Raw genomic sequence first — 72,089 nt, forward strand, 5'->3', positions numbered from 1 at the left:
GGCCACATTCTCCTTAATCGGATGATAGAGGATAGTAATATCAGAATCTTTCAATAACTCAAGCCACTTGTGCTGCCTCAGATTAAGGTCCCTCTGCTTAAACAAATGCTTCAAACTACAGTGTTCGATAAAGATAATGCCTCCAAATCTTGAGAGCATGAACTATCACGGACAACTCCAAATCATGTACAGGGTAATTCTTCTCATAGGGCTTCAGCTGACATGAAGCATATGCAATAACTTGCACCTCCTGCATCAATATAAAACCCAAGCCAACGCATGAAGCGTCGCAATACATAATATACATCCCTGAACTAGAGGAAAATACTAACACCGGTGCTGTAATTAATGTGGTGTTGAGCTTCTGGAAGCTCGCCTCGCAATTATCGGACCATCTGAACGGAGCACCCTTTCGGGTCAATTTAGTCAAAGGAGCTATAATAGACGAGAAGCCCAACACAAACTGACACTAATAACCTGCTAACCTTAAGAAGCTCATGATCTTGATCGTTGTGGTAGGACGAAGCCAACTCTAAACTGCCTTTATATTCCTAGGATCTACCTTAATACCCTCACCTAATACAACATGCCCCAAGAAATCCACAGAATCTAACTAGAACTCGTACTTGGAGAACTTAGCATATAGCTTTTGTTCCCGCAAGGTCTGAAGCACAACCCTCAAATGTTTCTCGTGCTCCTCCATACTATGCGAGTGGATCAATATGTCATCAGCAAAGACATTGACGAATGAGTCAAGATATGGCCTGAACACCCGATTCATCAAATCCATAAATGCCATCGGGGTGTTAGTCTGAAGGCTTTTGTCTTGTTCGAGTGAGGGTGTGAATAAGTATAAAAGGAAATAATTCTAAAGAACATCACTAGAAACTCATAGTGCCCACATCTAGTCTGGAAAGCCGTCTTCGGAACATCCGAAGACAGAATCCTATGCTGATGATACCCAGACCTCAGGTCAATCTTAGAGAACACTCTAGTACCCTGTAACTGAACAAACAAATTATCAATGTGCGACAATAAGTACTTATTCTTGATAGTGGCTTTGTTCAACTTGCGGTAGTCAATGCACATCAGCATACTCCCATCATTCTTCTTCACAAATAATATCGGTGCACCCCAAGGTGACACACTGGGTCTGATGAACCCCTTCTCGAGCAACTCCTCAAGTTGTTCCTTCAACTCCCTCAACTCCTTCGGACCTATGTGGTATAGTAAAATAGAGATAGGCTGGGTGCCTGGTGCCTGGTGCCAAATCAATAATGAAATCGATATCACGATTGGGTGGCATGCCTGCTAGATCAGAAGGAAATACATTGGAGAACTGCTGCACCATGGGCACTGAATCAATAGTTGGAGCTACCACAACAGTATCCCGAACATAAGCCAGATAGGCGAAACAACCCTTCTCAGCCATATGTCGAGCCTTCAAGAAAGAGATAACCTGACCAAATGTACTGGTAAATTAGCCCCTCCACTCCAATCTAGGCAACTCTGGTATCGCCAAGGTCATGGTCTTGGCATGGAAATCAAGAATAGCATAGTATGGAGACAACGATTCCATGCTCAGGATGACCTCAAATTCAGCCATATCAAGCAATAGAACATCTGCTCTGGTCTCATAACCGTAGAAAGTAACAACATAGGATCGGTAAACCCAATCCGCAACAACAGAATCACCCACTGGTGTGGACACATATACAGGAGCAACCAAGGACTCACGAGACATATCCAGATAAGGAGAAAATAGAGAAGATATATATGAATATGTAGACCCTAGATCGAATAGTACTGAACCATTCGTACTACACAAAAAAATAATACTTGCGATCGCGGCGTCTGAGGCTACTACATCTAGTCTGGCTGGAAAGTCATAGTACTTAGTCGGAGCGCCACCTGGATGGCCTCCACCTCTAGGGTAACCCCCACCCACCTGCCCTCCGTCTCTGGCCGGTCGGACATACGGTGCGGTAGCTGGTGCGCAGATCATGGGCTGATGGCCCTGCTATACTGCCTTGCCCATAAACTTGGGGCAAAACCACCTCATATGACCGAGCTCCCGCACTCGTAGAAACCTCTCGGTGTGGAAGACTACTGACCCTGAGTGTGACCCTAGTGACCTGAATACCCACTAGAGGAACCCTGCATGGCCGGTAGATGGTAGGTACTCTCTAGAATGGCGCTAAAGTAGGGCCGCATCGGGGCACTTTGAGCAGGTGGTGGTGCTAAATACTTATGCCTGCTAGACTAGCCACTCATGAACTGACCTCCGCCCCTAGACGGGGAGCCACTGAATTTTCTAGAATGCTGAGGCCTCTTCTCCCCAGTCGTATACAATTGGCTCTGGATGCGGATACCCTCGATCCTCCGAGCTATCTATATAACCTGCTCGTAAGAAGTCCCCATCTCAACCTCTCGGACCACAGTAACCTGGATACTGTAAAGCAAGCCTGCAATAAACCTCTGCACGCTCTCTGAATCTATGGGGAGTATCATAAGTGCATGGCCAGACAACTCATAATCGGTCACATACATTTGATCCTATTGAAGTCGCTCGAATGGAACCCGTAACTCTTCCCTCTAAGAGGGTGGAATATACCTCTCTAAAAAGAGACTTGTAAATTGGCCCCAAGTCAAGGGAAGTGATCCTGCTAGCCTGCTATAGACATAAGACTGCCACCATCTATGGGCCCAGTCCTCCAATTGAAATCCACCCCGATGAACTCCAATATTCCCATGCTATGCACCATGTCCTTGCAACAATCAATGAAGTCCTGTACGTCCTTATGTTACTCACAGCCAAAGACAAGAGGATGCAGCCTAGTCCAAATGTCAAGCTGCTTCTACTGCTCAACGATTGCGGCTAGTCTGGGCTCTAGTTTAACCATTGCAACAGGCTGGGGCCCGCCCGCAGGTAATTTACCTGGGGTCTGATAAACGACAGCAGCGTGCCATGGAGCCTGAGCAGTAGGAGTCTGTGCTCCCCTTCCCTCCTGAGATGTGGCCGGATCTACCGGAAATAGCATAGCCGGAGTCATAGTATCCATGAACCCCAACATACAGTCCTTGACCTCCTGAAATCCTAGTGCAATCATAAAATCTATCAGGGTCGGCTCAGCTGCAGGCTCCTCATCCTGTTCCTCAATAGCAGGATCCTCCGCTGGATCCACTAGTTGTACAATGGGAGCAACTGTAGGACGTCCTCATCTTCTAACAGGAGATGCAGCCCTCCCTTGGCCTCTTCCTCTTCCTCTAACAGCAGGGGCAGTATCCCCTCTACCGCTGGGTACTGCCATACCGCGTGTTCTCACCATCTGTGAGATAATAAGAGAAAGATACTTAGCACAACATCAACTACACGATAGAAGATGAAGATATAGAAGTTTCCTAACACCTTATATCCTCTCGAAGATAAGTACGGACGTCTCCGCGCCGATCCACAAGACTCTATTAGGCATGCTCATGACTTATGAGACTTATGTGAACCTAGTGCTCTGATACAAAGCTGTCACGGCCCAATTCTCACTAAAGGCCGTGATAGCATCCAATATCACTGTTAAGCAAGCCAACAATGATGTTTCCAATTAATTTCTCATTTTATTACTTTTGAAATCATTAATTACATTCAATAAAGAAACTAAGTATGAAAGCCATGGTGATGTAAAGCATAAATAAAACATATAAGTAAAATGTGGTAATAGTAGTCAAAAACCATAAGCATCTACTAGAACTTCCCAAAACCGGTGTCACAAGTGCACGAGAAATCAAGTAGAATTTACAAACCACTACAACTACGGCCTGAAATGAAATAGACAGAAATATAAAAGGCAAAAGGAAGGAGACTCCGGTTGCTGCAGATCGGAGCATACGGGAGTAGCTCAACACTAAGTCTCGTTATAATGTGGATGCGCACATGTACGGACATCAGAAGTACCTGCCTCAGTACCTACACAATTTGTACAAAAGCATAGCATAAGTACATAAATCAACGTGTACCCAGTAAGTATCTAGTCTAACCTCGAAGAAGTAGTGACGAGGATTTGACATCGACACTTACTAGTGGCCAATAAATAAAGTGCAAGAATTATAAATAGGCATGAAATACAAAAGTAACAATGGAATAAGAAGCAATAAGTAAGTGATTCTTTAACAAAATATCAATTGAAAATCTTCAAATACCACATGAAAATCTTCAAATACCACATGCCAACTTCAACAAATAAGAGCCTTCAAGTAATGGTCAATTTTCAAGTCATGAAGGAAATATCAAGTATAATCGAACTCCTAGCGATATTGCGCACGAGTTAAGTCGAGGTTGTACGGCCCGATCCATAAGAATCTTGTAGATACACTATCGAGGTCGCACGACCCAATCCATTGATGCATCTCATTATATATATATTGCCAAGGCATTCGGCCCGATCCACAGGAATGTGGAAACTCTTCGGACTACAGGACATACATTTACAACACCATGATAGGCACATAAAAGAGCACAATTTTCTATCAACAATTGAATATTCTGCCAAAACTCGCGTAACGAAGCTCGGTCTAACATAATTCCTTCAATTATACGTTCAAGTAATTAAACTAACAAGTTAGGTTCAAATAATACAAGTATTGCATGATAAAGTCCTAAGTCTACCCTGACGTAAACATAATTTTTAGCTATGTACGGACTCTCGTCACTTCGTACGTACGTAGCACCCACAATTATTAACAAATAATAATTTAAATACATACAGGATTAACTCGGCTCCTCAACCACACTAATTGCATCAAATCGATGCCGAGCAATCCAAAATATGCCAAAAGTCGTAAAAACTAATCAATAGTTGCTCAAGAGTTCATAATTTAACTATTATAGTAATTACCCAACCCAATTTGAAAAATTCCTAAAAGTCACCCCTAGCCCACGTGCCCGGATTTTGAAAATTTTCGTAGATAAATGTTACCCTTAACCTTCTGAACTCAAATATATAATTTATACCCAATTCTAACATCAATTTCGTGGTCAAATCACATTTGTACTAAAACCCTAGGTTTTTCTAACAAAGTCCCATAATTTCTACAATTTCTAGGTTAAAATCTACTCACAATCGATGTATTAAACTCATATTATGTAAAAATTATTTACCTCAAAATGGTAGGTGAAAATTCCTCTCCAAAAAGCTCCAAAATTGGCCAAACAAAGTGTAAGATTGGGAAAATGAACTTAATCCCGACATTTTAAAAGTTTCTCCCTAGTGACCCCTTCTTCGTGATCGCGAAAAGGCCCTCACGATCGCGAAGGCAATATTGCGAAGTCCTAGAAGAATGTTCTTCGCCAATGCGATAGTAGTGTCGGGAACGTGAAGGCTTGCCCAGCCAAAGCTTCGCGAACGTGGTCCTGCCTTCGCAAACGCGAAGGGCAATGACCAGCTGACCCCTCCCCCCAGGCCCAGTTCCTTTTATGCGAACGTGGGACTACCATCGCGAACGCGGAGGCCACTAGTCCCACGCTTTCGTAAACGCGATCCAATATTTGCAAACGCGAAGCACAAATGACCCAACCCCTAATCCTTCATCGCAAATGCGGGACAACTTCCTCGTTCGCGAAGAAGTAAACCAGAACTAGAAATTTTTGCATTTTTGTACTTAACTCTGGGTGGTCTGAAACATACCCAAGCCACCTGAGACTCCGTCCAAAATGCACCAAAAAGTTCAAAAACATGATACGGACATGCTCGAAGCCTCGAAACACTTAAAGAAACATAGAAACATGGAATCGCACCCTAAAATCAAATTAATCAACTTATGCACTTCAAACTTCTTCAACTAGCCTCGAACGCGACGAATCACACATAGACAACTCGGTATAATGCCAAATTTTACGCACAAGTCACAAATGATCATACGAACCTATTCCTAGGCTCGGAATCCCAAATGGACATCGATAACATGAAAGTCTACTTCAAACCAGATTTAAGAAACTCTAAAACTTTCAAGGTGCCAATCTTCAACATTAAATGCTAAAACACTCCCGGATCACCCGAAACTCGACCCGAGCACATGTCCAAGTCTAAAATCGTCATACGTACCTATTGTAACTATCAAATTCCGATTTTGTGGTCGTTTACTCAAAATATTGACTCAAGTCAAACTTGGGCACCTTAGGCCACTATAGAAAACTAAGTGTTATGAATTCAACCTTAACCCTTCCAAAACTAAACTAACCCTTCCCACAAGTCATAAAATAGTAAAATCACATACTGAAAGTCTTGTAACGACCGATCAGGTCGTTACAAGACAGTTGTATTTCATTTCAGACTATATTTGTAGCATTCTAGTTGCTCATGTACTTGTGACTTCAGAATTCTGGGATTAGTATAGAAAGCGTTACTTATTAACTTATTATATGAATTCAGAGTGTCTTTAATTCTTAATATCTTTCTTTTATATTGTAAAACGGGTTAATTCTTTAGCTAATGTTGTCTTGCCTAACAAGCGGATGTTAGGCGCCATCATGGCCCCACGGTTGAGATTACGCATCGTGACAACCTACTCATGAAATAAAAAAAAACTATAATAGAGATTAAGCTAATAAATACAATTAAAGACTAATAAAGTAAGAAAAATAAATACTATGATGAATATCCTCCAAATCTTTGCTAAACTAGGTTAAAAGTTGTTGTTACCTCAAGGAATAAATGATGACCTTAATAATGGTTAAGATTTTATTTATAGTGGTTAGAAAGTCTTGACAAAAATTCTTTTGTAGTGCTAAATCGTGGAGCCGAAAGTATTTTGTCTCGGCGTTTTTGCTTCTCTTCAGTTCAAATCTTTCTTTAGGCGATTTTCGTCGACCGAAATCATAGAGCCGAAAATATTTCCTGGACTTATGCAGATTCTAAGCTCTTTCAGGTATCTAAAATTGTGGAGCCGAAAGTATTTCGTGTCCACGATTTTCTTCTGTATTGTAGGCTTCAACACTTGACAAAAATTTTTGGGCCTCAGATATGGCTACATGATATAAAATCGTGGGCATGATTTCTCCTCTTTCTTAAGTTTTCAATTCTTCAATCTTTTGCTTTAGATTCCATTTCTTTTCATTTTTATCAAATACTTTATAATCAACTGTTTTCTTTTAGGCTCAAACACCTTAAACCAATCAAATTAAGTTAGTTTAGGCTATTAAATCATACTTAAAGATATGAAAGTTTGCCAACTTATTCGAAATCACCGATCATTGGTTAAGATCGTATAATTGAGATGTATTACATGTTAAAAGAAATTTTAGAATTCTGAAAAACTTATTAAGCACATTTGGTGATATTATCTAAGTGTGTAAGTACTTGTCTTTTAGTCTATCAAGATGGTCAAGTTCATTGCAAGTTTTTTAGTTATACTAGGTGAATGATCTTTATATTTATTAGGTGACAAAATCTTATCCAAATATGAATCTAAAATTATCCATGGGCACCTATATAAATAGCCCATTTGTAATGTTGTTTTGTAAGAGTGGAGTTTCAATATAGTGAGTTAAATGTCTATCTCTTTCTTCTCTCATCTTTGTGCCTTATGATATTATAAAGAATCCACTTTATATTCCAACAAGTGGTTATTGGTGCGAACCTAGAAAGTGTAAAAGGAAAATTTCTGTTAAAGGTATTTTTCCGGGTTCGAAGACCTATCGAGAGGCCGGCTATTTATAAAGAGAAGAGTGATCCTCCGCGTTTAAACAGAAGAGCGTAACCCGTCGAGAAGGTGTGAGTCTTGAAAGATTTCACAAGATAGGAAAAGAAGACGAGAGAAGTCTTCCAAAGGTTTTGTATTAGCAATAGCCAATATCAAAAGTATTGGAGAATGAGTTGTCAATTGTTGAAATTGCTTATTAGATATAAGATGTGCACAAAGAGTGATGTTATTATTTTCCTTCAAAGAGAAGGATGGAATAATTGATCACGTTATGACTGAAGGTGGTAATGAGAGTTGCATAATTTTTTATTCAAATGAAACGAGAGGAAGAATTCTACTTTAATTTGGTGAAAAAAGAACTTGAAAAAGAGAATAGATGATCATTGTTATAAGATCTCTCTAGGTTAAAGATTTTCGAGATTGAAGGCTGGATTAAGGATACGGAAATGAAAAGGAGAATTTTAAAATTAAGGTGGAGTACTGTTAAAAAATAATTTTTAAAATTTTTGAAAATAAATATTAAGCATATTTGGTACTATTATCTAAGTTTGTAAGCACTTGTCTTTTAGTCTATGAAGATGGTCAAGTTCATTGCTAGTCTTTTAATTATTCTAGGTGCATGATCTTTGTATTTTCTAGGTGATAAATCTTATCTAAATATGATTCTAGAATTATCCAAGGGCACTTATAAATAGCCTTTTTGTAATATTTTTTGTAAGAGCAGAGTTTTAATATAGTGAGTTAAAGTCTACTCCCTCTTCCATCCTCTTTGTGTATTATGATATGATGAAGTGCCAACCTTATATTCCAACATTGCATTCTTGGAGGAACTTTGAACTCCTAGACCTAAATCTGCTATTACTTGTTTCTAACAATGTTCTTTCTTCTCCGTCATTGTGAAAATACTTGTTAGTAGAACAACTGAGAGAGACATCTTTCCACAGTATTTTGATATCTTTTGCCGAATATATTTAAGTTATTTAGGAACATTAACTTTATTGAACACTCACTCTTTGATTTCATCAGACTTTCTTCATTATCAAACGAAAGAAGTAGATGAAAACCTAACATACTTGGCATAACTGGAAACTTCACGAGCAGGGTACACTACTAGAAATTTGGTCAAAACCGACTGATGTCGATCGGAAATTCACTACTAGAAATTCGGTAAAAACCGACCAACGTTGGTTGGTAATGGCAAAAAATCGACCAAAACGCGACCATTTACGTGTGGACGGTATTTTTGTGGTCGGAAAGGAATACCGACCAAAGTTGGTCGGAAATTACCGACCAAAGTTGGTCGGAAATTACCGACCAACTTTGGTCGGTCAATTAAATTCAAAAAAAAATATTGCAAAAAAAACCGACCAAAGTTGGTCGGTTTTTTCCGACCAAAGTTGGTCGGTATTTTAATTATGTAAAAAAAAAATTCACCATCCGGGAATCGAACCGGGGTCTGTACTGTGGCAGAATACTATTCTACCACTAGACCATGTGTACATTTTGTTTTAAGAATGTCTTTTATTTGATTTATACTCTTTAATCGTATTTTCGCATGAAAATAACCGACCAAAGTTGGTCGGTTTTATTAAAAAGTAAAATTACCGACCAAAGTTGGTCGGTTTTTTTTAAATGACTCGCCGAATTAACCGACCAATTTTGGTCGGTTTTTTTAATATTAATTTTTATTTATATTAATTGAAAAACCGACCAAAGTTGGTCGGTTTCTTGAAACATAAATTTCGCGGGACTCAAAAATAGTTTCCCGCATTTTTGCGCCAAAGAAAACCGATCAAAGTTGGTCGGTTTCGTAAAAATAAAAAAAAAAATTTGAAAAACCGACCAACTTTGGTCGGTTTTTTGGTCGGTTTTTTTACCGACCAAAGTTGGTCGGTGGACCTTGGTCGGTTTTTGCCGAATTTCTAGTAGTGATTGGCAAAGATCGACCGAAAAATAACTGATTGGTAGCGATCGGGAATTCTAGGTCAGTAGAGCCAACAGATTGACTTCGATCGATCACAACCGATCAATTTTGGTCGGTCAATTACATTTCACACTCGATCCAAAAGAAAAAGGATGACCTTTTTTAAATTATATTATTAAAAAATACATTAGTTGAAAATCGAGCTAGGCACTATAGGGAGGCAGAATATTATTTTACCACTAGCCATTGGTACTTTTTTTATTTAAGACTTTCTTTTAGTTTATTTATACTCTTTAATCGTATTTTTGCGCGAAAATAACCGATCGATTTCGGTCGTTTTTAAAAAAAGTAAAATTATGATTTTGTTAAAAAATAAAATTATCTATTGAAATTGGTCGGTTTATTAAAATGACCGACCGAAATATCCGATATGTTTTGGTCGGTATTTTTAAATATTAATTTTAATTTCTTTTAAATAAAACACCGGTTGAAATTAGTCGGTTTCTTGAACAATAAATTTTTTGAGAAACAAAAATAATTTCCTAGATTTTCGCGTCAAAAAAAAATGATCGAACTTGTCGATTTCATAAAAAAATTGAAAAAGAAAATATTTTTAAAAATCGACCGGCTTAAATCGACTTTTTCAGTCAGCTTTTGGACCAACTAAAGTTGGTCTGTCGGCTGCAGTCTGTCTTGATCCAATTTCTAATAGTGCATAGTAAAAATTATTCTGCTTCTAGCGTCATAATCGAGGAGCATAAATTTTAATCATCCTATGACTATTTGTCCAAATATCATCTGGAAGGATAAGGTATCGCTTGAAAAAGAAGTTTTCTCTGTCAAGCTACTAGTACAGGCAACTTTTACGAATAGTAGCCTCACGAAAGCATCACGTAGAATGGCTGGTTATGAGTCTTCACGCGTATATACTTGGACACAATTATATCTAAACTAGTGAATTTGTCTGCGTTACGCGAGGTCGTTAATAAAAATTAAAATATAATTAAATAATTTCACAATTTTATAACTAAAAAATTAGACGTTACTCTTCGAAGGTTTTATCTTCTTTCTATTCCCCAACTGCAATAATTATTGTATAATTTTATGTGCTTATTTAAGTTCTAAAACAAAGAAGATATGTGAAATAAAAAAATAAAAATAAAATACATTACAAATAAATTTGCACCTTTTTCATTCGGTGTTAACAATGACATATAAAAATTTATGGCATGTAGACTATTTATTTGAAACATTATAATTTAAAATCCGTAAATGCAGTAACACATTATTTGTACACATACAAATATATCCGTAGTCATTCTTTACATGAATGATATGGTAAACCTCTTCTATATAGTTGGGTTCTCCAATATACTTGCTAATTTTTCAAATACTCAATCCATATTTGTGAGGTTTTTGTATACGTCACTTCTCTGGAAATTTCATGTTGTTTAGTTGCATATAAGCTTTTTTAATTACTAACCACATAAAACACCTCAATTTAACAGGTGCCTTAGAGTTCCAGATTTGTTTCCATGTCCATGAGTAGGTAGTTAGCATCTCTAGGATATAGAGTAGTATCATCTTACTGTGTAGATGACATTTCCCTTCCTTTTCTATATCATTTAATATTCTCTGTTACTGTAACCTTGGAATGAGAGGATGATTTAAAATTCTAAAATTCTATACAATTCCCAGTCATTTAAATTCCTTTTGAATGTGATACTCCAAGAATTACCTTTCCTGTTGTATGCGACTGTGAGATAAATATCCTTTACAAGGTAATAAAGAGTACTGGAAAATTATTCCCTGAGAGGTGAATGCCCCAGCCAATTGTCCTACCAGCCAATGAGTTGAGAGAATATATGGCCATAAAGCTCTAATTTCTCAAAAATCATGGTAAAATGAGTATATCACAGTATCAATCTATGTACTAAACGTCAAACCAATAAAATTCATTTGTTGTTATCTCATAAGGGAAATTGTTTTCCTTATACTCAAATTAAATTTGGATGAATTAATAGCATCTAACATAGTTCAAGCTTGCAAATAACCCAGTATAGAGATTTACTTATAAAAAAAACTCATTAATCTCGGCACTAAATGTCAAATCTAGAAAATAAAGTTCCTTCTTTTTAATAAGTTACAAGAAAATCAGCAGCAAAATCCCAACCAACTTTACATGAGCGGTGACCCAACCCAAAAAGAGAAAAAGAGAAAAAGTACCTCGAGAGAGCCAGCCTTTCCGACATGAATGCGCTATATGAATCACCTTTTCCATTGCGTTGCTTTGCCTTCCTGTTGTAGTTCAGCAGAAAAAGACAACTTGGAGCCCGATGGAAAGAGTAGATCCACAAAAACTTCATATTGCAGATATCATTATGCATATTACATCAGGCAGAAAAAAAGTACAAACCAAATAATAGAACATAATTTTGATCTAAATAGAACATACAAGGGCAACACTACTGATGCTTACAACATAAGAAAATCATTAGAATTTTATCATATCATCAAACTGGATCAAAAGGAAGGGCAAGACGTATTCAATGTTTAACAGTGAAGTACCACATTATTGTCTTAAATTTGTACCCAAAATTAAATTTTAAAACAGTCCAACGACGATGTTGATGCCAATAATCAGTCCCTTTGATGCTCACTTCGGTGATCATCTTGGCCACCGGTGATCATCTTGGTCAGAAAGCGAGCCTTCGTTGGTACCTAATACAAACGGCAAACAATAGAAGCAAGGTTGGACTTCTTGTTTCAGATTGCAAATAGAGTATCAAAATTAAGACATAAAGCTCCATCCAAGTTTAACATACAAGATAATGACCAAATTCTTAAGAAAAATATGTGTGACATCTTTATTCTTCACGAATAAATCTAATTTAAAAGAAAAATAGCAAACAGACCCACAGTTTACGGGAAAAAGGCTAAATCACCCATTTTTGTTTAGCTAATACTTCCAGAAAGTTAAACGAAGCTTCCACATCACCGTCTCTTGGCCCTGCTTTATATTATTATATAGATTACACTGATCACAGCATAGATAACAAAGATTAAGGAAAGGAAAGTACAGGCCGGCTCTAAGGTTATCACAAGTAAGGCTTATGCCTTAGCGCCCAAATTTGGGAGGCCCCTAATAAATATAATAGGTTTATAGGTATTTAAAAAATTAATATTTTGTACTTTTAGTACAAAAATAGAGTTTTTCGATTATAGTTGCCTAAAAAAAAAAAAGTTTTTCAAAATTATAATTCATAAAATCTTACCTAACTTCAACAACGTCTTAATAAAGATTAAATATGTTGACTATACTATCAACTGAAACGGAATTATTAGAGAAAATAGATTATAAAAAAAATTATTAATAACTTTGCATCTCAAAATGCTAGAAAAATAGATTTCAAATAAAAATATGTATCATAACAGTAACGACCCAACCGATCGTTTTGAGTACTAGCTTTCTTTTTTGAGTATATGGTCCGTGTTGATTCAAAAAAATTAAATGTGAATTTTTAAAGAAATGTGATTTTTGACTTTAAAATTTAATAAAGTTGATCCTGGTCAACGTTCTCGGTAAATAATATCGGATCGGTATTTTGATAATTCCAGTAGGTTCGTATGATGATTTTAGATTTGTACGTATGCTTGGTTCGGATCCTGGATGACCCGAGACCATTTTGGCACATTATGCGAAAAGTTAAAAAAAATGAGTTTTAAACATGAAAATCTTGAGTTTTAATGATCGATTCTTGATATTTGATATTATTTTCATGATTTGAGCAAGCAAGCGAGTTTGTATGATGTTATTACACTTGTGTGAATGTTCAAATTGGAGCCCGAGGGGTTGAGGTGAGTTTCGAATAGGTTGCAAACTGATTTGGCATGACTGTTGGGTTGCTAGTGTTGTTGATCTGCGGATATCGCATTTCCAAGATTCTGATCGCAAATGCGAGCCTCACAGTTGCGAAATTATGCTCACATTTGCGATGATGGAGGGGTTGTGGAGCTTCTCATTTGCGAAGCTAGGTTCACTTTTGCGATGGAGGTGGATTTCGCAATCGCGATGGGCTGGTCGCATTTGCGACCCTCGTGAACTTGGGTCAACTTCACTTTTGCAAAGCCAATTCTGCATTTGTGATTCCCCTTATTCGCATTTGCAATTATAATGTTGCATTTGCAACAACAGAAGAGATGAGGCACTGATCGCATTTGCGATTAGTGGTCTGCATTTGCGGACGTTGCAATTGAAAACAAGGCTTCGCAATTGCAATACCTTTAGCTGGGAAAACAAGACACCATCAAGGCAATTTTTGAAGGCAATTCTTCCTAAATTCATTGGTAGGCGACAACTTGTTTTCAATCAGTTTCAATTATTTTTTCGTGAATTTTATCATCAAATCTTTGAATTTCAAAGTAATAATTAGGGATTTTGGGATGAATTTAGGAATTTGGTAAAATTGAGATTTAAACCTCGAATTAAGATCAGATTTCGAAACAAATTACATATCCGGACTCGGAGGTGAATGGGTAATCGAGATATGGTATTTCGACCACGGGGGCCCGAAATTGACTTTTTGCTAACTTTTTTAATTTAGTTAAAGATTGAACCTTTTTCATTGTGGGTATTTTCTAAAGCTTGTTTTGAATTGTTTGAACGATATTTGGCTAGATTCGATTGGTTTGGAGGCTTGTTCTAAAGGAAAAGCCGTGGTTGATTGTTGATTGTATTCGAGAATGAGATAAGTATCATGCCTAGCTTTATTGAGAAAATCTTTCCTACCAAATTACATTATTTGATACATGCGGGGGTGATGCATATACGAGGTGATAAGCATATATGCATGTGCCAGGGTTTCTGTGCTCTGGAGGGAAAACTATATGCTTCTTTGTGTCTTATTGAACTTGGTGATCCCTTATCTTATGCTTCATTTAATTCTATGACTAGAAAATTCAATTATGTGTGTTCGAAATCATATTAGAACATATGACATCTTGAAAGTATTTAATGTGCTATTTTTTTGAGACTTTTTACATACTTAATTAGATTGTAGCATCATGAATATTCATCTATACCTCTTATTGTCATGTTACTTCAGCGTTTATATTTGTAATAAGTGATGATGGTTAGACCTTAGGAATATATTTGGCACGATGGGTATTTCTGTACGGTTGATATGATGTTGGCGCGATGAGTACTATCATGTGGTGTGAAATAGGATTGGCCAATTGGTTGTTACCGTGTGATAAGAATGGGAGTAGAATTTTTGTTATGATTACTCCTTCGTTAAACACCTACATGCCCTCTACTTTGGTTTCTATTAATTGTTTCATTTTTATATGTTACTTTCACGTTTGTGTTCCTTTTATCGTTACTTTTCTATTTCATATTTGAGCCGATACTGTTATATCTATGTTTCTACCTTGTTTGTTAGTGTTACTCCTACACTTTTACTTGATTTACTTCTGCTGCATGTTCTCTTCGGATTCATGCCTTTACTTGTTATTAGCACATACATATTACATGCCTCTATTTGTTATGTGATTTACTTAGTAGATTTCTTGACCTGTTACATGCCTTCACTTACTATATACCTTCACTTACTAAATACCTTTACTTACTATATGCCTTACTTGCTATATGTCTCCGCTTGTTACAACATGATTTCACTTATTAAATGCTTCCATTTGATACTTGTATTTACTTGCCAAACATTTTTACTTGTTTCATGCCCTGCGCTTCTTTGCTTAGCCGGATTGGGTGACTTTTAGATTGGTTATGTGTTTATGCTTTGTGGAATCCTTGTGATTATATATGAGAGACTAGCTCTTGGATATCGGGCTGCCCATCATACTTTGGTTAAGTTTGTATTTCCTAGTTGGATACTGTGTGTTCGTATTCTGGTGTTATGTTGTGAACTTTCCCGTACTTGATTGTTGTTGTAGTTCCATATGATCTTATATATATATGTGGATCGGATTGCACACCATAACCGTGTTAATATTGATATATGGATCGTGTTGCACGCTACAACAATGTTTATATTGATATGGAATGGGTTGCACGCTGCAACAGAAAGGATGAATCATCGATATTTTTGGTTGTTATTTTTTTCCATTGTGTTGTGCTGTAAGACTGTGATTTGATGATATTCTGGGGCCCTCTGTTGTTTACTTTCTCGCTCTGTTTATTTTGTGGCCATTAGTTTTTTCTAACTCGTTATTGCTTCTCTTCTTATCATTTGTGCAGCTATATATAACAAGTGAGTATCATTAACTTAAAACCTCGTCACTACTTCACCGATGTTAGTCAAGATACTTACTGAGTACATGGGATCGGTGGTACTCATGCTACACTTCTGCACCTTGCGTGCAGATCTTAGAGTTGCGTAGCTATGGAAGACGATGCTTTACATTGAAGACGTACCCGCATTACAGATTCAAGCTACCACTTTTTCATGGTAGTTTAGGATTTCAATTCTGTTTATGTAAACTTCTTCATATCGGTTTTGTAAATCTAAATCATAGTGCTTCTTGACTTGTACTATCAGCCCTTAGGAAGTTGTATAGAATTCAGTTATTTTCATTCTTGTTGTTATTGATATTTCACTTGAGTTACCTTATTCTATGTTAGGCTTAGCTTACCTAGCATTGGGGTTAGGTGCCATCATAACTAGGTAGATTTTGGATCGTGACAAGTTGGTGTCAGAGCACTAGGTTCATAGGTTCTACGAGTCATGAGCAAATGCCTAGTGGAATCTTTGTGGATCGGAATGATGATATCCATACCTATCTTCGAGAGGTTACAGGGCATCTCGGGAACTTCCTATATTTCTTTCCTTATTGTGCAACTTTGCTTCAACTTGAAACTTATACATTCGACTTCCTTCCATTCACACATATGTGATATTGCACGCGCAATATCAGATGTGCACTGACAGCTTGTGATGCTACGGAGGGGATCCGAAGGGCTATGAATACTTTATCATTGTCTCGATGTGTGGTACGTGATATGCTCAAATTATACCTTAATAAATAGTGTATAGCGGTCGATGTCAAATATAATAACCCAACTAGGTTGGGGTCGAATCCCACAGGAAATAGGTGTGAAAAGGTTACTTGAGTAGTGTGAAACTTGACTTAATTTGTAATTCTATTCCTTTAGCTAAAAAGAATGTTGTAATTGAGTGAAATGAAGACAAGTATAATATTGTGAGGTTGTAATTAATTTGTTTAAGAAAATCAAGGTTGTGTCCCCATTGATGGAATGTAATGCTATCGGTGTTAATATGATATATTTCTAATGGAAGGTCCTTTGATATGCAAATGGTTTCTAAGTGACTACCCAATATTTCCCAATTGTTGGGTAATATCCACTCATTAAGAGTTTACCAAATGTAAAAGAGTTGCGATTGAAAATAACCAATTTATACCAAATAGAACCCACTTATTCCTAGGCGATTCCATTAAACAAGGGTTAAAGCCTTGAGATTTTGGTATTCAATTCTACCAAACCCTAGCCCACTTTTCCAAGTGAAGATAGAGTGAAATGGAATTAGTTAATGTTTGCAACCACTAACATCACATTAAGCATAAGAACTGAATAAATATCAACCAACCATTATATATATATTCAATGGTAAACACCCATTAACATTACATCAATCTAGGGTCCACAACCTTAGTAATTAAAACTAGCTACTCATACTGAAATCTAAGAACAAAGCGATAAATAGATTTATAAAGCTTACAAAGATACAAGATTCTTTCTTCAAAAGTCTCCAAAGCGATGTTGCATTCAATGCTCTAAAATTAGTCTCTTTTTCTGACTCCGCTGCCCCACAAAATTCCTAATAAATTTATTTATAGTGGGCTAAAAGTCGGAGCCAAAATTTGAGAAAAATAACCCTGCAGAGCATTTATGCGACCGCATACTGGTCGCAGATCACATATACGGTCCGCATATTATTCGAAATCATCGCATAATCTCATGTCTCCAAACCCAGTTCTTGACCGCATTTCAATTATGCGGTCCGCATATACATTATGCGACCGCATATTCCTCCGCATAAGTGCTTCTCAGCTTTCTTGATTTCAGTTATGTGATCACTATGCGGTTCGCATAATCGTTATGCGACCGCATAATGGGTCGCATTTTCTCCTCTTCAGTTAACCAAAAATCTGCTTCAGTTTGCGATGGTTATGTGGTCCGCATATGCTTTATGCGACCGCATACTTGCATCATTTCTGCCCTTTTGTGGCTTTTTGACTTCTTTTCTATGTTTTTGGGTCCTCAAGCCTCATGTACTTCAAAACACCAAAACTTCATAAGAATTAACTAAAACTACATTGAAAGATGAGCTAGAGTCTATATAATTGGTATCAAATGTGCCGAAATTCTACGGCACATCAACACCCCCAACTTAAACTCTTGCTTGTCCTCAAGCAACTAGAATAAAAATTATCCTATTCTAAACTCTTACCGACAATTCACGAATAGTAGTGACCGTAGATGGTATTGACTGTCAGTTAACAAGCATGTAACTTCATTTATTGACCTTTCATGGAAGACAAATATTGCTTAACAATGCGACCAATTAACTTGTAAACTTTGAGCCTCAACCAAACTGACAAAATGTTACTCATAGCTAAGTGCACTCGTATTCTACTTCAAGAACCTAACTTCTGTTAAATCTTGTAGTTCATGCGTGTTCATAACAAAGAAAATCCCCAACTCTCACATATTTACAGGGGATGCAATCAAACACTCTTTCACTCGGAACGAAAGCTACATGTTATAAGTATCAGTCCATATGCTAACCCTTATTTTAACTTGTTCCTATCTCAGGAATGATTGGCTGAAGATCACCTGGGACTTTTCACAGGTTGTAATGTAAGTTTCGGGACGGGTTGGATGAATATTTGGGAATGTAGTGGCTATACCCTCCTTGAACTCTACATATACTTTGCTTCTTTACTACATAGCATTGATCGACCTCGAGTTACCGACAACAAATCACCTCAAAGTGTTTATTCAATTTCTACAAGAGTCCACGTTTCTCTTTTCTTTTTTTATATAAAAGCATTTCTTTTTGGAGCTTGAGTTTCTTCGTATATATACAACTTTGAGGAACCATATTTGTTTCTTCTACATACAGTGTCAATCTTTCCAATCTCCACTTTGTACCGGCACCCCCAACTTAGGCTTTTAGCCTCATTCTTACTCGTTCAAGGAGTTTTAGGTTCAAAAGAAGGAATTATTTCACAATGGGGTAAAGGTTTGTAATGTGGTAGCCAAAGAAAAGGTTAAAGGCTCAACGGGGGTAACTAGGGTAATTTATGTACCGGGGAGGTCAATTTTTGGTCAAACTTAGCTAGCAGTCACAAAGATAGCCTATGATCATCTCAGCATCCAACCATTAGCCTGAGATTTGCACAAAGAAACCAACCGGGCAAGTTCTAGACATCACAAGTTAAGCATGCGCATTATTTACACAAATCCTCACTCACTCACGACGCATGAACTGTTCGATTCAACATAGTTTCAGCCCTCAAGTGAATGCAAGGCAACTCACAGCTTTTATCACATGATATGTAAGATTCTGAGTAAACATAAAGTCAAAGAGCGAGCCTCAAGTTCACTAGAATGACTAACCGTACAAAGTCAAAGAAGGAAGGGTACAATTTATTCACCAAAAATTTTCTTACATGCTTGAAACTAGAGGGATTTATGAAAAAGGGATTTCATACAAATATTTACACAAAATATCTACCCCACCCCCAACTGTAAGAGCATGCATTGTCCCCAATCCATAAAAATTGAAAAGCAAAGTTTAGGGGCTTCCTGGGGCGCACTAGGCACTCGGAGGGTCTGGAGCATGCTGGGCAACTGTGGGATCAACTCCAGACTCTGTAGCACTAGCAAGCAGAACCTCAGAATGTGTGGTAGTGGTCTCTGAGGCTGGAGCAGGAAGCTTCTGCTGTGTGGATGAAGCAGGAGTTTGGGAGCTACTGGACTCTCCCAGTGATGCCTGTGGGGTAGCTGGATGCGCCCTGGCGACCATGTCAGCAAGTGAATGTGCAATTGCTTTCTGCACGTCTGCTTCCTTTGCAACCTGAGCCTTTGTAGAAGCATCCTCTGTAGAAGAAGCCACTTGCTTACCCTTATAGTCCCGCTGACCCTCAGTTTCCTCTGCCAATGCTTCCTCATCAGTTTCCTCATCTTCAGTCGCTCCGTCATCAGATTCTCCTTCCGACTCTCCGGAATCCTCCTCTGAAGGAGTGTCAATGTGGACAATGGCAGTTGGAGTCTTTGAAGTCTCCGCACCTTGTGCCTCCGGGTCTGTCATGAGGTTGGAGAAGTCCAAATTTAGGCCCGAAATGGAGGTGCTTGTACCCTGCTCACCGCCCTCCGGAAGGAGAGAAGTCAAATCGAACTCTAAGTTCTGCAGCTTGTGAAGCTATGTTTTCAGCTTAGTAACATCTTTCCTAAGCTGTGGCATATCTCCAACCTTGCCTCGCTCGACCTTTTCAAGTCGCACTTCAAAGCGCGTAAGGCGATCTTCATATGATTTATGTTGTTGTTGAAGCGCACTCATTGATGCTTGGATGGGACCCAATGCTTGCTTGATGAGTTTTGGTAGTTTCTTTGTCAGCCGGTCTACCTTGGCGCTAGCATGCTGGGCTAGTAGACCCAGCTTTGCGATAGCTCACAAGGAAAAAGTTAGTTGTGCACTGCTTGGCTGAGGCTGAGGAGTGGCTGAGGAATCAGCGGGAGCAGCAGGTGTAACAGGAGTGTCAGGCATTGATGGGAGAGCAGGTGCAGGTGCTGGTGAGTCTGATGCATTAGGGAATGAAGTCTTGAGCTGGATGTTCGTCTCCTTGTCTACTGCATCACTTAGCCGAGTGATGTCAATGCACTGAAGAGCCTTCTCTATACGATCATGCTTAGGGATAGGTGGGACGCTTATAGCTTTGCAAAGAGTCGTGATCAAACATGGGAAAGAAAGAGAGGTTTGCTTTGGGTATGCCCTGATTCCCAGCTCCTTGAAGATAATGTGTCCCACATCAATCTTGATGTCCGACATGATGCATGCAATTTGAGGGCCTTTTCAATGTTGATGTCTGTCTCATTCCTAGTCGGCATCAGACGAGAGCAAACAAAGCTGAGCTAATATCGAGCCTCCTGGGTGAAATCCCGTTTGTAAATCTTGTGGCGCGGGTCAATCCAGGAAGGGGTTCCCTTTGCTATGATAGATGCTATCCAAGCACACTCGTTATCTTTGTTGGTTACTTTTGCATCATATTCAGCTAAGCCTGACAACCAGTCCTCAAAGAATAGATCATTGATTGTGCCTGCGTCACATAGAACCTGAACTTCTCGAACTAGAACGGAGTCCAAAAATATCCTATTCCGCTTTTGCTAAGCATTTCTTGAGGCAGCATAAGAAGCATAGAACTCCCTAACAAGTGTTTCATTGTAATCATCTAGCGCATCCATGAAGAATCCCCATTTCCTCTTCTGAATGTTTTCAATTATGTGAGGGTAGTTCTCTTTCAGACCATTCAGGCTTAACTTCTTCTCCTCGAGAATGTTTCTCTTTTTTATCCCCTCTTTGTATAGGTTCCATGAGCCTGGGACCCCAAACCTCGAATCTTCCCCGCTCTTCCGTCTTGCTTTAGCTTGTAGGTCAACTGATGGCAGGATGTCCGTCTATGCCCCCTCCTCTTTAGATTGGGAGGAGTGCTCAGAAGTATTGCGGGTGGTTTCCGGCCATTGACATTTACACTGTTGTGCTTGTTGGTTTGGAGCAGCTCTTTTCTTTCCACGAGCAGGTGGTAATCGCATTGCAATAGATTTCCTTGGTTCCATTCCTGCAATAAAACAGTGTGTGAGTGGTGGGCATAGCATAAAAAGTATGTGGAGGAAAAATAACATAGATAAACAATTTATGCGATGGGTTATGCAGTCGTATACCCACTATGCGGACCGCAAACTTATCGCAGAATTTCACACCCCAAACTTAAGGGAATATGCGATCGCAAAAACCACCGCAAAGGGATCGCAGAATTGCACACACAAAAGGCAGTTTAACTGATTGTATTTGCGGTAGCTATGCGGTCCGCAAAACACATTTGCGACCGCATAAGCGGTCGCATAAGTTCAATTCACTAGGCCTTCTAGGGTCTTGTTTGTGATGACTTTGCGGATCGCAACCCAATTATGCGGGCCGCAAAGATCATCTTCTTCGGCCAACAATGGTCAAGCCTCCCACCTACACAATTCCCTACACTCGCAGGCAAAAATTTAACCACCAATCTCCCACACAGGTACCCACCGCACATGTTTGAGAAAAAAACGAGATATGGAGTTCAAATGATGGAGATTATGCAATGAATCCACAAGAAAAAGAAGATAAAAAAAGTGAAAGAGTCACATACCAGATATCGGAGTAAGACAAATGTGAAATCTGAGTTATGAGCGAGGTAAATTCCTTAATTCCGATCCTTGATATGTGATCTGTGTGCGTGATTAAAATGTTTTTGTCTTTTCTTTCGTTTCTTTTTTTTTTGTGTTTTTGATTTTGTGAGAGTTGTTAAGTGTTTGTGTATGAGTGGGATTGACAGTATGCGAAGGGTTAAGGATTTATACCTGGACATTTTGCGATGGGCAAGTAGTCGCATAACACATTATGCGGTCGCATATGTGTTATGCGATGATTTTAGAGCTGAGTTATTTTAGCTCCATTTTGCGATGCATTCTGCGGTCGTATAACTGCTATGCGAACCGCAGAACTTGAACTCTTACTGCAATTTTCAGACCCAAATTCCCCAAATTCTCTGATCATGTCTGCGACCACTATGCGGTTCGCAAAGTCATTATGCGACCGCATAGTTGTCGAAAACACCTGATCCACCATTTGTTTTTTCTTTAGTCCTTGCACTCTGTTTCATGGTAAATTGGGCTACCTGCACTCTAATACACACGTCAACCTGTTCAATCACTGACAACTAAAAAAAAAAATTACCAGACATGGGTTGCCTCCCAAGAAGCACTTGATTTAATGTCGCGGCACGACGATGTTGGTCCCTTTTGGGCTACTCAGTGGTGGGGGTTGGACTATCCTTGAGAGCAATTTGCTCTACCAAGTGCTTGTCTCCTGTTGTGCCCAGGTAATGCTTAACCCGTTGGCCATTTACTTTGAAAGTTAGAAGTCCGTCCTCCGACTCTAATTCAATAGCACTGTAAGGGGACACATTCACAATTTTGAATGGGCTAGACCATTTGGATCTGAGTTTGCCCGGAAATAACTTGAGTCTCGAGTTGAAGAGCAAGACCAAGTCACCAGATTTGAATTCCCGCTTCAAGATCTTCTTGTCATGAACAAACATCATTCGTTCCTTATACATGGCTGCACTCTCATAGGCATGGAGACGGAATTCTTCCATTTCGTTGACTTGTGTCATTCTTAGATTGGCAGCTTCAGCCCAGCCAAGATTCAACCTTTTCAGAGCCCACATGGCTTTGTGTTCAAGCTCCACGGGCAAATGACACGCCTTACCAAAGACTAACCGGTACGGTGAGGTGCCAATGAAAGTCTTAAATGCGGGGCGATATGCCCATAACGCATCATCTAGCTTCCTTGACCAGTTGGTCCTGTTTGCGTTGACAGTTTTTTCTAGGATGTTTTTAATCTCCCTGTTGGAAACTTCAACTTGACCACTCGACTGAAGATGATAAAGTGTGGCCACCTTGTACTTTACGCCATACTTTTCGAGCAGCCTGGTGAAAGCCTTGTTGCAGAAATGAGAACCACCATCACTAAGGATGGCATGGAGAATACCAAACCGCGTGAAAATGTTCTTCCTTAAGAATGCGGTCACACTCCTTGCCTCATTGTTGGGCTAGGAGATTGCCTCAACCCACTTAAAGACATATTCCACTCCCACCAAGATATATTTCATGCCATAAGAACTCACAAAGGGACCCATGAAATCAATCCCCCACACATCAAAGATCTCGACCTCCATTACAAAATTCATAGGCATCTCATGTCTTTTAGAGATTGATCCTTTCCTTTGACATTGCTCACAAGCCTTGACTATTTGATTCGCGTCATGGTAGATAGATGGCCAATAATAGCCACATTCAAGCACTTTCGCGGTCATCCGATTTCCTTCATGATGACCCCCAACCGGGGAGTCATGGCATGCTTTGAGAATTGGAATTACTTCATCTTCCGGAACACATCGCCAAATGATGTTGTCGGCACAAATACGAAACAAGAAGGTATCCTCCCAATAGTATTGCCTACACTCCAGCAAGAACTTTTTCTTTTGATATGTTTCTAATCCATCGGGGACAAGGTCGCTAACCATATAGTTAGCAATATCGGCATACCAAGGAGATAATGTGTCAGACAATGACAATATGTGCTCATCTGGAAAAGCATCATTGATGTCAAAGTTCTCTTTTGGCCTCCTTGCTTGTTCAAGCCTAGATAAGTGATCCGCAAATTGGTTTTCTGTCCCTTTTCGATCCTTGACTTCAAAGTCAAACTCTTGCAACAAAAGGACCCATCGAATCAATCTTGGCTTGGCATCCTTCTTCGCCATAAGATAGCGAAGAGCTACATGATTAGTGTAGACTATCACCTTGGATCCTAACAAATAGGCCCGAAATTTTTCAAAAGCATAGACAATGGCAAGAAATTCTTGCTCGATCACAATATAATTCATTTGAGCACCATTGAGAGTCTTGCTTGCATAGTAGACAGGATGAAGGATTTTGTTATGCTGTTAACCAAGCACCGCCCCAATGGCTACACCACTGGCATCACACATGAGTTCAAATGGAAGAGACCAATCTGGTGTGACAATAATATGTGCCGTGGTGAGCTTTTCTTCCAATTACTCAAATACTTTGAGACACTTTTCATCAAATACGAACGTAGCATCTTTTTCAAGGAGCTTGCACATGGGGTTTTCAATTTTTGAGAAGTCCTTGATAAAACGCCTATAGAAGCCGGCGTATCCCAAAAGAATTCGGACACCCTTTACTGAAATGGGTGGAGAAAGCTTAGAAATTATTTCAATCTTTGCTCGGTCAACCTCTATGCCTTGTTTGGAAATTTTGTGGCACAAAACAATGCCCTCATCCACCATGAAGTGGCACTTTTCCCAATTTAGTACAAGGTTTGTTTCTTCATATCTTTTGAGCACTTATGTAAGGTTGTCAAGACAATTCTCAAAGGAATCACCCACTACAGAGAAGTCATCCATAAACACTTCTAGGAAATCTTCCACCATGTCCGAGAAAATTGACATCATGCACCGTTGGAAGGTAGCCGAAGCGTTGCATAGCCCAAATGGCATCCGGCTAAAAGCAAAAGTCCCATATGGGCATGTGAATGTTGTCTTATCCTGATCTTCCAATGCAATGTTGATTTGGTTATATCCGGAGTATCCAACCAAAAAGCAATAAAATAACCTTCCCGCTAGCCGATAAAGCATTTGATCAATAAAAGGCATAGGGAAATGGTCTTTGCAAATGGCACTGTTGAGCTTCCGATAGTCCATGCAAACTCTCCATCCAGTCACAGTCCTTGTTGGGATGAGCTCATTTTTCTCATTTTGGATAACGGTCATGCCTCTTTTATTTGGCACACATTGCACCGGGCTCACCCAAGAACTATCGGCAATGGGGTAGACTACCCCGGCGTCTAACTGCTTGATGATTTCCTTCTTCACCACCTCCTGCATGGACGGGTTTAATCTTCTTTGGTGCTCCACACTAGGTTTTCTTCCTTGCTCCAATTGTATTTTGTGCTCACAGATTCCGACGAGAATCCCTCGGATGTCCGCTATTGTCCATCCAATGGCTTGTTGATGTTCCCTTAGGACATTCAATAAATGATCTACCTGCACATCATTCAACAAGGAAGAAACGATTACCGGTAAAGTATCATTAGAGCCAAGAAATTTATACCTTAAGTGTGGTGGAAGTGGCTTGAGTTCAAGTTGTAGCGGCTCAATAATTGAAGGGTTTGCTGGGGGAGTGGCTCTATTCTCTAAGTCAAGAGAAAGCTTCTTTGGTGCGTTAGTGTAAGACCCACGTCCTTCTAATGCATTCATCGATTCCATGTACCCCTCCATGTTTTCACCATCAAAATTTACCAATATTGCCGCCAAAGCCTCACCTAGGCATTCTTCTTCCATCTTCATTTCACTTGCGTCCTCTACCTCATCAACAACATAAATGACTGAGATGCCTTCATATGCATATGGCAACTTTATACTCTTACTTGCTTGGAAGGTGACCTCTTCATCATTAACTCAGAACTTGATTTCATTTCATTGTGAATCCATAAGTGCTCTTCCGGTAGCAAGGAATGGCCTCCCCAAGATGATAGGGATTTCTTTGTCAACGGCACAGTCAAGGATCACTAAATCGGTAGGAAGGAGGAACTTTCCCACTTTCACTAGGACATCATCAATAATTCCCACTGGTCTTTTGATTGAACGATCGGCCATTTGCAACCTCATGCTTGCAGGTCTCGGCATGCTTAACCCCGCTTGCTTGTAAATGGCAAGAGGCATCAAGTTAATGGTAGCCCCATTGTCACAAAGAGCCCTTGCAAAATCTCGCAAGCCAATAGTGCATGGAATGGTGAATGCTCCCGGGTCTTCTTTCTTTTCAACGGTGGTTGTTGCAATAATGGAGCTAACCCGGTGAGTCACATTCACCACTTCATTCTTGGTGGTTCTTTTCTTGGTTATCAAGTCCTTTAAGTATTTAGCAAACCCGGCATCTCTTGAACACAAATGGTATGTTCACCGACTATTGCTTGAGAATGTCATAAAATTTCTCGAATTTGCTATCATCTACCCTCCTAGCAAGTCTTTGAGGGAACGGAGGGGAAGGTCTAGGAATTTGTGCTAGAGCTTTTGGTGCCTCTTTCACATTTTACTTAACCTTTTCATGATTTTCTTCTTGGACTTTTACTCCTTTTGGGAGCTTTTCAACTTCAATAACAATCGCCACTTCAACTTGTGCTTCAGCCTCTTGCTCAAGATCATCTACTCCAACAATTTGTTCATTTTCTCCTTGAAGTACCTTCCCGCTTCGTGTGGTGATTGCCATGCAATGAGAAGTTGGACCACTCACATTACCTTTAGGGTTTTCAATTGTGTCACTTGGGAGTGTGCCCTTCGGCTTTGGATTATGCTCTCGTGACAAGTCTCTCATTTGCATTTCTAGATTTTGTATGGATGCGGTGTGTGACCCCACAAGTTCGGCCATGTTTTTCATTGTAGTGTCACCTCTTTATTGATTTTGCAATATTCTTTCAAGCATGCTCTCCAACTTGGACTCACTTGAAGAACCTTCCTTATAATGCGAGGAGGTAGAGTATTTCCCCTTTTGTGGAACATAGGGGTTTGAACTATGGTTTGCATAGTTGTTGTTGTTGTTGCTCCAATTACCTTGACTTGATCCACTTTGATCATTGCACCATTATTGATGGCCTTGCCCTTGCGGGTTAGGCCTCCATTGATTTTGTTGGCGATAACCACCTTGAGAATTATGGACATAGTTTGCCTCCTCGCAATCTTCGTTTGACAAGGGTTGCACATCTTCCACAACATTGACCTTTTTAGTTTGGTTTTCAGTGAACATCTTTGTTAACACATTCATGTTTGTGGCAAGACCGACAATTACTTGATCTCTCTCTTGGTTATCCTTAATCATGTTGGTCAAAGAGGGAGTACCGTATGCAATTCCACCAGTGGTATCTTCCGAGTGCCAAGCTTGATTGTGTTCTGCCATCTTGTTGAGAATTTGTGTGATCCTTGTGAATGTTTTGTCCATAAATGATCCATCCGTCACATTCATTGCTATGGATTGGTTCAACGGATCCAAACCCATGTAAAACTTTTCTAACAAGATTTTGTCCGGAAAACCATGATTAGGCGACCTCACTAGGTATAGCTTGAACCGATCCCATGCCTTATGTAGGTGTTCTCCCGGTAGTTGCTTGAAGAAGAAATTTTTATCCCTGAGTTCGGATTTCTTTCTTTGTGGGAACCATTTGGCTAGGAAAGCACGAACTAGTTCAGGCCGAGAGTGAATGGAGTGAGGTGGTAGATTTTGGATCCATTTCCTTGCCTCTCCATCTAGTGAGTACTTGAATACCCTCAATCTTAGGGCATCATCTGACACGTTGTTCTGTTTGTGCATCGCACACACACCCAAGAAGTTTCTAAGATGTTGTGTTGGATCATCATCGGTAGAATTCCTAAAATACCCCTCTGCTTTAAGCATTAGGATCAAACCATGTTCCACCTTGAAGGTAGCGGCCTCAACTCGCGGAGGGACAATGGCATTTGTGTCCTCGATGTACTCATCTATATCCGCAAAAGGATTATCTTCTTTATCATACTCTGCCATGTTTATCTAGCACACCAAGCAAAGCAAGCAAAGTGTGATGGAATAAAAACGTGAAGTAAAGCACACACCAAATAGTAATTTCAAAACCGTATTCCCCAGCAACGGCACCAAAATTTGATACGCTCAAATTACACCTTAATAAATAGTGTAAAGCGATCGATGTCAGATATAATAACCCAACTAGGTTGGGGTCGAATCCCACAGGGAATAGGTGTGAAAAGGTTACTTGAGTAGTGTGAAACTTGACTTAATTTGTAATTCTATTCCGTTAGCTAAAAAGAATGTTGTAATTGAGTGAAATGAAGACAAGTATAATATTGTGAGGTTGTAATTAATTTGTTTAAGAAAATCAAGGTTGTGTCCCCATTGATGGAATGTAATGCTATCGGTGTTAATATGATATATTTCTAATGGAAGGTCCTTTGATATGCAAATGGTTTCTAAGTGACTACCCAATATTTCCCAATAGTTGGGTAATATCCACTCATTAAGATTTTACCAAATGTAAAAGAGTTGCGATTGAAAATAACCAATTTATACCAAATAGAACCCACTTATTCCTAGGCGATTCCATTAAACAAGGGTTAAAGCCTTGAGATTTTGGTATTCAATTCTACCAAACCCTAGCCCACTTTTCCAAGTGAAGATATAGTGAAATGGAATTAGTTAATGTTTGCAACCACTAACATCACATGAAGCATAAGAACTGAATAAATATCAACCAACCATTATATATATATTCAATGGTAAACACCCATTAATATTACATCAATCTAGGGTCCACAACCTTAATAATTAAAACTAGTTACTCATACTGAAATCTAAGAACATAGCGATAAATAGAGTTATAAAGCTTACAAATATACAAGATTCTTTCTTCAAAAGTCTCCAAAGCAATGGTGCATTCAATGCTCTAACATTAGTCTCTTTTTCAGACTCCACTGCCCCACAAAAACCCTAATAAATCTATTTATAGTGGGCTAAAAGTCGGAGACAAAATTGGACAAAAATAACCCTGCAGAGCATTTATGCGACCGCATACTGGTCGCAAATCACGTATGCGGTCCGCATATTATTCGAAATCATCGCATAATCTCATGTCTCCAAACCCATTTCTTGACCGCATTTCAATTATGTGGTCCACATATACATTATGTGACCACATATTCCTCTGTATAAGTGCTTCTCAGCTTTCTTGATTTCAGTTATGCGATCACTATGCGGTCCGCATAATCGTTATGCGACCGCATAATGGATCGCATTTTCTCCTCTTCAGTAAACCAAAAATTTGCTTCAGTCTGCAATGGTTATGCGGTCCGCATAGGCTTTATACGACCGCATACTTGCATCATTTCTGCTCTTTTATGGCTTTTTGACTTCTTTTTCATATTTTTGGGTCCGCAAGCCTCATGCACTGCAAAACACCAAAACTTCATAAGAATTAACTAAAAATGCATTGAAAGATGATCTAAAGTCTATGTAATTGCTATCAAATGTGCCGAAATTCTACGGTACATCTGTACGATTTGAGATATGTATGTGTTAGTGGATCTTTCAATTGTTCATTTGAGTAATGAAGTTGATTCATATATCTTGTTGCCGAGTGTAGACTCGGAAGGACTAATTGGTTGCCTACCTATTGTGACCATGGTAGAGTCATGGGAAGACTTCGATTTGAGGTTAACGTGTGGGTTATCTCATGTGAAAAGATTTGACGTTATGTGACCGTATGAGGCTTCTATTCAGCGGAATGCATATACTACCATTTTGGAGGGCTTGAGAAAGTTTGCACGATTGTCACAAGGATGAGTATGCACTTGGAAGAGCCTTTGGGGTATTTTATAACTGGTGTTATATGAGTTTTGTGAAGTATTTAGTTGATTAGCAGTGCGGGATCGAGGTAGTTATAAAGGAAGGGTACTATGGGTAACAAATGAAGTGTTCTACGGCTTCGAGCTAAGTGGGGAGTCTGCTATTGATAATTCGATCGCATGGCCATGTGTTATATTAGTTTCAGGACTAAGGGGCATTTGTAGATTAGTTATGACTTTGAAAGGATGACTTCGAGCAAAGGATTTGTTGGATGTATGATGTACTATACTATATGGGTATATAGAGGTCTTGGGATAATTCAGGTTTGATGTTCATTATGGATGTAGTGTGCAAGGAAAGGGTTCTTTTGGATATTCATTTGCTGGTGAAGCACATGTTTTTCAGTGCATATTGGTTGTGCATCAAAGATTGGAGTGGAGTGGATGGATATTGAGAAGGTTATGATGAGTTCAAGATTCATATGTGGTATTAAGGATTTTTGGATTTGTGTATGGCTAGGACTTGAGATCGGTAGAGATGGTGTCTAGAGTTGCAGTAATTCTATATTACATGGCAGTATTAGAGAGATGCAAGAAACGGCTTCGTATTCGCAAAAGGTCCCTTCAGAGCAAGCATTTCGGATTGAGTTACTTTTGGGTTTGCCAGTCTGCGTGACTCGGTTGAGTTAGAGGAAAATCAGTTCAAATGACTTGGTTATGGCCACGACTCAGGGTTGATGTCTTCTACGAGTATAAAAGGTGTGTTGCATGTGGTGATGTCCTCCCGGATTAAGTTAAATGGAAGGTTCTCGGTTGATGAGGTGTTCATCTTGCTTGTGATTAAGAGTTGATTATGAGACTTTTGTTTTTTTACGAGTTAGACTGATAGTTGTAGTGCACCGTTTGCGATTGAAAATTGCGAGTACAAGGTTGCGGTTTAGTTTGAAGGGAAGGTCATGAGTTCTAGAAGGCATGAATGATTTCAGATGTTTAAGAGAATGCAGGTACAATTTGATATCGTTGAGAAGAGTGTGCATTTTTGGAGGCACATTGTGTTTTGACTTGCAGATGCTTGACTAGTGTTACGGTGATCGCCTGGTTTTGGGCTGCTGAGGTTTAGGTTTTGCCACGTGGTGCGGAAGATCTATGTGAGAATTTTCCGTACGATGATGGTGTATGAGTAATGTATCACTAATTTGAGTAGTGGAGTTGGGATCGGGTATGGAGATTCAGGTACTCATGAGGTTTAGAGACTGGATGTTCTCTTAGGCATACTATTCCTTGGTTATAGGCTGTGAAGATATGTTAAGAATCGGATACTTGATGGTATATGTTATAGATAGATTGCTATAGACTTTTGGAAGGTTATTTACATGCTTGGGGTTGATCGTAATTGGTTTGGGGGCTATTTGCAGGCCTAATGAGAATGTGTATTGTCGCAACCCAAAACTCACTATAGGCCGTGATAGCGCCCAACGTCACCGTTAGACAAGCCAACGGTGATCTACCAACTTGATTACGCACTTTATTATTTTCGAAATCGTGCATTTTATTAGATGAAAAGATCAACGCATTAAAATCATGGAAACTTACACTTTAAATAGAATAGATAATAAAAGTGTGGAAATGTTAGATAAAATCACCACAACATCTAGAACATCCCAAAACCCGATGTCACAAGTGCATGAGAATCTACTAAGGAGTACAATAATAATAATACAATATCTGTCTGGAATACTGACGAGCTCGAAACACACACTAAAATTATGCTCGCTAGTCGAATATAGTAAGTTCAAATATCATATCCATAGGGATTGGATTTAAACACTTATTATCGTAGTTTGTAGCTAAATTACTATCCAAGATGATCAACAATTGAGATTTATGTGACTTAAACTAAAATTAACTAAGAGTCTAAACTATTGGCTAATGACAATCAACGCAAGTATTAAGCAAATGAAGTTATTAATTGGAAGAAGATAGGGTTGATAGGATAGGTGCAAGATAAATGTTTGGGATTTAATTCTAGATAATTCACTTCTAATGTTCAAGTGAGTCTCTCGAATTCACTTGGTTATTAGTTCAATTGATTAGTAGAAACTCCTCTCTCGATTAAATCTCAACCTCACGATATGAACCAATTTACGCTCAGTGAAGATATGCAAGAATTCGTAGTGGATTGGTCTTTTGGAGAACCTCTCTCGATTATGCTCCTAACTAAGTCTATTCAAAAACTCAACTAGCCTCTTCCGATTACTAAGAAGAATTAATGTCTTCAACCAACAAAATATAATGCAACAATATCACAAGTAATACCTCTCTCGATTACATTAACAAGTGAGTATAGATGCAATGATTAAAACATCCAAAAATGATTCAATACATAAACTAGAGTTAATTATCCACAAACAAGTATCAAGACACCAAATCCATCAATCCCTAAAGAGAACTACTCCATGGATATGGAGTAATTCATCATAACAATGTTTAAGTTTAAGGAAAACATAAAACAATCCAAACCCTTGTCTTGAGTGAGGATTGAATGATGAAATCCTTGAGCTTTTGCTTCTCCACCTCCTCCTTGGTTTACTTAGGTCTAAGATGTGTCAAATCCATAAAATAATATTTTTACATATATTTATACTAAGTAGGGTCAGGCCCAGACGAAAATACCTTCTCCTGCATGAAATAGGAAATTAACTCTGTAAAAATTGCATAGGCATGCCGCATGGGGTGACGCGCTACGCGGGGCGGTTGTGGGAAAGTTCAGAGAGTTGATTTCTGATATACTACAGGATTTTGTATAGGCGCGGCACGCCACGCGCCGCGGCTGTGGAAGTTTCTCAGAGTCTGGCTTTTTCCATGATTTTTGATATCCAAATGTAGTCCTCGATCCCGAACGCGATCCCGGCTTAATCCTTTGGGCTTTTACTCAGACTTCAAAGCTCCAAATAGCTCAAATTCATTCCGTAATATTTATATAGCTCAGAATCCTCCTACAGGGCATAAAATACACAATTAGTATGAAACACTAGCGATTAAAGCTCAATCTCTATTATAGTGCAGTAAATTAGAATGTAATAATCGACTAAAACATGAGATTATAACCTACCATCAACACCCCACACTTAAAGCATTGCTCGTCCTCGAGCAATCAAACCACACTTTATAAAGACACGACCTTATTATGTAACTCTCATGACTCATCATACCAAGAATATTTAAAATAGATTAAGCACAATAACGTAACATCATAGCCTCAAAATTTGACTCACAAGTACCACACATTATTTATAACCCGCTCACTTACTCTAACATAGAGGTCAAGCATTACCTCTCCTTCATGAATCAAGTGCCCTCACTATAATAGAGAGTAGTTGCACACACAATAAGATTTAAGAACAATCAGGAACTCAAGATAGAAAAAATTCACTCACTCTCATAACAACATTCATATGCCATAAAAGATGCACCATATGCTTGCCTTTAGTGTACTACTCTACTAATTCGAGCTCATTCAGTCAAGGATCAAGTAGGACTTTAATTGGTTGTAATATAGGCTGCGGGACGGGTAGGATACATTTAGATATAAGAGTGACTATACCTCCCTAAGCACTTTAATACATACAGTTTAACATTCAAAACCCCACACTGATGCCAAACCATACTCCACCTTTACATCAATATGCATTAACTCCCAACTTCCTTAAACACAACTACATCAAGATTTACCACTATCATGGAATATTTTGCACAATCATAAAACATTTTTTTTCTTTTTCAATTCAAGTGGCTCTTACTTTTTTATAGTGCACCTTTCTCCTTATTTCATTAGTTCCACTCAAAAGCCAAACCAACCACCCCACACTTCAACTTTTACAAAGTTTATAATCAATTCAAATGCTTACAAGAGATAAAAGGTTCAAATAGATGGTCAAATCAAGTAAATGGGTAGGGCTTGCAATGTGGTTGCCAAAGAAACAGGATTGCATGCTCAAAGGGGTTAACTACGATACATTTAGGTGGGTCAAAGCATATAACTGGCTCAACAAAGAAATGCCTATATCACTTCCAAGACTGAATTAAACTACTATTTCGCGTTGCAAACACACGGGACAAGTTCTATACATCAAATGCAATGCACAGAATAATACAAAACCTCACACACACATGGCACATAACTCACTCAAGATTGGATTATCACGACACTCTAGTCAAAGCAGTTAAGCAGAGTTAAGATCATTCAATTTAAGGTACTTATGCAAGAGTCAACAATTGAGCCTAAGCGTCACAACTAAAGTACTCACTATTCTCAAGGCCAAACAAAGTCAAGAGATATTGCTTCAATTTCAAATCACAGCATAAGCTTTTCTACACCTAACAAAATAAAAACTAACTACACCCCGCTCAAACAAAACCCTTGGAAAAGAACCGCGACACAAAGAAAAACCAAGGGGGAATTATTACACTACCTAACAAAAGAAAATCTTTTTTTGTCTTTCTCTTTCGACTTACTTCCCTCAAGAAACCTGTCGAATGATATCCATCGTCGGAAAAAGTCGACAATTTTAAAATTTTTATGGTTTTGTTTTTCAACTTTTTCTTACTCTAACTACTTAAAAGCACAAAACTAAAACTAGCACATATACATACAACATACAAATATCCCTCACCCCACACTTTAAGTTGTGACATGTCCCCATGACACACAATTTAACAGCATAAAGTAGAGGAAACTTCCTTGAATCTCTAGTCGGGGTCTGAATTAAAGTTGGGCTCTATTCCTCATGCCCGAACTAGTGCACACATCCACGCAGACAACTTCTTCTCAGCATTCTTGGGGTACACCCCACACTTATCTTTCTCAATCACTGGAGCATTCTCTTTTGAACTCTTTACCTTCCACTCAACATTTATAACTAGCTTCTCCTTTTTCACTCTAGTTTCTACATTCATCTCAAATGTCACCGTCTCCTCACCCACTCTAAGCATGAGCTTTCTATCATATTTGTCTAATATTGCTCTGCCCGTTACTAAGAATGGTCTTCCTAAGATGACAGGAACCTCCTTATTCTCCTCCATATTCACTACTATAAAATCTACAGGAAACACAAACTTATCTACCCGAACTAAGACATCCTCCAGTATCCCCTCGGGTCTGATAGTTATTTGGTCTGCTAGCTGCAAAGATATTGGTGCAGACCTTATCTCTCCAATCTCATTCTTCATCTTCCTGTATATAGACAAAGGCATTAAATTAATTGAGTCACCCGAGTCATATAAAGATTTATCAAAATTTAGAGTGCCTAACGAGTAAGGTATAGTAAAACTCCCTGGATGTGAGTTTGTTTTGCAAGATTGCTTTGCAATGCTCTGTGAGTTTGACCACTGATGTTTCTTCCATCTTTCTCTTCTTTGTAAGGATCTCCTTCAAGAAATTTGCATAAACTGGCATTTGTGAAAGAACTTCAGTGAATGGCAGATTCACATTAACCTGTCTCAGCATATCTAAAAATCTCTCAAACTGCTTGTCCAGTTTTTCTCTATAGAGTTTTTGGGGAAAAGGTAGAGCAGACATGTGCTTGCTCACATCATCAGATTCCTCCTTTCTTGAAGTTTCCTCCTTCTTTTTCTCTACTCCCTTCTTGCCTTTCTTCTTCTCAGTCTTTTTAGCATTTTCAATTTTCAGCTCCTTTCCACTTTCATTTTCAGGCGCAACTTCTTTTGAATTGGAGTGGGATCTTTCAACACTTGTCCGCTTCTCAAGGTCACAGCATTTACCGTTTCTTTGGGATTATTTTCAGTATTAGCTGGCAGAGTACCTGGGATTCTCTCAGATATTATAGTTGCAATTTGTCCCACTTATCTCTCCAAGTTACGCAAACCTGTCCCAAGTTCCTTGATAGCTTCCCCATGAGCATCCAATATTTCATCAGTATTGACAATAAATGACTTCATAATATCTTCTAACCCAAACTGAGTTGGCTGTTGAGGCTGATATTGCGGCCTCGGCTGATTCTCAAAACCAGGAGCTCCTTGAAATCTAGAGTTATTTTGTTTCCATGCATTTGTTGTACCCCCTGGTGAACTCCATGAAAAGTCGGGGTGCTTCTGACCCATTGCATTGAAGTTGTAATTACCCATAACATTAACTTCCTCCATTGAAGCTTGACACTCATGAGTAGGGTGTCCTCTTCCACATATGTCACATGTTGCATGAGGCTCATTATGTATTGAAGCTAAGGTTAGCTTCCTTATTTCCTTTGCCATGGCATCAAGCTGTACCTGCACCGATGTGTTAGCATCAACCTGATGAACACCATTCAACCTTCTTCTTTCAGCAATTTTAGAGGGCCACTGATTTGCATCTTTAGACAATTCATCGAGAATAGTGACTATCTCCTATGGTGTCTTCTTAATCAACGGACCTCTAGCTGCGTTGCTCAATGTTATGTGTGAAGCCGGTGTCAATCCATCCCAAAAAACCTAGAGTTGCATTCAAAGTTCAATTCTGCTATGTTGACACTTTCGCACTATCTCCTTAAACCTCTCCCAAGCTTCAAACAAAGTTTCAGTCTCATTCTGACAGAAGTTATGGATTTCTCTTCTAAACTTGCGTGTTTTAGCTTAGGAGAAATATTTAGCAAGAAATTTTCTGGTCATCTCCTCCCATGTTCTAATCGATCCCTGGGGCAAGCTTCGAAGCCAGTGTTTTACATTATCTTTGAGAGTGAAGGTAAATGTCCTTAAATAAACTGCATCTTGTGACACACCTGTCATGACCCAAAACTCTAACCTGTCGTAATGGCGCCTATTGATGATACTAGGCAAGCCGACCTTTCAAAATACTTCAATATTTCATAAAAAGGATAATTCAAAGCTTTTTCATACTAGAAACTTTTACAAAAACTGGAGTTGAATTCAAAATAAAATGCGGAAAGAAAGCCCCAAACATCGGGGTGTCACCAAGTCATGAGCATCTAGATATTTAGTTTAATAAAAGCAGTGTCTAAGTATCAATACAGGAAAGAAAGAAAACACAAAAGGAGAGACAAGGTCTGCGGACGCCTGCAGCTACCTCGTAATCTCCGGTACTCGATCGCGCACGAACTCAACGACCTCCGTGATCAAACACACCTGGATCTGCACATGAAGTGCAGGGTGTAGCATGAGTACAACCAACTCATCAAGTAACAAAAATAAATAAGGAACTGAGAAGCAGTGACGAGCTATACAATTACAGTTCATTTTCAATAATTCCAGTAAAGAATAGACATGCTTTCACATTCGGCAGTTTAAGTCCAATCAGTTTTATACAGTTAAAGTTCAGGTAATCCAGATATAGAATCCTTCAGGAATTTCACAACAATGACAGATAGCAACTAAGTGCATCAACAAGTGAAAAAGCAAGTACAGCCTCTCAGGGTAATAGTCACTCAACTCGTCACAACAACTCAAATTAATCGGCTCTCAGCCCTCGGTACTCACACTCAATAGGTACCTGCGCTAACGGGGGGTGTGCAGACTCCGGAGGGACTCCTTTCAGCCCAAGCGCTATATCCGCATGGACAACTCACGTGCCATAGTAACAATACCTCACAAACAGGCTCTCGGTCTCACTCAGTCATCAACCTCTCTAGTCTTTCGCGCTCTCGAAAATCACAAAGATCGGCCCAAACAAAGATAACATAGTGTATCAACAAGAATCAAGAAGAGGCTGAGATATGATACGCAAGTAAAACCATGACTGAGTGAAAGACATCAATTAGCAAGTAATTCAACAAGTACGCGACCTCTGCGGGTCCCAACAGTACCATCACATAGCCTAAGCATGATTTCTAATATGATTTGTAGTCAAATTTCTATAACACGGGGAGAGTATATAGCTAGCAACAAGTTATTCGACTTTATAGTTTCACGGAAGGGACCAAGTCACAATTCCTACGGTGCACGCCCCCACGCCCTTCACCTAGCATGTGCGTCACCTCTAAAATACTTACATTATTTGATAATCTGGGGTTCATACCCTCAGGACCAGATTTAAAACTGTTACTTACCTCAACCGCGCAAAATCCTATTTCGTAATGCCTTTGCCCCTCGAATCAATCTCCAAACACCCCGAATCTAGCCACAAGCAACACGATATAATTAATATAGGCTAGAAGAATCAATTCCACAAGAAAAAACATGAAATTGTAAGCCAAAATCCGAAATAGACTCAACCCCTCCCCCTTCCCAAACCGGCCCCCGAGCCCACATCTCGAAATCCGACAAAAGTCACAAAACCCGAAAGCCCATTCACTCACGATTCTAACCATATCAAATTTACCCAAATCTACTAACAAAATCCCATTCAAAACCTCAAAAATCTAACTCAAGTATTCTTCCTCTTTTTCCCAAATGTTTCACCCCAAATCACAAATTAGATGGTAGAATTAAAGGCATAATAATGGGATTTGACAAAAATTGGATAGGAATCACTTACCCCAAACACCCACGCAAGAATCTCTCCAAAAATCTCCTTCTACCGAGCTCCCACTTCAATTTTATGATATGAACTCGAAACCCTCGTTTCTAATCTTTTAAATCTTCCCAGATGCACCTTAATCGCGAACGCGACCACCCTCTCGCGTTCGTGTGGACTAATCTGCCTGCCCCTCAACTTAACTCTTCGCGAACATGACCATAGCTTCGCGAACGCAAAGATTTACCAACATCACCCTTCGCAAACGCGACCCCTGCCTCGCGAACGCGTAGACCAAGGGCATGGGGTCCCCATCTATCTCACTCCTCTTCGCGAACGCGATACCACTCCTGCATTCGCGATGAACACACATACCACACCTTCGCGAACGCGTCCCCATTTTCGCAAACGTGAAGAAAAACTCCAGCTGGCCTCTCAAATGCCTTACGCGATCGCGAGACATCTCTCGCGAACGCGATGAAGAAAAGTCTGCAACAAAAATACCAAAACTCTGCTATCTCTCCTAAGTCCAAAATGATCCGTTAACCACCCGAAATCAACCCGAGGCCCCCGGGACCTCAACCAAACATACCTACAAGTCCTAAAACACCATACAAACTTAGTCGAGCCTTCAAATCACATCAAACAACAACAAAAATACGAATCACCCTCCAATCCAAACTTAATAAACTTGAAACTTCAAATTTCTACAACAGATGCCGAAACTTATCAAACCACGTCCGATTGACCTTCAATTTTGCACACAAGTCATATTCAACATTAGAGACCTACTACAACTTCCGGAATCAGAATCCGACCCCGATATTAAAAAGTCCACTTCCGGTCAAAATCTCCAAAAATTTGACTTTCGCCATTTCAAGCCTAATTCTACTACGGACCTCTAAATCACATTTCGGATGCGCTCCTAAGTCCACAATCACCTAACGGAGCTAGTGGAACCAGCGGAACTCTATTCCGGAGTCGTCTTCACATAGTTCTGACTACTGTCAAAAATCCTAAGACTTAAGCCTCTATTTTAGGGACTACGTGTCCCAAAACACTCCGAAACCAAAAACAAGACCTCCCGGCAAGTCACATAAGCAGAAACAGATACGAGGAAAGTAATAAATTGGGGATCGGGGCTAATACACGTAAAATGGCCGGCCGGGTCGTTACAAGACCATTATATTGAAAGGTGTTCATAATCTCCTCGAAGTCTATCAGATAATTGTTTGGATCTTCGTTCATCTTTCCTCTGAAGACACAACTGTTTTGGAGGGTTTGGAGCAACCCTTCAATTCTAAATTATTGATTGCAACTGGAGGTGGTCTCACACTTGATAGACCTTGGTTGTAGACAGGTCTAGCATAATCACCAAGAGGTCTCCCTTGGCCTGGAGCTATGTTTCCGAACTGGTCTAGAACCAAAGGCTGATTCTGAGCCATTCTTCGAGCCCTCTCCTCTTTATAAGAAATTTGTACATCTCTAAGGCTTTTTCTTCAGCATCTCTTGTAGCTTTTTCTTCAGCATCTCTTGTAGCTTTCTCTCTGAGTTGGGTTGCCTCTCTCGCAGCCAAATCAACATTATCATCATCTCCCTCTATCTTTTCTTTGGTTGTGGATTGCCCAACCATCTCTGTATTCTCGAGGAGATTTCTTTCCTTTCTCAACTGTCGCAGATGTTTCTCGATTTCTGATTCATATGGTTGTAATTCCTTACCAGAAGATCGAGTCATGCACCAATCTAACTTGTATCTTACGCACAGTCAAAGAACACCCAAACGTAAAAAAAAGAAAAATTCCTGAATTAGCACTACAAACTATTTCAAACACTATTGATTTTCAATCCCCGGCAACGACGCCAAAATTTAACGAGCTCGAAACACACACTAAACATATGCTCGCTAGTCGAATATAGTAAGTTAAAATATCGTATCCACATGGATTGGATTTAAACAGTTATTATCGTAGCTTATAGCTAAATTGCTATCCAAGATGATCAACAATTGAGATTTATGTGATTTAAACTAAAATTAACTAAGAGTCTAAACTATTGGCTAATGACAATCAACACAAGTATTAAGCAAAGGAATTTATCAATTGGGAGAAGATAGGGTTGATAGGATAGGTGCAAGATAAATATTTGGGATTTAACTCTAGATAATTCACTTATAATATTCAAGTGAGTCTCTCGAATTCACTTGGTTATTAGTTCAATTGATTAGTAGAAACTCCTCTCACGAAGTCTCAACCTCATGATATGAACCAATTTACGCTCAGTGAAGATATGCAAAAATTCGTAGTGGATTGGTCTTTAGGAGAACCTCTCTTGATTATCCTCCTAACTAAGTTTAGTAAATAATTCAACTAGCCTCTTCCGATTACTAAGAAGAATTAATGACTTCAACCAACAAAATATAATGCAACAATATCATAAGTAATGCCTCTCTCGATTACATTAACAAGTGAGTATAGAGGCAACGATTAAAACACCCAAAAACGATTCAATATATAATCTAGAGTTAATTATCCACAAATATCCACAAACAAGTATCAAGACACCAAATCCATCAATCCCTAAAGAGAACTACTCCATGGATATGGAGTGATTCATCATAATAATGTTTAAGTTAAAGGAAAACATAAAACAATCCAAACCCTTGTCTTGAGTGAGGATTGAATGATGAAATTCTTGAACTTTTGCTTCTCCACCTCCTCCTTGGCTTACTTAGGTCTAAGATGTGTCAAAAGTCCATAAAATAACGTTTTTAAATGTATTTATACTAAGTAGGGTCAGGCACAGACGAAAACACCTTCCCCTACGTGAAATAGAAAAATAACTCTGTACAAATTGCACATGCACACCACATGGGGCGACGCGCCACGCGGGGCGGTTGTGGGAAAGTTCAGATAGTTGTTTTCTCACAGACTGCAAGATTTTGTATAGGCGCAGCGCGCCACGTGCCACCCCACGTATCGCGGCTATGGAAGTTTCTCAGAGTCCGGATTTTTCCTTGATTTTTGATATCCAGATGTAGTCCTCGACCCCCGAACGCAATCCCAGCTTATTCCCTTGGGATTTTACTCAGACTTCAATGCTCCAAATAGCTCAAACTCATTCTGTAATATTTACATAGCTCGAAATCCTCCTACAAGGCATAAAATATACTGTTAGTGCAAAACACTGGCGATTAAAGCTCAAACTCTATTAAAGTGCAGTAAATTGGAATGTAATAATCGACTAAAACATGAGATTATAGCCTCCATCAAATACAAGTTAGATAGAAGAATATAAATAGCTCTGTATGTTGTAGATTGTAACATGGAATGCAGCTCACCATAAAATCCCCGCAATAATTGCGTCTCTGCTCCTAGAGGACCACCAGAAACATATATATACCTGCACAATAAGTGCAGCAAGTGTAGCATGAGTATGTACATCAACGCATACCCAGTAAGTATCTAGCCTAACCCCAGAGAAGTAGTGACGAGGGATCGACATCGACACTTACTAGTGGTCCAGTAAGACAGTTACAGTAAGAGGTAAACGAATATGGGGCAGAGCAGATAAACGGTATGAACAAATATAAATACGAGGTACAATCCTCCTCTGAATGGTAAACTCAAGCTCTCACTAAGCAGTACCTCCTCAACCAGAGTATATCTAGAATGGACCTCACCAGATAGGTCATCACAACTCAAATCAAGAAAAACAAATACACGGATGTGTTGGTTTCTTGTCAGATATTACGTACGACGCTGTCGAGGCGAACGATCCGATCTACAAGAGTGTCTTATAGAAATTCCATGGCGAACGGCCTGAGCCCATCATACTGTGTGCACTGCCGAGGGTCGAACGGCACAAACCATAGATGCATCTATTATACTACCGAGGCGAATGGCCCGCTCCTATAAGAGTGTAATACATAATCATGCCGAGGCGAACGGCCGGATCCTAATAGAATGAGAATATTTAACGGGTCCTTGACCCTACTCACGAATAAACGTGTGAGTTATGAATTTTTATGGAAAACCTTTCGATGAAAATGCATAGTGCTGGAGAAATCCGTAAGAGGAGCACAATTATTTCGTGGTTAATCATGAAGCTCGTCAAATCTCTACAATAGCAAGTCTATCACTCTACGCAAGTATAGTCTCAAGTAGTAATGCGAAATAAAGGAATTAAATGAGCAAAGACAACTTCATTAGTACAATTATAGCATGGCGTGAACCTAAGCCTACCCGGACATAACATGAATTTAGCTACGTATGGACTCTCGTCACCTCGTATGTACGTAGCCCCCGCAACAAGTAGAACATAACAATTACATCACCAAGGGGGTATCTTTCCCCTCACAAGGTTAGACATGAGAGTTACCTCGCTTCGAAGTTCCATAACCGGCTCCAACGCCACTATAACACCTCAAACCGATGCCCGTCGCTCCAAAACTAGTCAAACAATGTGCAAACCAATAAAAATATACTCTAATACTCATAATAAATCAATTCATAAAAATTACCAACTCCGCTTAAAAGGTCAATAAAGTCAACCCTCGGGCCCACGTGCCCGGATTCCAAAACTTTTAGAAGATAAACTTTACCCATAATACTATGAACTCAAATATATGATTTATTACCAATTCCATGTATAATTTTGTGGTAAAAATCCAAAAATATCAAATTCTAGGTTTTTCTCTTAAAATCCCATAATTTCCATAAATATTCATGATTTAATCTACATATAAACCATGTATTTAACTCACAAGGTGTAGAAATCACTTATCAAAAGTTTGATGATGAAAATGGCACTCCAAAATCGCCCCAAAGTCGGCTCCCATAGAAGGAATGAGGTGAAAATGAGCCAAACCCCTGAAATATAGCTTCTGCCCAGTTATTAACCCTTCGCAATCATGGAATATGCTTTGTGATCGCAAAGCACAACTTTTCACAGCTCAAAATTGCCCTTCGCGATCGTGGAAAACTAATCACGATCGTGAAGAGTAAGCTGCCCAACTCCTCCAAAAAGCCTCTAGTTTAATGGTCATAACTTTTTATACAAAACTCTAAAAAAACAAATGGTTTGATTTTCTGAAAGCTAGACACCAAGGGCTACAAATTTCATTTTTGGATCATCTCCAAATTTGTTATAGATTGCAGGATATAAGTTTCCAAAGTCAGCCCTGTGCAACAGATATTTCTTCTTTGCGAACGCGAATCTGCCTCCGCGAACGCGATTCACAAACCCCTTTCTCCCATTTTTCTCTTAGCGAACGCGACCATTTCCTTGCGAATGCGAAGAAGGGCACACCAGACCTTAGAAAACAGCAGCTCAACATGGCAAAATGACCCGTAGACCCTCTGAAACACACCCGAGGCCCCCGTCCAATCACACCAACAAGTCCCAATACATGACACAAACCTGCTCGAGAACTTAAATCATACCAAACAATATCAAAACTACGAATCGGCGATTGAAATATTTCTTTAAACTTTCAAACTTTGACGTACGCGTCTGATTCATACATAAACATTCCGGAATGACGCCAAACTTTATGCACAAGTCATAAATTATGATACAAACCTATTACAAGTCCCGGAACCCCAAACGGACATTGATAACACCAAAGTCCACCTCACACCAAACTTAGGAAATTCTAAAACCTTCAAAATGCCAACTTTCTATAATAAGCGCCGAAATGCTCCTGGGCGACCCGATACTCAACCCGAACATACGCTCAAGTCCGAAATCATAATACAAACCTATTGGAACCTTCAAATACCGATTTCGGGGTCATTTACTCAAAAGTTAAACCTTAGTCAACTATTCCAACTTAAAGCTTCTGAATTTAGAATTGTTCATCTGAGTCAACTCCGAACTTCCCGAAATTCAATTCCGACCACACGTACAAGTCATAATACCTGGAATGAAGCTACTCAAGACCTCAAACCACTGAACGACATGCTAGAGCACAAAACGATCAGTCAGGTCGTTACATGTATTCTATATCGGATCGGGTTTGCTTACTATTACGCAACTATTAACATAGGTATATCATCTGGTAGAATGGATGTCATTTGTACCCTGGTCTATGTTACGTGTTTATCTCTTATGCTACGATGGGTTGTGAGTCTACTTGGTGATTCGCACGTATGTTTTAATCTTGTTTAGGCCTTGTGGCGATATGTGAGCGAGATGGCTCTTGTGATGATGATTTGCTTATTGCACCCTAGTTGTGCTTGCCTTTTTCCATGTTGTATTATGCCTATTAATCTCCCCATAGTTATAATTTGCACTCTATCGTGCTTGATGTTGACGCACATGTGCTTAGTCATCACGAGCATTATGACTCGATAGGTATCCCTGTGTGGATTGATATGTTTGGGATCGGGTTGCGTGCCATAACGGATTTATGTCCGATACCTTCCTTGTGTTTATTTTGAGTGTTTTGTTTTCTCTTTGAGGGATGAGTTCATGAAATTATGTTTTATTGTTATATCAGTTGCACTTGTTGGATAGTCCTCATATCTTATTTTCTTTTAACTTTTGGATATATCTGAGTTATTGCTTATTGGGTGTACGAACCGCGTTATGTGAGGTTCTATGTGGCCTTCAGTGAGACTTTACAGTTGAACAGTTTGTACTGGGTGAGACGAGATTATTGGACCTGGAAATTGCATAATCAGGTTGGGATAAGGCATGGATGGAAGAAGAATGTCACTGGTCGGCTTAGAATTTGGCGGTGTTCCTTGTAGGGATGAGAGAACTCCGTGACTTATTGAGTTCATGGGTGGTTATGAGTTTTGCATAGTTCTTTCATCATTGGCAGCGTTGCGAGGGTTTGAAATGAGGTTTTATTTGATATGCAGTATGTTACCAGTACCAGGTTGAGTAATGAGCAGCTATCATGGTTGAAAGTTATTATTGTGGGTACATGAGTTATGTGGTACATCATGTGGTTTGATCTCGACAGTGTATTGACGGCTTGATGTAGCTTTTTCATGGACTTATATGGACCGAGGTGGTATGGGATCACTCATGGTATGGGTATGACGGGTTCATTCACCTAATTGACGGCTTTGGAGCGACTCTTGGAACATTCGATGATGAACATATCTTTAAGTGGGGGAGAATGTAACGACCCGACCGGTTGTTTTGAGTACTAGCTTTCCTTTCTATGTTCCGAGACTTTTCATAGCTCTATTTGATGATTTATGACTTGCGTGCATGGTTTGTGTCAATTTTCAAAAACTTTAAATGTGAATTTATAGAGAACATGTGATTTATAAAGAATGACTTTAAGAATTGATAATTTAACGATTCTGGTAGGTTTTTATAATTATTTTAGACTTGTACATATGTTTGGTTGGGATCTCGGGTAAGCCGAGGCCATTTCGGCACATTATGGGAAAAGTTTGAAAAATGAGTTTTATACTTGAAAATCTTGAGTTTTATTGATTGATTCTTTATATTTGATGTTATTTTGATGATTTGAGCTAGTGAGAGAGTTTGTATGATGTTATTACACTTGTGTGAACGTTTGAATTGGAGCCCCAGGTGCTCGGGTGAGTTTCGGGTAGATTGTGGACTCATTTGACATGATTGTTAGGTTGCTGGTGTTGTTGATCTGCATATCTCGCATTTGCGAGATTCTGATTTCAAATATGAGCTTCTATTTGTGAGATTATGCTTGCATTTGCCATGCTGGAGGAGGCTGGGGAGCTTCGCATTTGCCAAGCTAGGTTCGCTTTTGTGATGGGGGTGGAGTTCGCAATTGCGATGGGCTGGTCGCATTTGCGACCCCGGAGAACTTAGGACAGGTTAGCTTTTGCGAAGCCAATTCCTCATTTGCGATCTGCCCTTGTTCGCATTTTTGATCATAATGTCGCAGTTGCAACAACAAAAGAGCTGAGGCATTAATCGCATTTGCGATCAGTGGTCCGAATTCATTGCTTTGCTTGACTATTCAAGCCAATTCTGAAACTAACCAAAGTTGGTTAGTTTGGGCTGAAAGCAGTGACGAGCTTGGAAGAAAGTCAGAGTGCAACACAAATAATCAATAACAACTCGGAATCGGAGAATAGATTAGCAATTAGGATAGACATATTCTAGTTGCCTTACTTGGTTAGTTTGCAAGAAATATACATGCATTATTATTATGTCTGATTCAATAGACGTATAGTATTAAGTTGGTTTGAATAGTCAAGCAAAGCAATGAAAGAACTTCTTGAGTATAATAAACCATGTTAACCAACAAATTAGATAGATTGAGTAATGGAATCAGCCGGAAGAACGCAATAGGAGAGACATTAATCCCATAACCCTGGAATATTCCAATCTCATTCAATTTCAACTAAATGTTTGTTTGCTTGCTTTATATCATTGATTTCTTGCATGTTTCTTAATTTCGTAGTAATTTTTAGTAGTAAAAAATCACAATCATCTTCTTCCTAACCGCTTGCGCAGTTAACTTATGAGTAGTTTAGATTGGACAATAATTAATCATAAATCCTCGTGGAACGATACTCTCTCATCACTTTATTACTTGCCGAACGCGTATACTTGCATGTACATTTAGACCCAACAATATGTTAAGGCTAACTCTCTTCTTTTGGCATGATCTAAATTGACCAAAATAGAACGTTACCAAATGTTCCTTTTTCTTAAAATGGCTCTACTCATAGTAATAGAGATTGTTATGCTCATTTTTCATATCTATGTTCCATAAGAACCTTATGTCTTGTTCTTCTTGGTTGATGATGGGAAGTATAATGTCATGTTAGTCTCATAAGGATAGTCAGAAGTGTAACGAACTTATGTCACTCTAGCATGCTCATAATGTATCTTAATTTTCTTCATGCATACATACATATGCATATATCTCGATGGTGTTGTATATGCGTATATTTATATTACATAGCACCACTGATCAGTCGGTTATGATGGTGATGATGCCCATAGAGGCCGATGTCTCTATATGCGTGTATATATGTTATATGCATCTTGATGGTGTTATATATGCGTATATGGTCTATGCATATCATAGCCCTCAGTGGCAATTCAGAGTTTCAGGTTGATCCTTATAATCTCTTACTGTAACGACCCAGCCTGTCGTTTTGAGTATTATAACCCTGTTCCCCCATTTACTGCTCAATTTGTACTTTATAGTTGTTATATGACTTACCGGGGGTAATTGGTTTGGGTCCGGTAACGTCTTGGAATGAATGTGAACACTTAGTTCCAAAGTTTAAAACGTAGGTTGAAAAGGTTGGCTGGATGTCGACCTATGTATAAACAACCCCAGAATAAAGTTTTGATGATTCCAATAGCTCCGTATGGTGATTTTGGACTTACGAGAGTGTCCGGAAAATTATTTGGAAGCCCGCAGCTAAATAAGGCTTGAAATGGCTTAAATAGAAATTTAAGTTTGGAAGTTTGACCGTGGAGTTGACTTTTTGATATCGGAGTCGGAATAAAGTTCTGAAAGTTTTCATAGGTCCGTTATGTCATTTATGACTTGTGTGCAAAGTTTGCGGTCAATCGGACTTGATTTGATAGGTTTCGGCATCGAGTATAGAAGTTGAGAGTTCTTAGTTTTATTAAGCTTGAATTGGGGTATGATTCGTGGTTTTAGCATTGTTTGATGTGATTTGAGGCTTTGAATAAGTTTGTATGATATTTTAGGACTTGTTGGTGTATTTGGTTGAGGTCCCAATGGTCTCGGGTGAGTTTTGGGTGGTTAACGGATCAAATTCGCACTCAGAACAAAAATTGGAAACCTGCTGCCATCTGATGCAATCGCACCTACGGAAATTGGATTGCATAAGTGTGTTCTTCATCGCAGAAGCGACCAGGCTTGGGTTGAGGCAGAGGTCCCATAAGCGAGCAAATTGTCCGCAAAAGCGGCGTCGCATCTGTGACTGCAGAAGCGCAAAGGCTGCATAAGCGGCTTTCTCCTCGCAGAAGTGAGCCCGCAGAAGCGGGAAGGCGACAACAGAAGCGAAAGGAGGCCAGCCTTGGCAAATCGCAGAAGCGGTTGGTTTCTCGCACCTGCGAGACCACAAAAGCGGCTAAGTAAGTCGCAGGTGCGGAACCCCTGGGAAGTATACATTTCAAAGGGGTTCCGAGTTTTGCCATTTTCGGACTTTCAAGCACGGTTTTTGGGGTGATATTTCAGAAATAATTCCCGGGAAAACTTGAGGTAAGTCACTTGTGGTCGTTGTTAGTCAATAATATTGGATTATCATTGAGTCTTTCGACTATATTACGTGGTTTTAAGGTTAAATTAGAGGATTTGGGCCTAGGGATTTCAAAATAAGAAATTAAGATTTGAAGGTCGAGTTGATATCGTAATTTGGTAAATTTGGTATGGATGGACTCGTGGTTGAATGGGCGTTCATATTTTGTAAATTTTGTCGGGTTCCGAGATGTGGGCCCCATGGGCAATTTTTGAGTGCAAATTTTGGATTTTAATGGAAAATTAGTATTTTCATATGGAATTAATTCCTATAATTTGTATTGACTGAATACAATTAATTGTGACTAGATTCGAGGCGTTCGGAGGCCAATTCGCGAGGCAAAGGCATAGCGAAGTAAAAGAATTACACGGTTTGAGGTAAGTAACATTTCTAAACTTGGTTTTGAGGGTATCAATCCCCGAATTTGGTGTTATATAAATTGTTTAGAGGTGACGCACATGCTAGTTGACGAGCGTGTGGGCGTGCACCATAGAAACTGTGACTTAAATAAATTCTGTGGAGTTGTAAAATTGAAGAATCATATTATTATCCGCATATCCTCCACGTGTTAGAGAAATTGTGCTGAGGCTCGTATTAAAGATCATGTTTAAGCTACGTGCCGACATTTTGGGACCCGTAGGTTCGTGTTGCTATTGAATTAAATTATTTTAAAAATGTAAATTTCATACTCAGTCATGTTCATCCATTTTGTGAGGTTATTTATGGGATCGAGCTGCACGCCGCAACATGCCATATTGGCTTTATATATATTATTATTATATGGATCAGGGTTGCCCGCCTGCAGCATGCCTTATAGGCTTTATTATTATGTGGATCGGGGATGCCCGCCTGCAGCAGGCCATATCAGCTTTATATCAAGCTTGGACTGAAGGAGCCCCTCCGGAGTTTGCACCCCCCACAGTGAGCGTAGATAATTTATATTCGGGATGGACTTCCCAGTGCATAGACTTGCCTTATTTATTTATATATGTTTGGAGTAGACTTCCCAGGGCATGGACTTCCCTTATTTATATTTGTGATGAATTTCTCGAAACATGGATCTTGTCTGAATCATTTTTAATTTGGGGATAAATTTACCCCTAGGCTAGATTTGGCTTTATACGGTACTGAGTCACTGACGGACAATTGATGTGTATATATATGGGATGAATCTTCCCTGAGCTGGATTGGCCATATACAGTACTGAGTTTAACTATGGAACTTGAAAGCATGCCTACATTTCTGTACTGTTATTTCTATAATGGACTGTACCTGCTGAGCTCCTCACTACTTTCATCCCAAAGGTTAGTCTTGCTACTTATTGAGTTGGTTGTACTCATACTACACTCTGCACCTCGTGTGCAGATCCAGGTGCTTCCGGTAATGGTGATTGATAGATCTCTGAGTGTTATCAGTCGGAGACTACCGAGGTAGCTGCTTGGCATTCGCTGACCTTAACTCACTTCCTTTTAGTTATCGTACTGTTTTATAATTTCAGACAGTGTTTTATTAGTCAGACTTTGTTATCATTTAGATGCTCATATATTCAGTGACACCGGGTTTTGGGAATGTATTAATATCTGTATTGAGATTTTCTATGAGAATTCAAATATTATGTTTTCAAACATAAAAGAAATTGAGGTTTATGGAAATTATCGATTTTCCTAGTATTGAGATAGGCACCATCACGATAGGTAAGGATTTTGGGTCATGACAAGTTGATATCAAAGCCTAGGTTACAGAGGTCTCACGAGTCATGAGCAGGTTTAGTAGAGTCTTGCGGATCGGTACGGAGACGTCTGTACTTATCTTCGAGAGGCTACTGAACCCTTAGGAAAATCTCACTTTCTTGTATTCTGTCGTGCGAACTTGTTGATTCCAAAAACTAAATTTCTGTTATTCTATTCTATCACAGATGGTGAGAACACGTACTATCAGATCGGACGGTCAGCCACCAGTGCCACCAGTTAGGGCCACGAGAGGCCGGGGCCGTGGTAGAGGTTAGGGCCGAGGTAGAGATTGAGGTGTAGCTCGTACAGCAGTTGGAGCAACACTTGTAGCACCACCAGTTGCTGTAGCTCAGGAGCAGATTCCAGATATAGCTGAGCCAACAGGACCATCTCAGGCACCAACTGTGCCTATTATGATTCCAGGCCTTTAGGAGGCTTTAGCTCAGATTTTGACTGTTTGCACTGGCCTTGCTCAGGTGGTTTCAGTTCAAGCTGCACCTGCCACTTCTCAGGCCAAGGGAGGTACTCATACCCCTGCTGCTCGTACTCCAGAGCAGGTAGTGCAGGTATTTTAGATACCGGGGGCACCACCAGTCCAGCCAGTTGCAGCTACTCAGGCCCAGGTGATCCTCTTTATGGCCGATGATAAGCAAAGGAGACTTGAGAGATTTGGGAGGCTTCATCCTCCATCATTTAGCAGTACTGAGTCAGAGGATGCTCAGGGTTTCCTGGATAAGTGTCAGTGGATGCTTCAGACAGCGGGTAATCTGGAGACCAATGGGGTCTCGTTCACTTCTTTTTAGTTTTTTGGGGCAGCCTTCCGATGGTGGGAGACTTATGTGAGGAGCAGACCAGTGGGTGCAGCACCACTATTATGGTATGAGTTCTCCGTATTATTTCAGGAGAAGTTTGTGCCACAGACCCGTAGAGAGCAACTACATAGACAGTTCGAGTATTTATGTTAGGATGACATGTCCGTGACTCAGTATGAGATGCGGTTTTCAGAATTGGCTCGTCATGCAGTTTGGTTGGTTCCCACCCGGAGGTTCATTAATGGCCTCACCCAGCAGTTCCATTTTGTTATGACTTTAGGGAATGTAGCAGGTGCTAAATTTGACGATGTGGTTGATAGTGCTCAGCGACTAGAGATGGTTCGTACTCAGGAGCGTAAGGAGAGGGAGACCAAGAGGTCTCCTGGTCCGGTTAATTCCAGCGGTGTACCTTCTGGGGGATACCCCTATCACAGCAGGGTCGTCCTTCTAGGCCCGCTCAAATAGCTCATCGTGGCGCATCAGCTAGCCATGGTTCATACAGTGCTCGATAGAGTCAGTCTTCTGTTGGTGCACTTCCAGCTCAAAGTTCATCTCGTGCACTATCAGTTCAGGGTTCATCTGTACCGAGTTCTTCTGGTAGTTATTCTGGTTCTCGAGGTCTGCCTCAGAACTCGCCGCCATTTTTCGAGAGGGATTGTTATGAGTGTGGAGAGCTGGGTCATGTGAGGAAACATTGTCCCCACCTTACGCGAGGTCCAGTTCCCAGAGAAGTCAGGCTACGACTCCTTCACCAGTTGCTCCACCACCCGCCCAGCCAGCTCCGGGTGGGGCTCAGTCAGCTAGGGTCGCCTAAGAGGAGGAGACCGATCAGGTGGCGGTCAGGCCCGATTTTATGTTTTTCCTGCCAGGCCACATGCCGTTGCTTTAGTTGTTGTGATCATAGGTATTTTCTCAGTGTGCCACAGGGAAGCTTCTATATTATTTGACCCTGGTTCTACTTATTTGTATATATCATCATACTTTACTCATTATCTGGATATGCCCCGTGAGTCCTTAGTTTCACCTACTCGTGTATCTACGTCTGTGGGCGATACTATATTTGTGGACCGTGTGTATCGGTCGTGTGTGGTAACTATTAGGGGACTGGAGAGAAGAGTTGATCTCGTATTGCTTAGTATGGTTGATTTTGATGTAATCTTGGGTATAGATTGGTTCTCTCCATGTCATGCTATTCTGGACTGTCACACAAAAATGATGACGTTGGCGATACCGGGATTGCCAAAGGTCGAGTGGAGAGGTTCTCCTGATTATGTTCCCAGCAGGGTAATTTCTTACTTGAAGGCTCAACATCTGGTTGGGAAGGGGTGTTTCTCATATTTATCCTTTGTGAGATATGTTGATGCAGACACTCCTACTATTGATTCTGTACCGGTAGTGCGAGACTTTTCGGATGTATTTCCTGCAGACCTAACAAGTATGCCACCCGATAGGGATATTGATTTCGGTATCGACTTGGTGACTGGCACACAACCCATTTCTATTCCTCGGTTTCGTATGGCACCAGCTGAGTTGAAAGAATTGAAAGAGCAACTTCAGGAACTTCTTGATAAGGGGTTTATTAGGCCTAGTGTGTCGGCTTGGGGTGCACCGGTTCTGTTTGTGAAAAAGAAATATGGTACTATGCGGATGTGCATCGACTACAAGCAGTTAAACAAAGTTACAATCAAGAACAAGTATCCTTTACCACATACTGATGATTTATTTGACCAGCTTCAGGGAGCGAGGGTATTCTCCATAATTGATTTGAGATTCGGGTATCACCAGTTGAAAATTCGGGATTCGAATATTCTAAAGACGGTATTCAAGACTCGTTGTGGACACTATGAATTTCTTGTGATATCTTTTGGGCTGACCAACGCTCCAACAGCATTTATGCACTTGATGAATAGTGTATTCCAGCCATATCTTGATTCAGAGTTGGCCCAGGCCATCTTCAACTACTGAGATTCGGAGTTTTCTCGGCTTGGCCAGTTATTATCGTCGCTTTGTAGAGTAATTCTCATCTATTGCATCGCCCATGACTAAATTGACCCAGAAAGGTGCTCCATTCAGGTGGTTGGTTGAGTGTGAAGAAATCTTCCAGAAGCTTAAGACCGCCTTGACCACAACTCCAGTTCTAGTTTTACCTACAACTCCAGGCTATTATACAGTGTATTGTGATGCTTCTCAGATTGGTATTATGTGTGTATTAATGCAGGAAGGTAGAGTGATTGCTTATGCTTCACGCCAGTTGAAGCCACATGAAAAGAACTACCCTGTTTATGATTTAGAATTGGCATATATTATTCATGCATTGAATATTTGGAGGCATTATCTCTATGGTGTGTCTTGTGAGGTATTTACAGATCATCGGAGTCTTCAGCACTTATTCAAATAGAAGGATCTAAATTTGAGGTAGCAGAGATTGTTGGAGCTGCTAAAGGACTATGATATCACTATTTTATATCATCCCAGGAAGGCCAATGTGGTGGCCGATGCCTTGAGTAGAAAGGCGGTAAGTATGGGTAGCCTTGCATTCATTCCTGTTGGTGAAAGGCATTTTGTAGTTGATGTTTTGGAGCCCAATCAGGTTCTAGCTTATGTGGTTTCTCGGTCTTCCTTATATGACCGCATCAGAGAGCGCCCGTATGATGATCCCCATTTGCTTGTCTTTAGAGACACGGTTCAGCATGGTGATACCAGAGATCTTACTATTGGGGATGATGGGGTATTGAGGATGCAGGCTCATATTTGTGTGCCAAATGTAGATGGGCTGCGTGAATTCATTCTTGAAGAAGCCCAGAGTTCACGGTATTCCATTCATCCTGGTGCCACAAAGATGTATCAGGACTTGAGGCAGCGCTATTGGTGGAGAAGAATAAAGAAAGATATAGTGGGGTTTGTAGCTTGGTGTTTAAATTGTCAACAGGTGAAGTACGAGCATCAGAGACCGGACGAATTGCTTCAGAAACTTGAAATTCCAGAGGGGAAGTGGGGGCGTATTACCATGGACTTTGTAGTTGGACTCCCACGGACTTTGAGGAAGTTTGATGTTGTTTGGGTGATTGTAGATCGGTTGACTAAGTCCGTGCATTTTATTCCAGTTGGTATTACATATTCCTCAGAGCGGTTGGCTGAGATTTATATCCGCGAGATTGGTCACCTACACGGTGTGCCAGTGTCCATCATTTCAAATCGGGGCACGCAGTTTACGTCACAGTTTTGGAGAGCAGTGCAGCGAGAATTAGGTACCCTCAGATGGACAGGCAGTCCGAGCACACTATTCAGATATTGGAAGATATGCTACATGCTTGTGTTATAGATTTTGGGGGTTCGTAGGATCAGTTTATGCCACTGGCAGAGTTTGCTTACAATAAAAGCTACCAATCGAGCATTCAGATGGCTTCGTATGAGGCTTTATATGGGAGACGGTGTCGGTCTCTGATGTATTGTTTTGATCCGGGTGAGGCTAGGCTATTGGGTATAAATTTGGTTCAGGATGCTTTGGAGAAGGTTAAACTGATTCAGGATCAACTTCGCACGGCGCAGTCTAGACAGAAGAGTTATGCCGACCGGAAGGTTCGCGAAGTTGCTTACATGGTAGGAGAGAAAGTACTACTCCAAGTTTCGCCTATGAAGAGTATTATGAGGTTTGGAAAGAAGGGAAAGTTCAGTCCTAGGTATATTGGGCCTTTTGAATTACTTAAGAAGAATGGAAATGTGTCTTATGAACTTGCATTGCCACCTAATCTATCGGGTGTTCATCCAGTATTTCATGTATCTATGCTTCGGAAGTATGTCGGAGATCCGTCACATGTTTTGTATTTCAGCACTGTGCAGTTGGACAGTAATTTGACTTATGATGTGGAGCCGGAGGCCATTTTAGACCGGCAGGTTCGAAAGTTGAGATCAAAGAACATAGCTTGGGTGAAAGTACAGTGGAGAGGCCAGCCAGTCAGAGAAACTATTTGGGAGACTGAGTGGGAGATGCGGAGCAAATATCCACATCTATTTGAGGCTCCAGGTATGATTCTAAACCCATTCGAGGATGAACGTTTGTTTAAGAGCGGGAGAACATAACGACCCGGCCAGTTGTTTTGAGTATTACAGCTGTTTTCCCCCATTTATTGCTCAATTTGTGCTTTACATTTGTTATATGACTTGCCAGGGGTAATTGGTTCGGGTCTGATGAGGTCTTGGATTGAATGAGAACACTTAGTTCCAAAGTTTAAAACTTAAGTTGAAAAGGTTAGCTGGATGTCGACCTATGTGTAAACGACCCTGGAATAACGTTTTGATGCTTCCAATAGCTCCGTATGGTGATTTTGGACTTTGGAGCGTGTCCGGAAAATTATTTTGAAGCCCGTAGCTAAATTAGGCTTGAAATGGTTAAAATAGAAATTTAAGTTTGGAAGTTTGATCGGGGAGTTGACTTTTTGATATCGGAGTCGGAATCCAGTTCTGAAACTTTTCATAGGTCTGTTATGTCATTTATTACTTGTGTGAAAAATTTGAGGTCAATCGGACTTGATTTGATAGATTTCGGCATCGAATGTTGAAGTTGAAAATTCTTAGTTTCATTAAGCTTGAATTGGGGTATGATTCGTGGTTTTAGCGTTGTTTGATGTGATTTGAGGCTTTGACTAAGTTCGTATGATGTTTTAGGACTTGTTGGTGTATTTGGTTGAGGTCCCAAGGGTCTCGGGTGAGTTTTGGGTGGTTAACGAATCAAATTCGGACTTAGAACAAAAATTGGAAACCTGCTGCCATCTGACGCAATCGCACCAGCGGAAATTGGCTAGCAAGTGCGAGCTCGCAGAAGTGACCAGGCATGGGTTGAGGCAGAGGTCGCAGAAGCAAGCAAATGGTCCGTAGAAGCGGCATCGCATCTGCGACTCTGCGACCGCAGAAGTGCAAAGACCGCAGAAGCGTCTTTCTCCTCGCAAAAGCAGGAAGGCGACTGAGAAGCAAAAGGAGGCTAGCCTTGGCAAACTGCAGAAGCAGTTGGTTTCTCGCACCTGCGAGACCACAGAAGTGGTTAAGTAAGTCACATGTGCGGAACCCCTGGGCAGTATACATTTCAAAGGGAAATTTTCAATTTTCACCAAATTGGGCCGAAACCTTCTAGAAACATCCAAATGCAAATCCGGGCATACGCCCGGGTCCAAAATCACCATATGGACCTACCGGAACCATCAAAACTCCGTTCTAGGTTCAAATTCACAAAAGGTCAAACTTAGTCAACTCTCCCAATTTAAAGCTTCAACAATGAAATCCATTCTTCCAATTCGATTCCGAATAACCTGAAAACCAAAACCGACGATTCACATAAGTCATAATATATCATACAGAGCTACTCATGCTCGTAAACTACCGATCAAAGTGCAGATGCTCAAAACAATCGATTGGGTCGTTACATAGGTGATATAATTGCTATGTGCTACTAGTTGTGGGTGCTACATACGCACGAGGTGACGAGAGTCCGTACGTAGCTAAAGCGTATTTTTGTCCGGGTAGACTTAGGACATTATCATGTAATATTTGAATTGTTTGGACTCATTTTGCTAGCTTAATTAATTGATATTACAATTGAAATTGGTTTAGAAACATATATATATTAGGCCGAGCTATATCACCTTGAGTTGTTGCCAAGATATTTGATAAACGTAAAGGGGTATTTTCACTATTATGCACGTGTATATGTGTTGTAAGCATGTGCCTCGTGATTTGATAAGTTTCTTCCTTTCTTGTAGAGTGGGTCAAACGCCTTGGTAGTATAATAGATGCATCTATGGTTCGTGCCGCTCGACCCTTGGCAGTGTACACATTATTCTGGATTAGGTTGTACGACCTCGGCATAATCATGCGTTATATCGCTAGTAGTCCGAATATTCACAAGATTATCCTTCCACTGATGCCTCGCATTTCATATGGTATTCTTTATTCATTTGATATTGGCACTTCATATTTTTTGAGTTGTTGAGATAGAATACGAGATTGAGAAATTTATATCGTTAAAAGAAATTTTGAAAGATTATGTTGGTTACCGGTTTATCCCACTATTACTGATGTGCTTCATATCTGTTTAGGATTTAGCATACTGCTTTATTGGACCTCTAGTAAGTGCCGATGTCGGACCCTCGTCACTACTTCTCCGGGGTTAGGCTAGATACTTACTGGGTATGTGTTGATTTACGTACTCATGCTACACTTCTACACTAAATGTGCAGGATCTGACAGGTTCATTTGGTGGACATCTGGGCACGTAGGCGCAGCTGCTGAGGAGACTTTATGGTGAGCTGCATTCCAGGCTACGTATCGCAGCCCACAGAGTCTCCGTCGTACTATTTACTTTATCCTGTCTTATTTACATTCCAGACAGATGTTGTATTATTGTTGTACTCCTTAGTAATGCTCATGCATCTATGGCACCAGATTTTGTGGATATTCTAGTTGATGCTTACGGATTTGCATATTATTATCACATTTTATTTTATGCAATACTAATTATGTATGTACCCGTGAATTTTAAAGGTGTAAATTTGCTTACTTAATAAAAAGTTTATGATTTCGAAAGTAATAAAATGAACAATTTACGTGATAGTTAGGCACCATCACGGCCTATAGTGGGTTTTGGGTCGTGACAACAAGATCCTATATCAGCCTCGCTAATGACAAGTTCCTCAACCTTGCGACATATAGAACACCAATCAAAGGGCCTCCAATAACGTCAATCTATGCAAAATATTAATTAACAATGTCAATTATACTCGTTGCGGTCAAATCTCAATCTCCCTATCTTTCAATCTTAGAGTTAAATCTTAATATTTTATCCCTCAAGCACCATTCTTTTCTAAAAATAAAGAATATCTCAATGACTCAATATAAGCTTGATGTTTGATGTACAAGTCCAACGTATCAAATATTTTGTTCAAAAAAAGAATCATACGGTTCGAACAGTTCGGAAAGATTGCACATTTACATAACTGATTTCTCACTTGAAATACAACTCTTATTTTAATTCAGATTTACTCTTCATGGCTTAATCGCTACTTCTCCTAAGTAAAAGTAACCAAAAGATATAAATTGTAGCAGCAAAATGATTCCCTGTCACGACCCAAAAACGACCATCGTGATGAGGCCTATCGTGGAACTAGGCAAGCCACAACTTGACAATTTCAACACAGTAAAGCACTCTTTTAGAAATAATAGCGGAATAATTTATATTAAAGAAAAGCCATTTTAAAATAGAATTTAACTAAGATACGGTACAATCCATCCCAAAACCGGGGTATCACTGAGTACACGAGCATCTAAAACCAGTATACAGTCCACAACAGTATCTAGAGAATAAAACTGAAAGTGCAGATAGAATAAGGAAGGAAAATCAAGGCCCGCGAACGCCATGCAGCTACCTCGATAGTTCCCGAACTCTGATGCCTCAATCATCAGCTGCCACCGTGACCAGGAACGCTTGGATCTCCACACAAGGTGCAGGGAGTAATGTGAGTACATCCAACTCAGTAAGTAACAAGTCCAAACTTTGGACTGAAAGGTAGTGATGAACTCAACTGGTATAGATAAAATGGAAATAATTGTGCAAAACGTAGGCATGCTCTCAAATCACATAGGCAACTCAAACAGTAAAGTAAAGAAGATCCGAACAGTGTAATGAATATAACTCTATTATCTCTACATGCCAATGCATATACTGTAAGTGATGCACCATGCTGACAGCCTTAAGTGCTCACACTCTCAATATCTCAACCACTCGGTACTGTATATGGCCCATATGGCCCAGGGAAGATCCATCCTAGAACATATACAACACTGACCATAGGTCACCCAGTACCGAGGAAAGGCCAATCCAGCCCTGTGGATAAGATCCATCTCCAGGTATCAAGTACTTCGGACAAGATCCATGTCCAGGGAAGATCCATCCCTCAATAATATCAACCACGCTCACTGGGGGTATGTTACAAACTCCGGAGGGGCTCCTACAGCTCAAGCGCTATCATAAAATCAGTATAACCGCTACGGCGTGCAGCCCGATCCCATAACTGTCACTCATAATTAGGCTCTCCGCCTCACTCGGTCATTAATCTCTGCAGTCTCACTCACGGGCTCACATTAACATGAAAACTAGCCCAAAACAAGGATATGATGTATCAGTAAATAACAACTGAGACTGAGATATGATATGAAATGCATGAACATGACTGATTACATAATATCAATGAAATCAGTGAGATGACAGCAAGAAACGACAACTAGGGGTCCCAACAGTACCGGCATAAAGCCTAAACATGATATCTAGCATGATTGACAACTCAATTACTTTATCACAAGATGAAAACACGGATATCAAAAAAATAGAGTCACTATACAGTACTATGGAATCAACCAGGCCACAAATCTCATGGTGCATGCTCGCACGCCCGTCGCTTGGCATGTGCGTCACCTCAATACCAATCGTAAAGCCCCAAAATGCCTTTGCCCCTCAACTACGCAAAATCCTACTCCAAAATGCCTTTGCCCCTCGAATCAGTCTCCAAATGCCCCGAATCTAGCCACAAATAGTACGAGATAATCAATATAGGCTAACGGGATCAATTCCACCAGAAAACTACTAAATTATAACCCAAATCCGAAATCGGCTCAAACCTGGCCCCCGGTCCCACGTCTCGAAATCCAATAAAAGTCATAAAACCCGAAAGCCCATTCACTCACGAGTCTAACCATACCAAATTCATCAAAATCCGACATCATTTGGTCCTCCAAAACCCCAAAATCCACTCTCTAATTATCAAGCCCTAAACTCCCAAATTTCACTTCAAAATCTCGCTAATTAGGTGCGGAAATCAGTGGGGAATCAAGATTTATGATTAAAAAAAAATGAGTACAAGAAGCTTACCTCAATAATCTCCTCAAAAATCTTCTCCAAAATCGCCTAAGTCCGAGTCTCAAATGGTGAAATAAGACTAAAATCGTGAACCCATGCTTTTAAACCTTCTGCCCGGACTTTTCGCATCTGCCGACGCCGCACCTACGGAAAATCCATCACATGTGCGGATTCCACTTAAAATCCCAGATTCCTCTCCTACAGCTACAAGCCCGCATCTGCGCCTATCACAGGTGCGGAAATCCATCGCACCTACGGTTAAAACTCGCACTTGCGCCCAGCTGCCCGCTTTTGCGACCATCGCAGGTGCGGGAAAATCTTCACACATGCGGCTTCTGCTCAACTCAACCTTGGCTGCTTCTGCGGTCCCATCCCTGATTCTGCGAGCTTGCACCTGCGGTTCCCACTCCGCAGGTGCGATTACACCAGCAACAACAGCACTTCAATTGCCCCTTTCAAATCCAAAACCAAGTCCGAAACCTCCCGAATTCCACCCGAGGCCCTCGGGACCTCAACCAAATATGCCAACAAGTCATATAACCCAATACGAACTTAGTCGAACCTTTGAATCACTCAAAACAACATCAAAACACTGATTACATCCGGATTCAAGCCTAAAGAACTTCTAAACTTCCAAATTCCGCAAACGAAACCGAAACCTACCAAACCACGTCCAATTGACCTCAAATTTTGCACACAAGTCCTAAATGACCACACGAACCTACTCCAATTCCCAGAAATCAAATCCAATCCCGATATCAAAATTTCCACTACCGGCCAAAATTCCAACTTTCGCAAATTCAAGCCTAATTTACTACAGAGCTCGAAATCACATTCTGGAAGCGTTCCTAAGTCCAAAATCACCTAACGAAGCTAACAGAACCATCAAAATTCAAATCCAAGGCCGTTTACACATAAGTCGACATTGGTCAACTTTTCCAACCTAAACTTTCAATTAATAGACGAAGTGTCTCAATTCACTCCGAAATCACTCCGGACTCGAACCAACCAACCCGGTAAAACATATAACAGCTGTAGAGCATAAAAAAAGCAGAAAATAGGGGAAGCGGGGCTATAACTCTCGGACCAGCCGGGTCATTACATCCTCCCCCTCTTAAACAAACGTTCGTCCTCTGGTAACATACATGGAGACTTAAATAGGTGTGGATATTTGCTCTGCATCTCCCACTCGGTCTCCCAAGTGGCCTCCTCCACGGGCTAACCTCTCAACTGCACCTTCACTGAAGCTATGTCCTTTGACCTTAACTTTCGAACCTGCCGCTTCAAGATGGCCACTGGCTCCACATCATAAGTCATATCACCATCCAACTGAACCGTGCTAAAATCCAAAACATGAGACAGATCGCCAACGTACTAGACGAGCTTTTACCAAGGTCGGGTCTAAAACCAATAGTTCACCACAGTCCATAACAACGTAAAGCCAATAATATAAGAAGTAATTCAGAAATGAAATACTCAGCTAAATCATGATTTCAAAAAAATAGTTCTTCCTTTCAAGTACATCAGTGAAAAACCCAAATCGTTTACCGAAATTTACAAAAATATGAATAAGTTTGAAAGCCATAATTTTCCCAAAATCCTTTCAATAATAAATGAGATGTTTCATTTTTCTTTCCAGATAACCCGTGTGAAAAAAATGCATCACTATGCCCATCTGTCAACATGTGTGAGAAATCATAAATGATGTGATACTGTACAACATGAGGAAAATATATCTCTATGCTTGTATGTCATGTGTGCATGTCAATGCGATGCAACTCAGTGATAAAATCATATGCATACTCTCAGATTATCACAGTCACTCAATCCTCCCGATCACTCAGTCCTCCCAAATCGCTCAGCACTCGCACTCAGTAGGTACCTGTGCTCACTGGGGGTGTTTAGACACATGAGGGGCTCCTACAGCCCAAGCGCTATAATCTGCATGGACAACTCACGTGCTGCACGGATAACTCACGTGCTATAATAATATCTGTATCTGCACGGACAACTCACGTGTTGCATGGATAACTCAAGTGCTATAATAATATCTGGACACGCACGGACAACTCACATGTTGCACGGACAACTCACGTGCTATAATAAAGCCTATAAGGCCTGCAGGCGGGCAGCCCCGATCCACATAATAATCCTCACAATCAGGCCCTCGACCTCACTCAATCATCAATCTCTCTAGTCTCTCTCTCTCTCATGGGCTCACAATGTCATGAAAACAGCCCAAAAATGATGATAAGATGTATCAATAAATAGCAACAGAGACTGAGATATGATATGTAATGACATGAATATGACTGAGTATGAATTTTTAATTTAAAACAAATAATTCACAGCAATATGACCTCTGTGGGTCCCAATAATACCGGCACATAGCCTCAACATGATTTTTAATATGCTTTTCAGCTCAATTGCTTTAACACATAAAACCACATTGAAAATGACAAGATTACTTAACTACAAAATTCCACAAAAATAATTATTTCACAATTTCTATGGTGCACTCCCACACGCCCGTCACCTAGCATGTGCGTCACCTCCCAACAATTCACATAATACATATATTCAGGGTTCATACCCTCAGCTCCAAGATTAGAAGAGTTACTTAACTCGAACAAGCCTAATCTAATGTCGAGCAAGCTAAAGAATGCTCCATAAATTCCATTTTGCATGTCAAAACATCCGAACGGCTCGAATCTAGTCACAATAATTTGATTCAGTCCACACAAGTCGACATCCGGGGTCGTTTACACTTAAGTCGACACCCGGTCACTATTTTAACTTAAGCTTTAAACCTTGGAACCAATTCCCATCATATCAGATAGAGGCCCTCAGTTTACTTCACATTTCTGGTGAGCAGTACAGAGTGAATTGGGGACCCGTGTAGAGCTCAGCACAGCCTTTCATCCGCAGACCGACGGGCAGTCGGAGCGGACAATTCAGATCTTGGAGGATATGCTCACGGCATGTGTGATTGACTTCGGAGGTCAGTGGGATCATTTCTTGTCTTTGGTCGAGTTTGCTTATAACAACAATTACCAATCCAGCATCGAGATGGCTCCATTTGAGGCTTTATATGGTCGGCGATGTCGTTCGCCCATCGAATGGTTTGAGCCCAGCAAGGCTAAGTTATATGGTACTGATTTGGTGAAGGATGACTTGGAAAAGGTAAAGTTGATTCAGGAGCGACTTCATACAGCACAGTCTAGACATCAGAGTTACGCGGATCAGAAAGCACGTGATTTATCATTTATGGTAGGCGAGAAAGTTCTCTTAAAGGTTTCTCCGATGAAGTGAATCATGAGGTTCGGGAAGCAGAGCAAGTTGAGCCCAAGGTTTATGGGCCCATTTGAGTTGTTGAGACGAGTTGGGGAGGTTGCATACGAGCTTGCCTTGCCTCCCAGCCTATCGGGAATTCATCCGGTTCTCCATGTATCTATGCTCCAGAAGTATCATGTCGATCTATCGCATGTGTTAGACTTTAGCACGGTTCAGCTAGATGAGAGCTTGGGTTATAAGGAGGCGCCAGTTGCCATTGTTGAGAGGCAGGTTCGCCAATTGAGGTCCAAGAGGACTTCCGCTGTAAAGGTTCAATGGCGGGGCCAACCAGTCGAGGAAGCGACTTGGGAGGACATGCGGAGCAGATATCCACACTTATTCAGCACTCCACGTATGATTCTAAACTCGTTCGAGGATGAACGTTTGTTTAAGAGGTGAAGAATGTAACGACCCAACCGGTCGTTTTGCCCTCTAGAACCCCTTTCCCCTAAATAAGACTCCGCGTATGTTCTTTTACTGTTTTATGACTTACGGGGATGGTTAGTTCAGGAATTTGAAGGGTTCGGGTTGAAAACGGAACACTTGGTTCGTTAGTTTGGCTTTATAAAGGATAAGTTTGACTCCGATCAACGTTTTGAGTAAATGACCCCATAATCGGGATTTGACGGTTTCAATAGGTTTGTATGATAATTTTGGACTCGGGCGTATGTTTGAATTGGGTTTTGGACGACCTAGGAGCATTTCGGCGCTTAATAGTGAAAGTTGACTATTTGAAGGTTTAAAGTTCTTCAAATTTGATTTGGAGTAATCGGGTCTGTTTGGAGTTCCGAGCCCCGGAATAGTTCCGTATGGTGATTTAATACTTGCACGAAAAATTTGGTGTCATTCCGAGTAGTTTGAGTATGTTTCGGCACGTTCGGAGTAAGTTTGAAGAACTTGAAATTTCCAAGTTGAATCAATTTGGTTTGGGGTAAGATTCTTAGTTTTGATGTTGTTTTACGCATTCTGAGAGTTTGAGCAAGTCCATTTTATAATTTCAAACTTGTTGGTATGTTCGGGCGGGGCCCTGGGGGCCTCGGGTGTTCATCGAACGAGGATCGGACCAAGTTTGGACTTAGGAGCAATGGCTGAAGCTTCCGTGCGAGCTCGCAGATGCGAGCAAGAAGATGCAGAAGCAGTCCACCGGGGGCAGCTTAGAAGCCGCAGGAGCGGAGCAATTGGGCGCACCTGCGAGCATGCAGGGGCGAGGGAGGAATCGCAGAAGCGACCAAGCCGCAGAAGCGGCGCGAGACCCGCAAAAGCGGACAAATGGTCCACAGGTATGGAATTTGGTCCAACTGGAGGAGACCGCATCTGCGAGGACTTTTCCGCAGAAGAGGCTGTACCTCCGCATGTGCGAAAATCACAGAAGGTAGAACCTTCATTTAAGATGGAATTTGAGTATTTTTGACTCATTTTCTTCATTTTTGGGGCAATTTTGGTGCTTCTTGAGAGGGGTATTCACCTAGCAACTTGGAGGTAAGTTAATTATACTTATTGTGAGTTAAATACTTAGATTATGGGTAGATTTTAACATGTAAATTAGTGAAAATTGTGGGTTTAGATAAAAAACCTAAGTTTTTATAAAAATGAGATTTTAACTATGAAAATGGTTATGGAATGGGATAAAAATTGTATATTTGAGTTCTTAAGGTTATGGGTGACGATTCCCTCCGAACATTTCCGGAATTCGCGGGTGAATTTTAGGAATTTTACCAATTTGGGTTGGGTAATTACTCTAATAGATAAATTATGAAATTTTGAGTATTTATTGATTAAATTATGTAACGTTTGACTAGTTTTGGATTTTTCGGCACCAAAATGAGGCTATAACGCGAAATTGTGATCGAGAAGTGAGCTTTGAGACGAGGTAAGTCTCTTGTCTAACCTTGTAAGAGGGAATTTACCCCATAGGTATTTTAAATAAATAATTGTTCCTAATTTTGGGGGCTACGTACGTACGAGGTGACGAGAGTCTGTGCGTAGCTACTATTACGCTATTGTCCGACTAGTTTAGGACCCAATTCATGAACTATTTGGAATTTTTGCAACATACTTCATAGTTTAAAAATGCCTAAATTAAATTGGTATTTGCTGGAGAAATTGTGAAAGATCGCTAGTGAAATTCGTATTATTTTTGTATAAAACCTCAAAAATGTTTAAGTCAAATGCTTATAAAATATCCTTCTCTTCTTGTGGAGCGGGCCGAATACCTCGGCAGTAGATAGATGCATCTATGGTTCGTGCCGCTTGAGCCTCGGCAGTGTACACATTATTCCGGATCGGGCCGTACAACCTCGACATAAATCGTACTTAATAATAACAATCACACAGTGTATTGACATTATTATTTGCAGCTTGTGAAGATAAATGACTCATTGGAAATTATTAAATTGTGAAAGAATTATTTATTCTTGTTAAGGAAATTTGTTATTATTCCCATAAACCGTGTTTATTTAAATATTCCTATCTTAAGATTATTGACCCATAGTAAGTGTCGAGGTCGACCTCTCGTCACTACTTCTTCGAGATTAGACTTGATACTTACTGGGTACACGTTGTTTATGTACTCATGCTATACTTGCTGCACTTTTTGTGCAGGATCTGAGATAGGTGCATCAGGCGGTCCTACCGGCGTGCATCCCAGATATCCCGAGGCTTAGTGGTGAGCTACTTTCTTAGCCGTTCTGCAGCTCCTAGAGCCTCTCCTTTGGATTTGTTTTCTGTCTATTTCATGTTCAGACAGTAGTTGAGTTTTGTATAATCTACTAGATGCTCATACACTTGTGACACCAGGTCTTGGCACACACACTAGTAGAATTGTGGTTTTTAACTATTACTTGGTTTTATTTATTTAAACCTTTTATTTTCTTAAATCTTGCAAATAAAGAAATTTTAATTACTCAGAAACTTATTAAAAGAGGAAATATATGTTTAATTCATTAGTTGGCTTGCCTAGCGGTGACGTTGGGCGCCATCTCGACCTATAGGTAAAATTGGGTCATGACACCAACTTTGGTCGGTAATGAAAAATAAATTAATTTATAATATTTTATATATCGACCAACGTTGGTCGGTACTAGAAAATTTATATTTTTTATAAATAATTAAATTTAATAATATCGACCGACGTTGGTCGGTAATCTGGACATGGCAGCCAACTTACCGACCAAAGTTGGTCGGTAATGTTGAATTTCTGGGAATTCAATGTGCATTAACCGACCAACATTGGTCGGTATTTTGAATATATTTTTTTATTAGTTACCGACCAAGGTCAGTTTTCTCGGATTAATTTTGGTAGAAAATCCATGTTTTGGTAGCTAATCCACCTATCAAATAAAAACAACATACCAATACCCCCAATTCATATCAAATAACCCCCAATTCACATCAAATAACCCCCAATTCACCACAAACAACCCCTTATACAAAATCCTCCCTCAATCCCTGCCGATTAGGATAATTCCTATTGTACATGTGAGTGCGATGTTACATCTATACAAATAAAACAAAAATAAATTGAGATACTTTCATAAGTATTAGAACTACTTAATTTATTCTACAATTATAAATTAATTAAATTATTTTTAGTTAATTATGATAATTAATTTTTACTAATTACACCAAAATTAAGTTATAGTAAATATAATTAATTATAATTCATCAATTTAAACATAAACTATATGTTCAATTCATATCCAAAAGGTTCAACACTTATCCCTAAAAGTTCAATTCATATCCAAAAGGTTCAACCATTACCCCTAAAAGTTCAACACATACCCTAAACAATTCAATTAATACCCTAAAGAATTCAATTAACCTCACAAAACATAAGCTCTATCCAAGAAGTTCAACACTTACCCCTAAATATTCAATTCATACCGTAAAAGTTCAATTCACAAGAACAAATCCTAAAAACTCAATCCAATTCAAAGTTAAACATTCAATTCCTAACTAAACTATTCAAGTCAATACAAACTTAAATATTCAATTTACACCATATGTAATAAATTCAATTCAATTAAAACAAGACCTAAACCCTAGATTTCATTAAAATGCAAAGTTAAACAAACAATTTAAACACTAATTAACTAATTCATAAATAATTAACAAAATATTAAATTTATACTAAAAAGATGTAAGTTCTAATTCAAACCTGGAATTTTTAGGAGGTGGAGGAGGAGGGGCGGCAGTGGCGACGCAGTAGCAGTAGCACCGGCAGCGGAGGGTCCAACGATGACTTGGAGTGGCACGGAGGAGTGGGGAATGGGATGTGTGTGAGGGAGAAAGAGAAGGAGTGGGGGAAGTGGGATGTGGGTGTGAGGGAGAAGAGAGTACGTGTTAGAAAAATTGGAGTGGAGAAGAAGATAAATGAGGGGGGAAACCCGTAATTTTAGATCTGAAATTAAAATATACCGACCGACTTCGGACGGTAAAATCAGTCGGTACACTTAAGTGATCGTTGACTGCGTTTGATCACAGTTAACCGACCAATTTCGCTAGGTAATTATAAAAAAAAACCTAAATTAAATATTTTGTGTTATTATTTCTTAATATATTATAAACTTTAAAAATATTATAACCTATAATCATATATTTTATTCACATATATATATATATATATATTTACTAATAAATAATTATAAACTATAAGCATAATCTTTATAAATAATTATTATATTAACTAATTACTTTTAATAAATTATAAGTATATATTTTACTCACACACATATATAATTAATCACTCATAATAAAAAAAATAAAGGTATATATATGAGACGTTTATTTTATTCGAATTCCACATTTCGTCTTATATATTCATTCGTTTTATAACTAATTACAAATCACATAGATTAATAAATATCGGTCGAGATGTTTTACCTTTGGTATTCATCATCTAAGTTAATTTTTTAAGTTATAATTAAGTATATGAATCATTTCACACACACACACATACATTATATTGTAATTGATGATCAATCACATATATTACTACGTATGGAAACTTGATCAATTGATGAATTGGTAACCCAATATTATTCTATTTTAAATATGTTTAATCGATTGCTATATTAACTCGTTTACTTAATGCTAATAGCTTCTTTCATTTATTTAATTTGTGATACATATATACATATCAAAGAGGTTTAGTATTCTTCTATATTTCATTCATTCATCACTAATAAATGCATGACATAGATTACTTGATATAGGTCGAGACGTTTTGTTTTTAATATTCATCGATGCATCTAAGTAAGTTATAAGTCGATGAATAAATTTGCAAATAGATATATTTGATGATGATCAATTATATATACTAATTATATTATTATTTCTTCACAAGTCTATCCCAAAAAAAAACCCGACCATGTGGCCCTACCGCTTCGCATTCTTAGATGCGGCTATACCTCTCTCTCTCTCTCTCTCTCTCTCTCTCTCTCTCTCTCTATCTATCTCTCTCTCTCTCTCTCTCTCTCTCTCTCTCTCTCTCTCTCTATATATATATATATATATATATATATATATATATATATATATATATATATATATATATCACATACTTCGTTGTACTACTTTAACTATATATAACTTGTTATAGTATATGTTAGTGCATTCATTATTTATATTACAAAATAAAGTGTTAATGGATTATATTTATATTATTTAGATAGTAAATTTTAATGTGATTCAAAAGTTTGACCAGGTTTGACCTATGAACCGACCGAAGTTGGTTGGTTATATTCCAGAAATTACAGCTACCGACCAAAGTTGGTCGGTAAAATCTTCTCCTATAATAACCGACCGACTTTGGTAGGTAAATTCAACTATAAATTTTGTAAAATATTTTAAATAATAATATAATTATTAAAATTTAAAACTGCGGTCTACATTACCGACAGATGTTGCTTGGTAATCAAAAAAGTACTTTGATTAAGCAAGTTTGACCATTGTGGTCAAATATTTGACCAATATACCAACCGATTTCAGTCGATATGTAATTTAAAAAATTATAAAATATTTTTTTGGTAATTTCCGTCCATTTTGGACGATTTTTTGGACGATTTTTTGGTCGCTTTTATTGACCGACCAACGTTGCTCGATATGCCTCGGTTGAACTTTTCCGGATTTTTAGTAGTGAGTTTACTTAAGGTAAAATCTCGAGAATAATGCAATAAACCATTGACATACTCGTACAAATTGCATGACAAAATGAGGTGAGAACAGGTACCTGAGACTTCGAGTTCCAAATGCCTCAGCTATTTTGAAGAATGAACATACAAAGGAGAAATCTGGTACCTTTATCAGATAGGAGCAGTGAGAATTCCACAAGAAAAGAGCAAGATAACACCATCTTATGGCTTTTAATAAACCATTAGAGAAGGATAGAGGTCCTAGCTACTCCCGTTATCATTTCCCCGAACCATTGGTAGGAAATTGGAGAGGACCATCTTTGGAATAATCTCCAGTTGGATCTTTCATTTCAAAGCACATGAGAAGGTGTTGAGAATTGGGGTTTGATGATTAACAATTGTATCTAGTGAATGTGTGTTGAGAACCATATTTTCAAAGTAGCTATTGAAGGTTCTTACAAGGTAGTAACTTTTACACAAAGTTACTGCAATCCGATATTGCTAGAAAGGACTCTTGTTTTTCATCATCAAAAAGGGAGAAATTATTAAAAATTGGTGAATTTTGGTTTTGATGATTAAAAAACATGGCAGATATATTGGGTTGGTCGAAGGACCTGGTGAAGGACCTGGTCTTGCTGGGTTGGTCTTGGCAGAGTGCTGGCACTTAATCCTAGTGGGAGTAGGATTTATTTTTTAGAGAGATATTATCTTATTTTGTGTTTTATGACCTACTAGCCACCTAGATAATAGAGAATCTTGGTAAATCTTTATTGTTAACTTGGAGACCAATTTTGTAAGGAAGTAGAGTTAAAAGTGGATTTATTTTAGAAAAAGAATCATATTTTTCCTATACTTCCTTTATTGTCTAGGGTTAGGAGGGAGATCTTTAAGGGATATATGTCACGGCCCAAATTTTCCTCCGTAGGATGTCGTGATGGCACCTAGTCTTAGGGACTAGGTAAGCCTAACACTTATTGAATTAGTGGCAACTCAACCAAAAAATTTTAAATATGAATTAGAAATTTCCTACCACCCCAAAACTAGTAGTACAAGTCTTAAGCTCTACAGAGTTTACTAGAAAATCTCTAAATACAACTGTTCCAGAATAGAATCAACAGTGCAATGAAAATATGAGAAGGTGACTCTGAGGCCTGCGAACGCGATAGCAGGTGTACCTTGAGTCTCCACAGAAATGCCCGATCAATTAACAGAAATATCAACAACTCTAAGGTACCTGGATCTGCACAAAAAGATGTGCAGAAGCGTAGTATGAGTATACCATAGCGGTACTCAGTAAGTATCAAGTCTAACCTCGGTAGAGTAGTGACGAGGCCAGGTCAAGACACCTACCGGACATATAAACCTGTACAAAATATTACATAAAGCTAACAAGGAAAGAATATCAATGTAAGGCCAATAACAGAAGAATTTCCAATTCAAATCAACAATGAGAACAATAAGAACACGGATGGCAACGAGAAAACAATCAAGTGATTAAGCAACAATATAATCATAGTACAAATAACATATGAATGGGTTCAAGTAAGGAATCATATAACAAATCAATCAATTAAATAATTTATAATGCATGTATTGCAACATAAATTACTCGAGGCATCACTCCTCGAAATCTCATGTAATGACCCGATCGGTCATTTCGAGAGTTATAGCCCGTTCCCCTTTTCTGCTCATTTTTGTGCTTCACTGTTATTTTATAACTTACTGGGTTGGTTGGTTCGAGCCCGGAGAGATTTCAGATTTAATGGAGATACTTTGTCTCATAATTGAAAGCTTAAGTTGAAAAAGTTGACTGGATGTCGACTTATGTGTAAACAACCTCGGATTTGAATTTTGACGGTTCTGTTAGCTCCGTTGGGTGATTTTGGACTTACGAGCATGTCCGGATTGTGATTTAGAGGTCCGTAGTGGAATTAGGCTTGAAATGGCGAAAGTTGAGTTTTTGGGAAGTTTGTCCGGGAGTGGACGTTTCGATATTACGGTCGAATTGGAATTCTGAAAGTTAGAGTGGGTTCGTGGTGTCATTTATGACTTGTGTACAAATTTTGAGGTCAATCGGACGTGGTTTGATAGGTTTCGACATCGTTTGTAGAATTTGGAAATTTCAAAGATCATTAGGCTTGAATCTGCATGGAATTCATGTTTTTGACATTATTTGAGGTGATTTTTGGATTCGACTAAGTTCGCATGATATTTTAAGATGTGTTGGTATGTTTGGTTGAGGTCCCGGGGGCTCGGATTGATTTCGGGTGATTAACGGATCAAGTTTTGTAGTTGTAAGCTTGCTGAAAATTTTCCACTGCTGATTTAATCGCACCTGCAGAGTGGGAACCGCAGGTGCGTGCCCACAGAAGTGGGAGGTATGCTGCGGAAGCAGCCAAGGGAGTGATGCAGTAGAAGGTCACAGGTGCGATGGCTTTCGCGTATCTGCGTGATCGCAGATGCGGCAAAAGGGCCGCAGAAGCGGATTTGGCCTTGAAGCTTGACTCCACAGAAGCGGAGATTTGTCTCACAGAAGAGAGTCCGCCGGAGCGGAAAAATGGACCCAGGTGTGGAGTTAGACGCAGAAGAGGGCTCTAGGGC

The 72,089-nt window shown here is 39.6% G+C and overlaps 4 protein-coding genes across 4 annotated transcripts; all 4 read right to left on the reverse strand.

Annotated features, from left to right (window-relative positions):
* Positions 1–19,476: 19,476 nt before the first annotated feature.
* LOC138909572 (uncharacterized) lies at positions 19,477–19,971 on the reverse strand. The gene has a single exon (XM_070200778.1). It carries the CDS (start codon positions 19,969–19,971, stop codon positions 19,477–19,479), a length of 495 nt encoding a protein of 164 aa, XP_070056879.1.
* Positions 19,972–20,792: 821 nt separating this feature from the next.
* On the reverse strand, positions 20,793–24,787 carry LOC138909573 (uncharacterized). The gene is made up of 6 exons (XM_070200779.1): positions 24,545–24,787; positions 23,999–24,418; positions 22,769–23,527; positions 22,531–22,615; positions 21,410–21,496; positions 20,793–20,938 (listed from the first exon to the last, which is right to left on the reverse strand). The coding sequence occupies exons 1-6, from the start codon at positions 24,785–24,787 to the stop codon at positions 20,793–20,795; spliced, it is 1,740 nt and encodes a 579-aa protein (XP_070056880.1).
* A 2,350-nt stretch (positions 24,788–27,137) lies between these two features.
* Positions 27,138–28,070, reverse strand: LOC138909574 (uncharacterized). The gene has a single exon (XM_070200781.1). It carries the CDS (start codon positions 28,068–28,070, stop codon positions 27,138–27,140), a length of 933 nt encoding a protein of 310 aa, XP_070056882.1.
* A 6,596-nt stretch (positions 28,071–34,666) lies between these two features.
* On the reverse strand, positions 34,667–36,043 carry LOC138909575 (uncharacterized). Its single transcript, XM_070200782.1, has 3 exons — positions 35,767–36,043; positions 35,212–35,602; positions 34,667–35,114 (listed from the first exon to the last, which is right to left on the reverse strand). The coding sequence occupies exons 1-3, from the start codon at positions 36,041–36,043 to the stop codon at positions 34,667–34,669; spliced, it is 1,116 nt and encodes a 371-aa protein (XP_070056883.1).
* Positions 36,044–72,089: the final 36,046 nt, after the last annotated feature.

Source organism: Nicotiana tomentosiformis, chromosome 4, assembly GCF_000390325.3.
Source record: "Nicotiana tomentosiformis chromosome 4, ASM39032v3, whole genome shotgun sequence".
Classification (NCBI taxonomy): domain Eukaryota; kingdom Viridiplantae; phylum Streptophyta; class Magnoliopsida; order Solanales; family Solanaceae; genus Nicotiana; species Nicotiana tomentosiformis.

Excerpts from the sequence above, each read along its gene's own strand:
- LOC138909572 (XM_070200778.1), bottom strand. The coding sequence starts at position 19,971 with ATGACAGACCCGGAGGCACAAGGTGCGGAGACTTCAAAGACTCCAACT.
- LOC138909573 (XM_070200779.1), bottom strand. The coding sequence starts at position 24,787 with ATGGTGGATGAGGGCATTGTTTTGTGCCACAAAATTTCCAAACAAGGC. Across the intron at positions 23,528-23,998 it reads CCGATATTGCTAACTATATG|CCCAACAATGAGGCAAGGAG; the intron begins GTTAGCGACCTT and ends GCAATCTCCTAG. Across the intron at positions 22,616-22,768 it reads CAACAGGAGACAAGCACTTG|GTTGACGTGTGTATTAGAGT; the intron begins GTAGAGCAAATT and ends GTGATTGAACAG.
- LOC138909574 (XM_070200781.1), bottom strand. The coding sequence starts at position 28,070 with ATGGCAGAGTATGATAAAGAAGATAATCCTTTTGCGGATATAGATGAG.
- LOC138909575 (XM_070200782.1), bottom strand. The coding sequence starts at position 36,043 with ATGGAGGAAGTTAATGTTATGGGTAATTACAACTTCAATGCAATGGGT. Across the intron at positions 35,603-35,766 it reads TATCAAGGAACTTGGGACAG|AAGTTGCGCCTGAAAATGAA; the intron begins GTTTGCGTAACT and ends CCAATTCAAAAG. Across the intron at positions 35,115-35,211 it reads AACAAACTCACATCCAGGGA|GAAGATGAAGAATGAGATTG; the intron begins GTTTTACTATAC and ends GTCTATATACAG.